Here is a 72,089-nt window from a genome sequence, read left to right on the forward strand (position 1 = left end):
TGATGACAAGTAGGGGCGCTGGCTTATTCCTGCCCAGGTACTTTGTTCAGGCAGAGGCTCTTTTTGTACTGGTTGGGTGAGGACCGGTGGGGTGGGTTGGCCCAGAGCTTTGGTGAGAATTTCCCATGCGTGGGCGGTGCTTCCTTCGGTAAGTTTAATTTCTTCCAACATTGTTTTTGCAGCAGCTGATAGCTTTTCTAGGTCACGTATTTTACCTCAGATTCTCTTATGTTGGTATCTCGTGGTCTGAGAGATATCTGTAATTGCGTATGTAATGGCGGTGCCCTGGATCCTTAAAATAAGTTCTTGGGGCTGATGGTCGCTGTGATCGGACACCCCGATCCTGAAGTCTTTTACTAGTCCAAGAAGTGGGAGGGCGACGAAGGTATAGTCGATTGCGGTGTTTACTGCATTTCTGTGAAAAGTTGGGGCTTGAGGTCTGTCCCCTGGGATGTGTCCATTTAGTGCTACCATAGAGAGGCTTCCCAGTTCTTTGTGCAGATCTTTCGAGACTTTTGTTGGTTTGCCCCACTTGTAATTGTCCTGGGAGACGATCCCCCGTGCTCGATATTTATCGTCGTCTAGGTCGCAGTCTCCTATTGCCTCCCCTAGGAACATGTTAAAATCTCCTGTTAGGATATAGCTTGAACATTCGTCCTCCGTTATTAACTGGGTAAGTTCAAGTATCAACTGCTTTGCGCCAGTCCTCATGCTCTGGGGATGAATGTAAGTGTTTACCAGAGTAATGTGTTGTTGGTTACGTTGGCCCCGCATTTCAAATTGAATAGCCATTATTTCAAGGGATGTAGTGTTTTTGCTTGTAAATTCTTTCTCCGCGGTTATGGCCGCAATTGAGTCGCAGACGATTAGTCCTCCTTTGGGGTGGCCGTAGTTCGATTGTCGAACTGCAGGTAGATGATAGGTCTTGTAGCCTTGGAGATGTGAGGGATCCTCCTGCCAGGTTTCCTGTAGGAGAATTAGATCGAAGTTTTGAAAGTATGACAATAATAAGGGGTCGTTGATTTTCGTCCCGAGGCCATTGATGTTCCATGAACGGAGTTTTAAGTTTCTTTCCTTGTTTCCCTGTTCAAGGTTTGGTCATGGATTATCGGTTCTGAGATTTATTGTTTTGGATATCCAAGACTAGTCAGTTAGGGGGTGGGTTTCTTCTAGCCGCCTACCCCTCCTGGCTATGAGGCTGGGACCATCGGGGCTTGTGACCGATGTGCTACGTGCCCCCTTGAGGAATGTGTTGGTTTGGTTTCGTTCAGTCGAACTACTTAATGGACTCTTGTTGGAGTCAAGTTGGTGTTGGAGCAGCGGGGTCGGGTACCCAGCTGGTCGATGCTGGTGCACTCAGATCCCCCATGCTTCTAGTTGTGCGTCTTCTCTGAGAATTCTTTCAGCTAGTTCTGAAGATGCCCATTCGGTCTTAGTAGCCTCTTGGTCCGATAGATGCTTGAAAGTTTCAAATTCTACAGACAACAGGTCATGGGTTTTGATCCCGGCCAAGCTTCTGATTGCATTTAAAATTTGGAGGATGTTGCCACGGTTTAAGATGTCCCTTCTGCCTTTGGACTTATATTCTGGGACAAACAGAATTGTTTGTGAGGTTGCTTGTTGGCATTGGTTTGCTAGGTTGGTGCTACCTGAGAGCTTGCGGCCTAGTCCTTTGGTTTGGACATTCATTTGGATTTTTTCTGTTTTATTTTTGATTCCATGAGGTCGCTCCCTGTGGAGAAGTTGACCGTCTATATCGGATAAGGGAGTTAGGATTGCTTCAGTCGTTGCTACTGAATTTAGTTGCACAGTTGTGTATTGCTGTTGAGTAGTATCACATCTATATGGGGGTCTATTCCTTTTTAAGTCGTCGCTTCCGTTTGTGCTAGACTTTTTGGTACAAGTCGTTTTTTCCTGAGGATTTATTAGGTGTTGATTGAGGTCCTTGGGGGAGTCATCTCCCGCTCGTGCTTGGCTTCCTGAGGCCTGGGTGGTAGTTGGACCTTGGGCCGGCTGTTGGTCTTTAGGCATACTGCATTCTTTGGTCTTCTGCGGGTGGGCATTCTGGGTGTTTGGTACAATCTGGAAATATGATTTGATAAGTGAGTTCTTACACCTCCCTTTCCTCCTTTGTTTCCTTCGCTGCTTGGAGGATTGTCCTTTGTTCTGCTCTGCTTTGCATTCTAAAATTGTATCTTCCTGCGTTATTGGCTAGCTGATGGTTGCTACCGCTGGTTCCGGATGCTTGACCTCAGCACTCCTTGGAGGTTTTAAAGGGAACGAGTTGGATGCTGTATAGGAACTTTTCGTTCCAATTTCCGGATGTTGGTCGGCCTCGTAGGGAGTTTGGACCATCGGGTGTAATGCCTCTTCCTTTGGTCTTTCCCCTTGACCTTTGCGGGGGCTAAGAGAGTTACAGGTGGTGGGTGGATTGAGGGCTTGGGTGACTGGTTCTTGCGCCCCATTGGGTGTCCTTGTTTCGGAGACAGTTTGGCTATTGGCTGATAGTCCTCTAATGCTGATGTTCGCGCTATCGGACTCGGGCTTCGTACTAGAGCCAATGGATTTCAGGTCGGTGAGAAGGTCACTCATCACTGTGGGTAACGCGGTGATTTTTTCCATGATTAGATGGCAGGTGCAGCTTGGTGGGAGTATAGCTGTGTCCCGTTGGGCCTTCTCAATAAAATTATTCATATCTGAATGCTTACTGTCAATGCTAGTGACGTGTAACGCAAGACAGTTGAGAATGTTACGCTGAATATCCATTTTGTCTGAGTGATATTCCAAAGCTTTAGTGAAGAGTTGCATTGTATTTAGAAGTGAAGCCCATATTCCTGATTCACTTGGCGGGGGGTTTGCATCGGCATTTTTAGAGGGAGTTACCGATCCTTGTGGGGCCACTTCCTTCTTTTCCTCAGATGTGTAGGTGGTGACAAGGTTTTCCCATTCTTCCTTTGTGAGGGAAGCAAGATTGATGCTTCCTGCAATTATGTCATCCGGGTCACCCTCCATATTGGTCTTTGTAAGGAGGTGCTGAGGTAAGAGTGCTTCGGGATGAGATTCCTCTGGAGTGGGCTTTGAGAGCTTGTAATTTGGACTGTTTCGAATGGGTAAATCATTCGCTGACGGCTGTGTAAAGGCGGGGACTTTCTTGTGGTCTTTAGGCTCCTGATCGTAATTGTGTTTGTTGGATTGATTGGGTTCTTGGTTGCAATCAGTGGAGTTGGAGAGATAGGATTTCAGTGTTTCTGAGGGAATTTGCTCCCTGGCTTCCGTTGTATTTGTTTTATCTTCCAATGGGAGGGTCAGATGACCTGTGAAATGAAATACATTTGAGACTACAGGAGAAGGAACAGGGTATCCCGTAACTCGGAGGGGGCTTTTAGGATGGCGATAAAGTACTATGATTTTAGGCTCTAGTTGCAGCCCAGATGGATCTCCTGGTAATTCCATTTAGTTTATTTGGTTAGACTGAGGAGCTAGTAGAACTGGTAAAGCTAGTGGAGCTGGTGAATGCGTAGTTTCGTCTCCTAACGGGGCCTCTTCTGGGGGACCCTCTGTTGCTTTTTCAAAGTTAGTTGTGGGGAGTATAGTGAATGTCAATGGTCCCGGTGCGCCTTTTAAGGGCTCTGTGTTTGGTTTGGTTGATGGTTTTTAAGTAGTTGTTTCTTCTCTCCCCTAGTTCAGTTGATGGGATGTACAGGCCGGTATCAGTATCGAGTGTGGCCGGTGAGGCTGGGAGGTAGCCGGATACCCCTTCTGGTAGCTGGGGGTGCAGCGGGGAGGGAAGATTCAATTGGTTACAGGTGTTGAGGTGAAGTAGCGCACCTGCCTCTTTAATAAAGGAAAATTTGGAATAAATTTTAGGTTGAAATAATTTTTTTCCCGGGGACACAGATTGCTTCCAAATGGCCCCTTTTCCTACCTCTCTGGAGTCTTGAACTAAGTCTACTAGCAGGGCATCTGATGATCCTGGGTTGGTGGCGATGGTCGCACGTGGAGCGTTCTCCGGGCCAGTCGGGGTGGTTGGAGTGGCCGGAGTGGTCAGGGTTTGGGTGTTATTTTCGGATGGCTCGTTTGGACCACTTGAGTTCCTTGTTTTCCTTTTTCTGGTGTTGCTAGTGGAGGTTGTGACTCGCCTCACCCTACCAGACCTCATTATCAACTTGGTACCCTGTCGGTGGATTAGGTGGATTGGGTCAGGGGGATTGGCGGGTCTCAGGTCTCGGGTGATTTGACCCTTGCGTCTTTCACGTCCTATCTGCCTTTCCTCTGGTGCCATCCTGGGAGTTATGTTATGTTACTATTTTTTTTTATATAGCACGCAGCGACTCAAAAAGAGTATCCTGGCGCTTTCACAGCGAGACCTACAGAAAGTAACACAACACGACAATAAAAACAGCAAGGAATAAAATAAACCAAAAGGGGACCTATAAAGTAAACAACCACGTCTTGAGTTGGTGTGTGTTACAACTTTGCGCCTCCTCCCAGTTGGTGAAAGACTGGCAATTTTTTGACGGTGATACTAATTACAGTTCAACACGATTTTGGGTTGGTTGCTGAAGACTACTTAGAGCTGTTGGTCGAGTTTTAAGCACAATCTCAAGCAGTTTAGGCAAAGTTGGAATGACTATTGGGTCCTCTGTGTTATCTTCGATGGGCTGCCTTTGGCTTTCTTTTCTTTTCTCTTTTAGTGTTGGAAGATCTTTATTTTTGATGAGTAAATCAGAAAAAAATAGTTGATGGTCGGGGGTATTAGGGGCTACCTGTTGTTAGTTGTTAGTTGACCTGGGCTCTTGGGAACTCCTCCACGCCTAGTATAGTGAGTAGGGGAGGCGACGAGAGCCAAGAACAGGGAGCAGAGACCAGAGTACTGTGGGCGGGGCCCCTCGCCATCCTACTTCCCCCTCCCTTACCCAGATTCAGTCTAATTGAGCCTCTTGCAGCCTCTTACAGCCTGGGCGGTTCCGGCTGTTCTGGCGGTTCTAGCTCCACCACGGGGCCCCCTCAGTGCTTCCCGCCTTGCCGCAACTCCGCATCGGTGCCTCTCACCGCGGAGCCTCCCGGAACGATGACTCAGCAGTGAATCGGCATGAGAGGTTTCGTGGTCTCCAGTCTCCAATCTCCGGTCACAGCGCACAGCTCTTAGCTTTCCCCTGCGGTCTTCCTGTGCTCCCATGCACCGTCTCCTGTCTCCGTCACCCTCGCGGCAGAGGGGGCAGAAGGGAGGGGGGAAAGACTTCACGTGGGTAGTAGCGCAGTCCGCGGCTCTCTCTGTATCACGAACGCAATCTGGCTCAGCTCAACAGCGCCACCTCGTGTCCGTAGTAGCAGTCAACTCCCAGAGTGAGTTCCTAGGTGTTAAGTTAGCTTGGCATCTATGACAGATTTGTCATCTCACCAAGAGGATCATTCTATAATCTCATCCATTCTTTCCTCCTCCATCCTAGGCCAGCCAATCCCTCCCATCTTTATGCCTTGTAATCCATTTGCTCATTGGTGCCCAGATTTTACGGCCTCTTTTGTTTTGGCGCTGGCCTTTACAGTAATACAGGGATCTTTCAAGATTATATATGTCCAACAAGCGACCCAGCCAGGCATGATACGTGGGAGGATCAACATCCTTCCATTGTGTAGCAATAAGGAGCCGAGCTATGGCCACCACAATAAAAACAAAGTTGTTCTGCTGTGCATCTCGTTGTTCTTGTCGTCATAGCCCAATAGCATCAGTGATGGTGTTATACGCACCCTGCCCTCAATGCCACTAGCAAAAATTCCTCTATTCCCTCCTTTAGGAGCACTAATTTCTCACATCCGAAAAACGTATGTATTATATCCACCGGTCCTTGATCAGACTGAGGACATTTATCGTCCCCTCTTCTGCACCAGTAGAAAAGTTGGCCGGGGTAAAATAGAGGACAAAAATAGTTTGATAATGTTGGGCTTTCAAATTTGTTGAGAGAAATATTCCCTTCCCTAGTGTGATTGACTGATATAGATCCATGTCAGGGTTTCCCAATTTCCTGGCCCATTTACTTTCTGCCTTTTCCAGGTCATCAGGAACTATATCCTTTAATATTTTATATATATATTTGATTCTAGTCTGAGAATAAGTTATAACTTCCACTAGGGGAATTTTATTGGTGGAAATCTTTTCAGTCCCTATTCGGGTTAAGAAACTGGTGATCTGCCTGTACTTGAAATGAGTCCCTACCATTATTCCATATCTCTGTTGCATATCTATAAATGAGGATCTTTGATTGGTTGAATACAGATCGCCTACCTTTGTAATACCCCTTTCCTCCCATTGCCGGCCCATAGTGTAGTACATTGTCTCGAGGAATAGGAGGGACTGCCATAAGGGTGTGACTCTATTGTATTTGAGTATTTGCATGAGTCTGACCATCTTACTCCAGGTTTTCCAGATTGCTGTTATCACCTTAAACCATGTCTTCTTGTAATAACTGGCCTCTACTTGCCGAGGGAGTATACCACACACCGCCCTACCTATAGCCAGCTTATATATGGAGGGGATATCCTTGCTGACCTTCTGATTCCTGGTAGTCGCATCTCCATTTCCCAGTGATAATAGTACCACCATCTGCTGCAAAAAAGCTATGTAATAATAAAATCCTAAAAAAGGGGACACCCATCCTCAGCGTTCTTGTGGTAACGTTAGCAGTTTAAGGGATCGCTGAATTTTCTTATATCTCCAGATGAAGTTACTGAAAATCGAGTCCAGTTTCTTTAAGAGTTAGCCTTCGATATCAAAAAGGATAGATCTAAGCAGATATAATATCTTAGGAAAGATTCCCATTTTAAGTTCATTACACCTTCCAATTATTGAAAGATGGAGCCTATTCATGTACCCTAGGTCCGTGCTAATCATGTTTGTCATGGGGGTCAAATTTATTTTCCAAATAAAGCCAACCCTACTGCTAACCTTGATTCCAAGGTAAACTGCTGCATCCTGTCCTTGGGGATCCTCACAGGGGGTAGCCTGATTTCCGGCCATAATCCCCAGCTAGCTTTTGTATTTGTATTATCGCTGTTTCGGGGTCTGTGGTCACTATAGCAATGTCATCGGCATAGGCCAGTATCTTTGTTTCAAAGCCATTGCTGTAGATTGGTTTAATTGTCTGGTCTTGGAGGATTTTCTGGATGAATAAGTCGATATATAGGGCAAATAAAATTGGAGAGCAGGGACCGCCCTGCCTACCTCGATACGACTTGACTCCTGGCCCATAATTGTAGTCTTGCATTATGACTACTGGGTCAAACCCTTTATGCACCAGGATGCCCCATAAATAATGCCAAGAAACTCTGTAAAATGCCTTCTACGCATCCAGAAGGATCATAGCTATTGTATTTCCTGTTACCTCTGCTATGTGAAATAGGGCAATAGCATGCTTGATATGGTGGTCAGTATTGCCTCTTCCCGGTATAAACCCATGTTGCCATGGTGAGATAAGATGGGCTATGATCCTCCCTAACCGAGTGGCTCCAATTTTGGAATAAAGCTTGGCATCCACATTCATGAGGGATATGGGCCGATAGGATGCAGGGTTGTCTGAGGGCTTTCCCCTTTTTAGAAAGACCCCACTATATTGCATTTCAAGAAACAAATCCAAAAGTATGCGTGCAATCTCTACTTGAATTGCCTTATAGAGTTCCAGAGGGATTCTATCAGGCTGCAGCTGTCCCTGAGGCCATAGAGTGTAGAGTCTGTAGGACCTCTCCGATTGTTATGTCCCTTTCCAGCTCCTGCCTTGTCTCCGCATCAACCCTCCGTTGATCCCCCATAATTCTTTCAGTCTCATCAGAAGTTATAGGGTCCAGGTTGTACCACCCACTGCCTAATATGTTGCACATATAACTTACTGGTAAGCACTTTTATATCAAATGTCCATTTAAATTGGGCCTTATCCCCCCTTGTGACACCAGCTCCATAATTAGTGGGTTATGAGCATTCAATAATTTAGGTAGCTTTTTGATTCCTACCGCCATGAGCATGGAGGAGGAGACCAGAAAGTAGCCCAACCTGACATACTTTTTATGAGTGCAAAAACAACAGTTGATGGACAGAATGCAGGTCAATGTCATACATTCACCCCAGTACAGAGATCTGGGCCTAAATCCATTGTTTTTTTGCTCACCATGCCATTCCAGTTTGAACCTAGCCATATGCAAATCAGTCTTGACACTGTGTACTACATGGGAACAGTCCAGCCCGAACTGCCAAGCCCGGTACTCCCTGGATGGGAAACAAGCATCCTAGGACTGCTTTCGGAATTTCGCTTTCATCATCCAAGATAGCTTGAACTGGGGTGGCGCAGTGAGCTAAAGAATGATGAAGGATTAAACCCAGATCAGTTGACTGGGGATGAGTGCTTGCATTGTTCAACACTCCGTCCATTATCCCCTTTGGTTTAGCTTTGTTTGTCCTAAGTTGGCAGGGTATGCCCAGACGTGGGTCCCTTGCTCACTTTGCCACTGGATTGAAGCTAGCCTGGCTGATGACGGCTGATTAGCCCGAAACCGGTACCAGGATGCTTGTGTCGGGTCCAGGGAAGACATGGCTTGGCAGTTCGGGCTGGACTGTTCCCATGAGGCACAGGGTCAGATTGATTTGCATATGGTCATGTCTGAACTGGGGCGGCGGAGTGAGCTAAAGAATGATGATGGATTAAACCCAGATCAGTTGACTGGGGGTAAGTGCTTGCATTGTTCAAAATCCATCCATCACCCCAGTTTGGATTCAAGCTAGCCTGGCTGATGACGGCTGATTAGCCAGAAACCAGTCCCAGGATGCTTGTTTCCGGTCTAGGGAAGACATGGCTTGGCAGTTCAGGTTGGACTGTTCCCATGAGGCACAGTGTCATACTGATTTGCATATTGCCATGTCTGAACTGGGGTGGCGGAGTGAGCTAAAGGATGATGATGGATTAAAACAAGATCAGTTGACTGGGGGTGAGTGCTTGCATTGTTCACACTCCATCCATCATCCCCTTTGGTTTTGCTTTGTACGCCCAAAGTTGACAGAGTATGCCCAGACGTGGGTCCCTTGCTAACTTTGCCACTGGATTCGAGCTAGCCTTGCTGATAATGACTGATTAGCCAGAAACCAGTCCCAGGATGCTTGTTTCCGGTCCAGGGAAATAAATGGCTTGGCAGGGGTCAGACTGATTTGCATATGGCCATGTCTGAACTGGGGTGGCGGAGTGAGCTAAAGAATGATGATGGATTAAACCCAGATCAGTTGACTGGGTGTGAGTGCTTGAATTGTTCAACACTCCGTCCATCAGCCTGTTTGGTTTTGCTTTGTTCGCCCTAAGTTGGTAGGGTATGCCCAGACGTTTGTCCCTTGCTCACTTTGCCACTGGATTCAACTTAGCCTGGCTGATTAGCCAGAAACTAGTCCCAGGATGTTTTTTTCCGGTCCAGGGAAGACATGGCTTGGCAGTTCGGGCTGGACTGTTCCCATGAGGCACAGGGTCAGACTGATTTGCATATTGCCATGTCTGAACTGGGGTGGCGGAGTGAGCTAAAGAATGATGATGGATTAAACCCAGATCAGTTGACTGGGGTGAGTGCTTGCATTGTTCACACTGCATCCATCATCCCCTTTGGTTTTGCTTTGTACGCCCAAAGTTGACAGAGTATGCCCAGACGTGGGTCCCTTGCTCACTTTGCCACTGGATTCAAGCTAGCCTGGCTGATGACGGCTGATTAGCCAGATACCGGTTCCAGGATGCTTGTTTCTGGTGCAGGGAAGACATGGCTTGGCAGTTCGGGCTGGACTGTTTCCATGAGGCACAGGGTCAGACTGATTTGCATATTGCCATGTCTGAACTGGGGTGGCGGAGTGAGCTAAAGAATGATGATGGATTAAACCCAGATCAGTTGACTGGGGCTGAGTGCTTGCATTGTACAACACTCAGTCCATCATCCACTTTGGTTTTGCTTTATTGGCCCTAAGTTGGCAGGGTATGCCCAGACATGTGTCCCTTGCTCACTTTTCCACTGGATTGAAGCTAGCCTGGATGATGACGGCTGATTAGCCAGAAACCGGTCCCAGGATGCTTGTTTCCGGTCCTGGGAAGACATGGCTTGGCAGTTCTGGCTGGACTATTCCCATGAGGCACAGGGTCAGACTGATTTGCATATGGCCATGTCTGAACTGGGGTGGCGGTGTGAGCTAAAGAATGATGATGGATTAAACCCAGATCAGTTGACTGGGTGTGAGTGTTTGAATTGTTCAATACTCCGTACATCATCCCCTTTGGTTTTGCTTTGTTCACCCTAAGTTGGCAGGGTATGCCCAGACGAGGGTCCCTTGCTTACTTTGCCACTGGATTCAACTAGCCTGGCTTATGACGGCTGATTAGTCAGAAACTGGTCCCAGGATGCTTGTTTTCGGTCCAGGGAAGACATGGCTTGGCAGTTCCGGCTGGACTGTTCCCATGAGGCACAGGGTCAGACTGATTTGCATATTGCCATGTCTGAACTGGGGTGGCGGAGTGAGCTAAAGAATGATGATGGATTAAAACCAGATCAGTTGACTGGGGGTGAGTGCTTGCATTGCTCAACACTCTGTCCATCATCCCCTTTGGCTTTGCTTTTTTCGCTCTAAGTTGGCAGGATATGCTCAGACGTGGGTCCCTTGCTCACTTTGCCACTGGATTCAAGCTAGCCTTGGTGATGACATCTGATTAGCCAGAAACCGGTTCCAGGATGCTTGTTTCCAGTCCAGGGAACACATGGCTTGGCAGTTCGGGCTGGACTGTTCCCGTGAGGCACAGGGTCAGACGGATTTGCATATGGCCATGTCTGAACTGGGGTGGCGTAGTGAGCTAAAGAATGATGATGGATTAATCCCAGATCAGTTGACTAAGGGTGAGTGCCTTCATTGTGCAACACTCCGTCCATCATCCCGTTTGGTTTTGCACTGTTCGCCCTAAGTTGGTAAGGTATACCCAGACGTATGTCCCTTGCTCACTTTGACACTGGATTCAACCTAGCATGGCTGATGACAGCTGATTAGCCAGAAACCAGTCCCAGGATGTTTTTTTCCGATCAAGGGAAGACATGGCTTGGCAGTTCGGGCTGGACTGTTCCCATGAGGCACAGGGTCAGACTGATTTGCATATTGCCATGTCTGAACTGGGGTGGCGGAGTGAGCTAAAGAATGATGATAGATTAAAACCAGATCAGTTGACTGGGGGTGAGTGCTTTAATTAATCACATTCCATCCATCACCCCCTTTGGTTTTGCTCTGTTCGCCCATAGTTGTCAGGGTATGCCAAGACGTGAGTGCCTTGCTCACTTTGCCACTGAATTCAAGCTAGCCTGGTAGATGACGGCTGATTAGCCAGAAACCAGTCCCAGGATGTTTTTTTCCGATCAAGGGAAGACATGGCTTGGCAGTTCGGGCTGGACTGTTCCCATGAGGCACAGGGTCAGACTGATTTGCATATTGCCATGTCTGAACTGGGGTGGCGGAGTGAGCTAAAGAATGAAGATGGATGAAGCTCAGATCAGTTGACTGGGTGTGAGTGCTTTAATTAATCACATTCCATCCATCACCCCCTTTGGTTTTGCTCTGTTCTCCCATAGTTGTCAGGGTATGCCAAGACGTGGGTGCCTTGCTCACTTTGCCACTGAATTCAAGCTAGCCTGGCTGATGACGGCTGATTAGCCAGAAACCAGTCCCAGGATGCTTTTTTCCGGTCCAGGGAAGACATGGTTTGGCAGTTGGGGCTGGACTCTTCCCATGAGGCACAGGGTCAGACTGATTTGCATATTGCCAAGTCTGAACTGGGGTGGCGGAGTGAGCTAAAGAATGATGATGGATTAAACCCAGGTCAGTTGACTGGGGGAGGGTGCTTGCATTGCTCAACACTCCATCCATCATCCCCTTTGTTTTTGCTTTGTTTGCCCTAAGTTGGCAGGGTATGCCAAGACGTGGGTCCCTTGCTCACTTTGCCACAGGATTCAACCTAGCCTGGCTGATGATGGCTGATTAGCCAGAAACCGGTTCCAGGATGCTTTTTTGCGGTCCAGGGAAGGCATGGCTTGGCAGTTCGGGCTGGACCTTTCCCATGAGGCACAGGGTCAGACTGATTTGCATATGGCCATGTCAGAACTGGGGTGGCAGAGTGAGCTAAAGAATGATGATGGATTAAACCCAGGTCAGTTGACTGGGAGTGAGTGCTTGCGTTGTTTAATACTCCGTCCATCATCCCCTTTGGTTTTGCTTTGTCACCCTCAGTTGGCAGGGTATGCCCAGACGAGGGTCCCTTGCTTACTTTGCCACTGGATTCAAGCTAGCCTGGCTGATGACGGCTGATTAGTCAGAAACTGGTCCCAGGATGCTTGTTTCCGGTCCAGGGAAGAAATGGCATGGCAGTTCGGGCTGGACTGTTACCATGAGGCACAGGGTCAGACTGATTTGCATATGGCCAGGTCTGAACTGGGGTGGCGGAGTGAGCTAAAGAATAATGATGGAATAAACCCATATCAGTTGACTAAGTGTGAGTGTTTGAATTGTTCAACACTCAGTCCATCATCCCCTTTGGTTTTGCTTTGTTCGCCCTAAGTTGGCAGGGTATGCCCAGACATGGGTCCCTTGCTCACTTTTCCACTGGATTGAGGCTAGCCTTGCTGATGACGGCTGATTAGCCAGAAACCGGTTCCAGGATGCTTGTTTCCTGTCCAGGGAAGACATGGTTTGACAGTTCAGGCTGGACTGTTCCCATGAGGCACAGGGTCAGACTGATTTGCATATTACCATGTCGGAACTGGGGTGGCGGAGTGAGCTAAAGAAGGATGATGGATTAAGCTCAGATCAGTTGACTGGGGGTGAGAGCTTGCATTGTTCACTCTCCTTCCATCATCCCCTTTGGTTTTGCTTTGTTCGCCCTAAGTTGGCAGGGTATGCCAAGACGTGAGTCCCTTGCTCACTTTGCCACTGGATTCAAGCTAGCCTGGCTGATTAGCCAGAAACTATTCCCAGGATGCTTGTTTCCGGTCCAGGGAAGACATGGCTTGGCAGTTCAGGCTGGACTCTTCCCATAAGGCACAGGGTCAGACTGATTTGCATATTGCCATGTCTGAACTGGGGTGGCGGAATGAGCTAAAGAATGATGATGGATTAAACCCAGGTCAGTTGACTGGGGGTGGGTGCTTGCATTGCTCAACACACCATCCATCATTCCCTTTGTTTTTGCTTTGTTTGCCCTAAGTTGGCAGGGTATGCCAAGACGTGGGTCCCTTGCTCACTTTGCCACTGGATTCAAGCTAGCCTTGGTGATGACGTCTGATTAGCCAGAAACCGGTTCCAGGATGCTTGTTTCCGGTCCAGAGAACACATGGCTTGGCAGTTTGGGCTGGACTGTACCCTTGAGGCACAGGGTCAGACAGATTTGCATATGGCCATGTCTGAACTGGGGTGGCATAGTGAGCTAAAGAATGATGATGGATTAATCCCAGATCAGTTGACTAAGGGTGAGTGCTTTCATTGTTCAACACTCCGTCTATCAACCCATTTGGTTTTCCTTTGTTTGCCCTAAGTTGGTAGGGTATGCCCAGACGTTTGTCCCTTGCTAAATTTGCCACTGGATTCAACCTAGCCTGGCTGATGACCGCTGATTAGCCAGAAACCAGTCACAGGATTTTTTTTTACGGTCCAGGGAAGACATGGCTTGGCAGTTCGGGCTGGACTGTTCCCATGAGGCACAGGGTCAGACTGATTTGCATATTGCCATGTCTGAACTGGGGTGGCGGAGTGAGCTAAAGGATGATGATGGATTAAAACCAGATCATTTGACTGGGGGTGAGTGCTTGCATTGTTCACACTCCATCCGTCATCCCCTTTGGTTTTGCTTTGTACGCCCAAAGTTGACAGAGTATGCCCAGACGTGGGTCCCTTGCTCACTTTGCACTGGATTCGAGCTAAACTGGCTGATGATGACTGATTAGCCAGAAACCAGTCCCAGGATGCTTGTTTCCGGTCCAGGGAAATAAATGGCTTACCAGGGGTCAGACTGATTTGCATATGGCCATGTCTGAACTGGGGTGGTGGAGTGAGCTAAAGAATGATGATGGATTAAACCCAGATCAGTTGACTGGGTGTGAGTGCTTGAATTGTTCAACACTCCGTCCATCAGCCCGTTTGGTTTTGCTTTGTTCGCCCTAAGTTGGTAGGGTATGCCCAGACGTTTGTCCCTTGCTCACTTTGCCACTGGATTCAACTTAGCCTGGCTGATTAGCCAGAAACTAGTCCCAGGATGTTTTTTTCCGGTACAGGGAAGACATGGCTTGGCAGTTCGGGCTGGACTGTTCCCATGAGGCACAGGGTCAGACTGATTTGCATATTGCCATGTCTGAACTGGGGTGGCGGAGTGAGCTAAAGAATGATGATGGATTAAACCCAGATCAGTTGACTGGGGTGAGTGCTTGCATTGTTCACACTCCATCCATCATCCCCTTTGGTTTTGCTTTGTACGCCCAAAGTTGACAGAGTATGCCCAGACGTGGGTCCCTTGCTCACTTTGCCACTGGATTCAAGCTAGCCTGGCTGATGACGGCTGATTAGCCAGATACCGGTTCCAGGATGCTTGTTTCTGGTGCAGGGAAGACATGGCTTGGCAGTTCGGGCTGGACTGTTTCCATGAGGCACAGGGTCAGACTGATTTGCATATTGCCATGTCTGAACTGGGGTGGCGGAGTGAGCTAAAGAATGATGATGGATTAAACCCAGATCAGTTTACTGGGGCTGAGTGCTTGCATTGTACAACACTCAGTCCATCATCCCCTTTGGTTTTGCTTTATTGGCCCTAAGTTGGCAGGGTATGCCCAGACATGGGTCCCTTGCTCACTTTTCCACTGGATTGAAGCTAGCCTGGATGATGACGGCTGATTAGCCATAAACCGGTCCCAGGATGCTTGTTTCCGGTCCTGGGAAGACAAGGCTTGGCAGTTCGGGCTGGACTATTCCCATGAGGCACAGGGTCAGACTGATTTGCATATGGCCATGTCTAAACTGGGGAGGCTGAGTGAGCTAAAGAATGAAGATGGATTAAGCTCAGATCAGTTGACTGGGGGTGAGTGCTTGCATTGTTCACATTCCATCCATCACCCCCTTTGGTTTTGCTCTGTTCGCCCATAGTTGGCAGGGTATGCCAAGACGTGGGTGCCTTGCTCACTTTGCCACTGAATTCAAGCTAGCATGGCTGATGACAGCTGATTAGCCAGAAACCAGTCCCAGGATGCTTTTTTCCAGTCCAGGGAAGACATGGCTTGGCAGTTCGGGCTGGACTGTTCCCATGAGGCACAGGGTCAGACTGATTTGCATATGGCTATGTCTGAACTGGGGTGGCGGAGTGAGCTAAAGAATGATGATGGATTAAACCCAGATCAGTTGCCTGGGGCTGAGTGCTTGCATTGCTCAACACTCTGTCCATCATCCCCTTTGGCTTTGCTTTTTTCGCCCTAAGTTGGCAGGATATGCTCAGACGTGGGTCCCTTGCTCACTTTGCCACGGGATTCAAGCTAGCCTTGGTGATGACATCTGATTAGCCAGAAACCGGTTCCAGGATGCTTGTTTCCAGTCCAGGGAACACATGGCTTGGCAGTTCGGGCTGGACTGTTCCCTTGAGGCACAGGGTCAGACGGATTTGCATATGGCCATGTCTGAACTGGGGTGGCGTAGTGAGCTAAAGAATGATGATAAATTAAAACCAGATCAGTTGACTACGGGTGAGTGCTTTCATTGTGCAACACTCCGTCCATCATCCCGTTTGGTTTTGCTTTGTTCGCCCTAAGTTGGTAAGGTATGCCCAGACGTTTGTCCCTTGCTCACTTTGACACTGGATTCAACCTAGCATGACTGATGACAGCTGATTAGCCAGAAACCAGTCCCAGGATGTTTTTTTCCGATCCAGGGAAGACATGGCTTGGCAGTTAGGGCTGGACTGTTCCCATGAGGCACAGGGTCAGACTGATTTGCATATTGCCATGTCTGAACTGGGGTGGCGGAATGAGCTAAAGAATGATGATAAATTAAAACCAGATCAGTTGACTGGGGGTGAGTGCTTGCATTGTTCAACACTCCGTCCATCATCCCCTTTGGCTTTGCTTTGTTCGCCCTAAGTTGGCAGGATATGCTCAGACGTGGATCCCTTGCTCACTTTACCACTGGATTCAAGCTAGCCTGGCTGATGACGGCTGATTAGCCAGAAACCGGTTCCAGGATGCTTGTTTCCGGTCCTGGGAAGACATGGCTTGGCAGTTCAGGCTGGACTGTTCCCTTGAGGCACAGGGTCCGACGGATTTGCATATGGCCATGTCTGAACTGGGGTGGCATAGTGATCTAAAGAATGGTGATGGATTAATCCCAGATCAGTTGACTAAGGTTGAGTGCTTTCATTGATCAACACTCCGTCCATCAGCCCGTTTGGTTTTGCATAGTTCGCCCTAAGTTGGTAGGGTATGCCCAGACGTTTGTCCCTTGCTCACTTTGCCACTGGATACAACCTAGCCTAGCTGATGACGACTGATTAGCCAGAAACTAGTCCCAGGATGTTTTTTTCCGGTCCAGGGAAGACATGGCTTGGCAGTTCGGGCTGGACTGTTCCCACGAGACACAGGGTCAGACTGATTTGCATATTGCCATGTCTGAACTGGGGTGGCGGAGTGAGCTAAAGAATGATGATGGATTAAACCCAGATCAGTTGACTGGGGTGAATGCTTGCATTGTTCACACTCCATCCATCATCCCCTTTGGTTTTGCTTTGTTCGCCCAAAGTTGACAGAGTATGCCCAGACGTGGGTCCCTTGCTCACTTTGCCACTGGATTCAAGCTAGCCTAGCTTATGATGACTGATTAGCCAGAAACCAGTCCCAGGATGCTTGTTTCCGGTCCAGGGAAATAAATGGCTTGGCAGTTCTGGCTGGACTGTTCCCATGAGGCACAGTGTCAGACGGATTTCCATATGGCCATGTCTGAACTGGGGTGGCGGAGTGAGCTAAAGAATGATGATGGATTAAACCCAGATCAGTTGACTGGGTTTTGATGCTTGAATTGTTCAACACTCAGTCCATCATCCAATTGGTTTTGCTTTGTTTGCCCTAAGATGGCAGGGTATGCCCAGACGTATGTCCCTTACTCACTTTGCCACTGGATTCAAGCTAGCCTGGCTGATGACGGCTGATTAGCCAGATACCGGTTCCAGGATGCTTTTTTCCGGTCCAGGGAAGACATGGCTTGGGGGTTGGGGCTGGACTGTTCCCTTGAGGCACAGGGTCAGACTGATTTGCATATTGCCATGTCTGAACTGGGGTGGCGGAGTGAGCTAAAGAATGATGATGGATTAAACCCATATCAGTTGACTGGGTGTGAGTGCTTGAATTGTTCAACACTCAGTCCATCATTCACTTTGGTTTTGCTTTGTATGCCCTAAGTTAGCAGGGTATGCCCAGACGTGTGTCCCTTGCTCACTTTGCCACTGGATTCAAGCTAGCCTGGCTGATGACGGCTTATTAGCCAGAAACCGGTTCCAGGATGCTTGTTTCTGGTGCAGAGAAGACATGGCTTGGCAGTTCGGGCTGGACTGTTTCCATGAGGCACAGGGTCGAACTGATTTGCATATTGCCAATGTCTGAACTGGGGTGGCGGAGTGAGCTAAAGAATGATGATGGATTAAACCCAGATCAGTTGACTGGGGTGAGTGCTTGCATTGTACAAAACTCCGTCCATCATCCCCTTTGGTTTTGCTTTATTGGCCCTAAGTTGGCAGGGTATGCCCAGACATGGGTCCCTTGCTCACTTTTCCACTGGATTGAAGCTAGCCTGGATGATGACAACTGATTAGCCAGAAACCTGTCCCAGGATGCTTGTTTCCGGTCCTGGGAAGACATGGCTTGGCAGTTCTGGCTGGACTATTCCCATGAGGCACAGGGTCTAAACTGGGGAGGCGGAGTGAAGTAAAGAATGATGACGGATTAAAAACAGATCAGTTGACTGGGGGTGAGTGCTGGCATTGATCAACACTCCATCCATCATCCCCTTTGGTTTTGCTTTGTTCACCCTAAGTTGGCAGGGTATGCCCAGACGTGGGCCCCTTGCTCACTTTGCCACTGGATTCAAGTTAGCCTGGCTGATGATGGCTGATTAGCCCGAAACCGGTCCCAGGATGCTTGTTTCGGATCCAGGGAAGATGTGGTGTGGCAGTTCGGGCTGGATTTTGCCATTGGATTCAAGCTAGCCTGGCTGATGACGGGTGATTAGCCAGAAACCGGTCCCAGGATGCTTGTTTCCAGTCCAGGGAAGACATGGTTTGGCAGTTCGGGCTGGACTGTTCCCATGAGGCACACGGTCAGACTGATTAGCATATGGCCATGTCTGAACTGGGGTGGCGGAGTGAGCTAAAGAATGATGATGGATTAATCCCAGATCAGTTGACTGAGGGTGAGTGCTTGTATTGTTCAACCCTCTGTCCATCATCCCTTTTGGTTTGGCTTTGTTCGCCCTAATTTGGTAGGTTATGCCCAGACGTGGGTCCCTTGCTCACTTTGCCACTGGATTCAACCTAGCCTGGCTGATGACGGGCTGATTAGCCAGAAACCAGTCCCAGGATGCCTTTTTCCGGTCCAGGGAAGACATGGCTTTGCAGTTCGGGCTGGACTGTTCCCATGAGGCACAGGGTCACACTGATTTTCATATTGCCATGTCTGAACTGGGGTGGCGGAGTGAGCTATAGAATGATGATGGATTAAAACCAGATTAGTTGACTGGGGGTGAGTGCTTGCATTGTTCAACACTCCGTCCATCATCACCTTTGGTTTGGCTTTGTTCACCCTAATTTGGTAGGGTATGCCCAGACGTGGGTCCCTTGCTCACTTTGCCACTAGATTCAAGCTAGCCTGGCTGATGACGGCTGATTTGCCAGAAAATAGTCCCAGGATGCTTTTTTCCAGTCCAGGGAAGACATGGCTTGGCAGTTCGGGCTGTACTGTTCCCATGAGGCACAGGGTCAGACTGATTTGCACATTTCCATGTCTGAACTGGGGTGGAGGAGTGTGCTAAAGAATGATGATGGATTAAAACCAGATCAGTTGGCTGCGGGTGAGTGCTTGCATTGTTCAACACTCCGTCCATCATCACCTTTGGTTTTGCTTTGTTTGCCCTAAGTTGGCAGGGTATGCCCAGACGGGGTCCCTTGCTCACTTTCCCACTGGATTCAAGCTAGCCTGGCTGATGATGACTGAGTAGCCAGAAACCAGTCCCAGGATGCTTGTTTCCGGTCCAGGGAAGAAATGGCTCGGCAGTTCGGGCTGGACTGTTCCCATGAGGCACAGTGTCAGACTGATTTGCATATGGCCATGTCTGAACTGGGGTGGCGGAGTGAGCTAAAGAATGATGATGGATTAAACCCAGATCAGTTGACTGGGTTTTGATGCTTGAATTGTTCAACACTCAGTCCATCATCCACTTTGGTTTTGCTTTGTTTGCCCTAAGTTAGCAGGGTATGCCCAGACGTGTGTCCCTTGCTCACTTTGCCACTGGATTCAAGCTAGCCTGGCTGATGACGGCTTATTAGCCAGAAACCGGTTCCAGGATGCTTGTTTCTGGTGCAGAGAAGACATGGCTTGGCAGTTCGGGCTGGACTGTTTCCATGAGGCACAGGGTCGGACTGATTTGCATATTGCCAATGTCTGAACTGGGGTGGCGGAGTGAGCTAAAGAATGATGATGGATTAAACCCAGATCAGTTGACTGGGGTGAGTGCTTGCATTGATCAACACTCCATCCATCATCCCCTTTGGTTTTGCTTTGTTCACCCTAAGTTGGCAGGGTATGCCCAGACGTGGGCCCCTTGCTCACTTTGCCACTGGATTCAAGCTAGCCTGGCTGATGATGGCTGATTAGCCCGAAACCGGTCCCAGGATGCTTGTTTCGGATCCAGGGAAGATGTGGCGTGGCAGTTCGGGCTGGATTTTGCCACTGGATTCAAGCTAGCCTGGCTGATGACGGGTGATTAGCCAGAAACCGGTCTCAGGATGCTTGTTTCCAGTCCAGGGAAGACATGGTTTGGCAGTTCGGGCTGGACTGTTCCCATGAGGCACAAGGTCAGACTGATTAGCATATGGCCATGTCTGATTTGGGGTGGCGGAGTGAGCTATAGAATGATGATGGATTAATCCCAGATCAGTTGACTGAGGGCGAGTGCTTGTATTGTTCAACCCTCTGTCCATCATCCCTTTTGGTTTGGATTTGTTCGCCCTAATTTGGTAGGGTATGCCCAGACGTGGGTCCCTTGCTCACTTTGCCACTGGATTCAACCTAGCCTGGCTGATGACGGGCTGATTAGCTAGAAACCAGTCCCAGGATGCCTTTTTCCGGTCCAGGGTAGACATGGCTTTGAAATTCGGGCTGGACTGTTCCCATGAGGCACAGGGTCACACTGATTTTCAGATTGCCATGTCTGAACTGGGGTGGCGGAGTGAGCTATAGAATGATGATGGATTAAAACCAGATTAGTTGACTGGGGGTGAGTGCTTGCATTGTTCAACACTCCGTCCATCATCACCTTTGGTTTGGCTTTGTTCACCCTAATTTGGTAGGGTATGCCCAGACGTGGGTCCCTTGCTCACTTTGCCACTGGATTCAAGCTAGCCTGGCTGATGACGGCTGATTAGCCAGAAAATAGTTCCAGGATGCTTTTTTCCAGTCGAGGGAAGACATGGCTTGGCAGTTCGGGCTGGACTGTTCCCATGAGGCACAGGGTCAGACTGATTTGCACATTGCCATGTCTGAACTGGGGTGGCGGAGTGAGCTAAAGAATGATGATGGATTAAAACCAGATCAGTTGGCTGCGGGTGAGTACTTGCATTGTTCAACACTCCGTCCATCATCACCTTTGGTTTTGCTTTGTTTGCTCTAAGTTGGCAGGGTATGCCCAGACGGGGTCCCTTGCTCACTTTCCCACTGGATTCAAGCTAGCCTGGCTGATGATGACTGATTAGCCAGAAACCAGTCCCAGGATCCTTGTTTCATGTCCAGGGAAGAAATGGCTCAGCAGTTCGGGCTGGACTGTGCCCATGAGGCACAGGGTCAGATTGATTTGCATATTGCCATGTCTGAACTGGGGTGGCGGAGTGAGCTACAGAATGATGATGGATTAAACCCAGATCAGTTGACTGGGGTGAGTGCTTGCTTTGTTCAACACTCAATCCACCATCCCCTTTGGTTTTGCTTTGTTTGCCCTAAGTTGGCAGAGTATGCCCAGACGTGGGTCCCTTGCTCACTTTGCCACTGGATTCAAGGTAGCCAGGCTGATGATGGCTGATTAGCCCGAAACCGGTCCCAGGATGCTTGTTTCTGGTCCAGGGAAGGCATGGTTTGGCAGTTCGTGCTGGACTGTATCCATGAGGCATAGGGTCAGACTGATTTGCATCTGGCCATGTCTGAACTGGGGTGGTGGAGTGAGCTAAAGAATGATGATGGATGAAACCCAGATCAGTTGACTCGGGGTGAGTGCTTGCATTGTTCAACACTACATCCATCATGGCATTCCTTTGTTCGCCCTAAGTTGGCAGGGTATGCCCAGACATGGGTCCCCTGCTCACTTTGCCACCGGGTTCAAGCTAGCCTGGCTGATGACGGCTGATTAGCCAGAAACCAGTCCCAGGATGCTTTTTTCCGGTCCAGGGAAGACATGGCTTGGGGGTTGGGGCTGGACTGTTCCCTTGAGGCACAGGGTCAGACTGATTTGCATATTGCCATGTCTGAACTGGGGTGGCGGAGTGAGCTAAAGAATGATGATGGATTAAACCCATATCAGTTGACTGGGTGTGAGTGCTTGAATTGTTCAACACTCAGTCCATCATCCACTTTGGTTTTGCTTTGTTTGCCCTAAGTTAGCAGGGTATGCCCAGACGTGTGTCCCTTGCTCACTTTGCCACTGGATTCAAGCTAGCCTGGCTGGTGACGGCTTATTAGCCAGAAACCGGTTCCAGGATGCTTGTTTCTGGTGCAGAGAAGACATGGCTTGGCAGTTCGGGCTGGACTGTTTCCATGAGGTACAGGGTCGGACTGATTTGCATATTGCCAATGTCTGAACTGGGGTGGCGGAGTGAGCTAAAGAATGATGATGGATTAAACCCAGATCAGTTGACTGGGGTGAGTGCTTGCATTGTACAAATCTCCGTCCATCATCCCCTTTGGTTTTGCTTTATTGGCCCTAAGTTGGCAGGGTATGCCCAGACATGGGTCCCTTGCTCACTTTTCCACTGGATTGAAGCTAGCCTGGATGATGATGGCTGATTAGCCAGAAACCTGTCCCAGGATGCTTGTTTCCGGTCCTGGGAAGACATGGCTTGGCAGTTCTGGCTGGACTATTCCCATGAGGCACAGGGTCTAAACTGGGGAGGCGGAGTGAAGTAAAGAATGATGACGGATTAAAAACAGATCAGTTGACTGGGGGTGAGTGCTTGCATTGATCAACACTCCATCCATCATCCCCTTTGGTTTTGCTTTGTTCACCCTAAGTTGGCAGGGTATGCCCAGACGTGGGCCCCTTGCTCACTTTGCCACTGGATTCAAGCTAGCCTGGCTGATGATGACTGATTAGCCCGAAACCGGTCCCAGGATGCTTGTTTCGGATCCAGGGAAGATGTGGCGTGGCAGTTCGGGCTGGATTTTGCCACTGGATTCAAGCTAGCCTGGCTGATGACGGGTGATTAGCCAGAAACCGGTCCCAGGATGCTTGTTTCCAGTCCAGGGAAGACATGGTTTGGCAGTTCGGGCTGGACTGTTCCCATGAGGCACAAGGTCAGACTGATTAGCATATTGCCATGTCTGAACTGGGGTGGCGGAGTGAGCTAAAGAATGATGATGGATGAAACCCAGATCAGTTGACTCGGGGTGAGTGCTTGCATTGCTCAACACTCGGTCCATCATCCCCTTTGGTTTTACTTTGTTCGCCATAAGTTGGCAGGGTATGCCCGGACGTGGGTCCCTTGCTCACTTTGCCACTGGATTCAAGCTAGCCTGGCTAATGATGGCTGATTAGCCAGAAACCGGTTCCAGGATGCTTGTTTCCGGTCCAGAGAAGACATTGCTTGGCAGATTGGGCTGGACTGTTCCCTTGAGGCACAGGGTCAGACTGATTAGCATATGGCCATGTCTGAACTGGGGTGGCGGAGTGAGCTATAGAATGATGATGGATTAATCCCAGATCAGTTGATTGAGGGTGAGTGCTTGTATTGTTCAACCCTCTGTCCATCATCCCTTTTGGTTTGGATTTGTTCACCCTAATTTGGTAGGGTATGCCCAGACGTGGGTCCCTTGCTCACTTTGCCACTGGATTCAAGCTAGCCTGGCTGATGACGGCTGATTAGCCAGAAAATGGTTCCAGGATGCTTTTTTCCAGTCCAGGGAAGACATGGCTTGGCAGTTCGGACTGGACTGTTCCCATGAGGCACAGGGTCAGACTGATTTGCACATTGCCATGTCTGAACTGGGGTGGCGGAGTGAGCTAAAGAATGATGATGGATTAAAACCAGATCAGTTGGCTGCGGGTGAGTGCTTGCATTGTTCAACACTCCGTCCATCATCACCTTTGGTTTTGCTTTGTTTGCCCTAAGTTGGCAGGGTATGCCCAGACGGGGTCCCTTGCTCACTTTCCCACTGGATTCAAGCTAGCCTGGCTGATGATGACTGATTAGCCAGAAACCAGTCCCAGGATGCTTGTTTCATGTCCAGGGAAGAAATGGCTCAGCAGTTCGGGCTGGACTGTGCCCATGAGGCACAGGGTCAGACTGATTTGCATATTGCCATGTCTGAACTGGGGTGGCGGAGTGAGCTACAGAATGAAGATGGATTAAACCCTGATCAGTTGACTGGGTGTGAGTGCTTGAATTGTTCAACACTCAGTCCATCATCCCCTTTGGTTTCGCTTTGTTCGCCATACGTTGGCAGGGTATGGCCAGACATGGGTCATTTGCTCACCTTTCAACTGGATTGAAGTTAGCCTTGCTAATGACGGCTGATTAGCCAGAAACCGGTCCCAGGATGCTTGTTTCCTGTCCATGGAAGACATGGCTTGGCACTTCAGGCTGGACTGTTCCCGTGAGGCACAGGGTCAGACTGATTTGCATATTGCCATGTCTGAACTGGGGTGGCGGAGTGAGCTAAAGAATGATGATGGATTAAAACCAGATCAGTTGACTGGGGGTGAGTGCTTGTATTGTTCAACACTCCGTCCATCATCCCCTTTGGCTTTGCTTTGTTCGTCCTAAGTTGGCAGGATATGCTCAGACGTGGGTCCCTTGCTCACTTTGCCACTGGATTGAAGTTAGCCTGGCTGATGATGACTGATTAGCCAGAAACCGGTCCCAGGATGCATGTTTCCAATCCAGGGGAGAAATGGCTTGGCAGTTCAGGCTGGACTGTTCCCATGAGGCACTGGGTCAGACTGATTTGCATATGACCATGTCTGTACTGGGGTGGCGGAGTGAGCTAAAGAATGATGATGGATTAAACCCAGATCAGTTGACTGGGGTGAGTGCTTGCTTTGTTCAACACTCAATCCACCATCCCCTTTGGTTTTGCTTTGTTTGCCCTAAGTTGGCAGGGTATGCCCAGACGTGGGTCCCTTGCTCACTTTGCCACTGGATTCAAGGTAGCCAGGCTGATGATGGCTGATTAGCCCGAAACCGGTCCCAGGATGCTTGTTTCTGGTCCAGGGAAGACGTGGCTTGGCAGTTCGGGCTGGACTGTTCCCTTGAGGCACAGGGTCAGACTCATTTGCATATGGCCATGTCTGAACTGGGGTGGCGGAGTGAGCTAAAGAATGATGATGGATTAAACCCAGATCAGTTGACTGGGAGTGAGTGCTTGAATTGTTCAACACTCAGTCCATCATCCCCTTTGGTTTTGCTTTGTTAGTCCTAAATTGGCAGGGTTTGCCCAGACGTGGGTCCCTTGCTCACTTTGCCACTGGATTCAAGGTAGCCAGGCTGATGATGGCTGATTATCCTTGAAACCGGTCCCAGGATGCTTGTTTCTGGTCCAGCGAAGACGTGGCTTTGCAGTTCGGGCTGGACTGTTCCCATGAGGCACAGGGTCACACTGATTTTCATATTGCCATGTCTGAACTGGGGTGGCGGAGTGAGCTATAGAATGATGATGGATTAAAACCAGATTAGTTGACTGGGGGTGAGTGCTTGCATTGTTCAACACTCCGTCCATCATCACCTTTGGTTTGGCTTTGTTCACCCTAATTTGGTAGGGTATGCCCAGACGTGGGTCCCTTGCTCACTTTGCCACTGGATTCAAGCTAGCCTGGCTGATGACGGCTGATTAGCTAGAAAATAGTTCCAGGATGCTTTTTTCCAGTCCAGGGAAGACATGGCTTGGCAGTTCAGCCTGGACTGTTCCCATGAGGCACAGGGTCAGACTGATTTGCACATTGCCATGTCTGAACTGGGGTGGCGGAGTGAGCTAAAGAATGATGATGGATTAAAACCAGATCAGTTGGCTGCGGGTGAGTGCTTGCATTGTTCAACACTCCGTCCATCATCACCTTTGGTTTTGCTTTGTTTGCCCTAAGTTGGCAGGGTATGCCCAGACGGGGTCCCTTGCTCACTTTCCCACTGGATTCAAGCTAGCCTGGCTGATGATGACTGATTAGCCAGAAACCATTCCCAGGATGCTTGTTTCCGGTCCAGGGAAGAAATGGCTCGGCAGTTCGGGCTGGACTGTGCCCATGAGGCACAGGGTCAGACTGATTTGCATATTGCCATGTCTGAACTGGGGTGGCGGAGTGAGCTACAGAATGAAGATGGATTAAACCCTGATCAGTTGACTGGGTGTGAGTGCTTGAATTGTTCAACACTCAGTCCATCATCCCCTTTGGTTTCGCTTTGTTCGCCCTACGTTGGCAGGGTATGGCCAGACATGGGTCCCTTGCTCACCTTTCAACTGGATTGAAGCTAGCCTTGCTAATGACGGCTGATTAGCCAGAAACCGGTCCCAGGATGCTTGTTTCCTGTCCATGGAAGACATGGCTTGGCACTTCAGGCTGGACTGTTCCCATGAGGCACAGGGTCAGACTGATTTGCATATTGCCATGTCTGAACTGGGGTGGCGGAGTGAGCTAAAGAATGATGATGGATTAAAACCAGATCAGTTGACCGGGGGTGAGTGCTTGCATTGTTCAACACTCCGTCCATCATCCCCTTTGGCTTTGCTTTGTTCGTCCTAAGTTGGCAGGATATGCTCAGACGTGGGTCCCTTGCTCACTTTGCCACTGGATTGAAGTTAGCCTGGCTGATGATGACTGATTAGCCAGAAACCGGTCCCAGGATGCATGTTTCCAATCCAGGGGAGAAATGGCTTGGCAGTTCAGGCTGGACTGTTCCCATGAGGCACTGGGTCAGACTGATTTGCATATGACCATGTCTGAACTTGGGTGGCGGAGTGAGCTAAAGAATGATGATGGATTAAACCCAGATCAGTTGACTGGGAGTGAGTGCTTGAATTGTTCAACACTCAGTCCATCATCCCCTTTGGTTTTGCTTTGTTAGTCCTAAATTGGCAGGGTTTGCCCAGACGTGGGTCCCTTGCTCACATTGCCACTGGATTCAAGCTAGCCTGGCTGATGACGGCTGATTAGCCAGAAAACGGTCCCAGGATGCTTGTTTCCAGTCCAGGGAAGGCATGGTTTGGCAGTTCGTGCTGGACTGTATCCATGAGGCACAGGGTCAGACTGATTTGCATCTGGCCATGTCTGAACTGGGGTGGTGGAGTGAGCTAAAGAATGATGATGGATGAAACCCAGATCAGTTGACTCGGGGTGAGTGCTTGCATTGTTCAACACTCCATCCATCATGGCTTTCCTTTGTTCGCCCTAAGTTGGCAGGGTATGCCCAGACATGGGTCCCCTGTTCACTTTGCCACTGGGTTCAAGCTAGCCTGGCTGATGACGGCTGATTAGCCAGAAACCAGTCCCAGGATGCTTTTTTACGGTCCAGGGAAGACATGGCTTGGCAGTTCGGGGTAGACTGTTCCCAAGAGGCACAGGGTCAGACTGATTTGTATATTGCCATGTCTGAACTGGGGTGGCGCAGGGAGCTACAGAATGAAGATGGATTGAACACAGATCAGTTGACTGGGGGTTAGTGCTGGCATTGTTCAACACTCCGTCCATCATCCCCTTTGGCTTTGCTTTGTTCGTCCTAAGTTGGCAGGATATGCTCAGACGTGGGTCCCTTGCTCACCTTACCACTGGATTGAAGTTAGCCTGGCTGATGATGACCGATTAGCCAGAAACCGGTCCCAGGATGCATGTTTCCAATCCAGGGGAGAAATGGCTTGGCAGTTCGTGCTGGACTGTTCCCATGAGGCACTGGGTCAGACTGATTTGCATATGACCATGTCTGAACTGGGCTTGTGGAGTGAGCTAAAGAATGATGATGGATGAAACCCTGATCAGTTGACTGGGGTGAGTGCTTCCATTGTTCAACACTCCATCCATCATGCCCTTCGGCTTTCCTTTGTTTGCCCTAAGTTGGCAGGGTTTGCCCAGACATGGGTCCCCTGCTCACTTTGCCACTGGGTTCAAGCTAGCCTGGCTGATGATGGCTGATTAGCCAGAAACCAGTCCCAGGATGCTTTTTTACGGTCCAGGGAAGACATGGCTTGGCAGTTTGGGGTGGACTGTTCCCATGAGGCACAGGGTCAGACTGATTTGCATATTGCCATGTCTGAACAGGGGTGGCAGAGTGAGCTACAGAATGAAGATGGATTGAACCCAGATCAGTTGACTGGGTGTGAGTGCTTGAATTGTTCAACACTCAGTCCATCATCCCCTTTGGTTTCGCTTTGTTAGCCCTACGTTGGCAGGGTATGGCCAGACATGGGTCCCTTGCTCACCTTTCCACTGGATTGAAGCTAGCCTTGCTAATGACGGCTGATTAGCCAGAAACCGGTCCCAGGATGCTTGTTTCCTGTCCATGGAAGACATGGCTTGGCACTTCAGGCTGGACTGTTCCCATGAGGCACAGGGTCAGACTGATTTGCATATTGCCATGTCTGGACTGGGGTGGCGGAGTGAGCTAAAGAATGATGATGGATTAAAACCAGATCAGTTGACTGGGAGTGAGTGCTTGCATTGTTCAACACTCCGTCCATCATCCCCTTTGGCTTTGCTTTGTTCGTCCTAAGTTGGCAGGATATGCTCAGACGTGGGTCCCTTGCTCACTTTGCCACTGGATTGAAGTTAGCCTGGCTGATGATGACTGATTAGCCAGAAACCGGTCACAGGATGCATGTTTCAAATCCAGGGGAGAAATGGCTTGGCAGTTCAGGCTGGACTGTTCCCATGAGGCACTGGGTCAGACTGATTTGCATATGACCATGTCTGAACACGGGTGGCGGACTGAGCTAAAGAATGATGATGGATTAAACCCAGATCAGTTGACTGGGGAGAGTGCTTGCATTGTTCAACACTCAATCCACCACCCCCTTTGGTTTTGCTTTGTTCGCCCTAAGTTGGCAGGGTATGCCCAGACGTGGGTCCCTTGCTCACTTTGCCACTGGATTCAAGGTAGCCAGGTTGATGATGGCTGATTAGCCCGAAACCGGTCCCAGGATGCTTGTTTCTGGTCCAGTGAAGACGTGGCTTGGCAGTTCGGGCTGGACTGTTCCCTTGAGGCACAGGGTCAGACTCATTTGCATATGGCCATGTCTGAACTGGGGTGGCGGAGTGAGCTAAAGAATGATGATGGATTAAACCCAGATCAGTTGACTGGGAGTGAGTGCTTGAATTGTTCAACACTCAGTCCATCATCCCCTTTGGTTTTGCTTTGTTAGTCCTAAATTGGCAGGGTTTGCCCAGACGTGGGTCCCTTGCTCACATTGCCACTGGATTCAAGCTAGCCTGGCTGATGACGGCTGATTAGCCAGAAAACGGTCCCAGGATGCTTGTTTCCAGTCCAGGGAAGGCATGGTTTGGCAGTTCGTGCTGGACTGTATCCATGAGGCACAGGGTCAGACTGATTTGCATCTGGCCACGTCTGAACTGGGGTGGTGGAGTGAGCTAAAGAATGATGATGGATGAAACCCAGATCAGTTGACTCGGGGTGAGTGCTTGCATTGTTCAACACTCCATCCATCATGCCCTTTGGCTTTCCTTTGTTCGCCCTAAGTTGGCCGGGTATGCCCAGACATGGGTCCCCTGCTCACTTTGCCACTGGGTTCAAGCTAGCCTGGCTGATGACGGCTGATTAGCCAGAAACCAGTCCCAGGATGCTTTTTTACGGTCCAGGGAAGACATGGCTTGGCAGTTCGGGGTGGACTGTTCCCATGAGGCACAGGGTCAGACTGATTTGCATATTGCCATGTCTGAACTGGGGTGGCGGTTTGAGCTACAGAATGAAGATGGATTGAACCCAGATCAGTTGACTGGGGGTGAGTGCTCGCATTGTTCAACACTCCGTCCATCATCACCTTTGGTTTGGCTTTGTTCACCCTAATTTGGTAGGGTATGCCCAGACGTGGGTCCCTTGCTCACTTTGCCACTGGATTCAAGCTAGCCTGGCTGATGACGGCTGATTAGCCAGAAAATAGTCCCAGGATGCTTGTTTCCTGTCCAGGGAAGACATGGCTTGGCACTTCAGGCTGGACTGTTCCCATGAGGCACAGGGTCAGACTGATTTGCATATTGCCATGTCTGAACTGGGGTGGCGGAGTGAGCTAAAGAATGATGATGGATTAAAACCAGATCAGTTGACCGGGGGTGAGTGCTTGCATTGTTCAACACTCCGTCCATCATCCCCTTTGGCTTTGCTTTGTTCGTCCTAAGTTGGCAGGATATGCTCAGACGTGGGTCCCTTGCTTACTTTGCCACTGGATTGAAGTTAGCCTGGCTGATGATGACTGATTAGCCAGAAACCGGTCCCAGGATGCATGTTTCCAATCCAGGGGAGAAATGGCTTGGCAGTTCAGGCTGGACTGTTCCCATGAGGCACTGGGTCAGACTGATTTGCATATTGCCATGTCTGAACTGGGGTGGCGGTTTGAGCTACAGAATGAAGATGGATTGAACCCAGATCAGTTGACTGGGGGTGAGTGCTCGAATTGTTCAACACTCAGTCCATCATCCCCTTTGGTTTTGCTTTGTTAGTCCTAAATTGGCAGGGTTTGCCCAGACGTGGGTCCCTTGCTCACATTGCCACTGGATTCAAGCTAGCCTGGCTGATGACGGCTGATTAGCCAGAAAACGGTCCCAGGATGCTTGTTTCCAGTCCAGGGAAGGCATGGTTTGGCAGTTCGTGCTGGACTGTATCCATGAGGCACAGGGTCAGACTGATTTGCATCTGGCCATGTCTGAACTGGGGTGGTGGAGTGAGCTAAAGAATGATGATGGATGAAACCCAGATCAGTTGACTCGGGGTGAGTGCTTGCATTGTTCAACACTCCATCCATCATGGCTTTCCTTTGTTCGCCCTAAGTTGGCAGGGTATGCCCAGACATGGGTCCCCTGTTCACTTTGCCACTGGGTTCAAGCTAGCCTGGCTGATGACGGCTGATTAGCCAGAAACCAGTCCCAGGATGCTTTTTTACGGTCCAGGGAAGACATGGCTTGGCAGTTCGGGGTAGACTGTTCCCATGAGGCACAGGGTCAGACTGATTTGCATATTGCCATGTCTGAACTGGGGTGGGGCAGGGAGCTACAGAATGAAGATGGATTGAACCCAGATCAATTGACTGGGGGTGAGTGCTTACATTGTTCAACACTCCGTCCATCATCCCCTTTGGCTTTGCTTTGTTCGTCCTAAGTTGGCAGGATATGCTCAGACGTGGGTCCCTTGCTCACCTTACCACTGGATTGAAGTTAGCCTGGCTGATGATGACCGATTAGCCAGAAACCGGTCCCAGGATGCATGTTTCCAATCCAGGGGAGAAATGGCTTGGCAGTTCGTGCTGGACTGTTCCCATGAGGCACTGGGTCAGACTGATTTGCATATGACCATGTCTGAACTGGGGTGGCGGAGTGAGCTAAAGAATGATGATGGATGAAACCCTGATCAGTTGACTGGGGTGAGTGCTTGCATTGTTCAACACTCCATCCATCATGCCCTTCGGCTTTCCTTTGTTTGCCCTAAGTTGGCAGGGTATGCCCAGATATGGGTCCCCTGCTCACTTTGCCACTGGGTTCAAGCTAGCCTGGCTGATGATGGCTGATTAGCCAGAAACCAGTCCCAGGATGCTTTTTTACGGTCCAGGGAAGACATGGCTTGGCAGTTTGGGGTGGACTGTTCCCATGAGGCACAGGGTCAGACTGATTTGCATATTGCCATGTCTGAACAGGGGTGGCAGAGTGAGCTACAGAATGAAGATGGATTGAACCCAGATCAGTTGACTGGGTGTGAGTGCTTGAATTGTTCAACACTCAGTCCATCATCCCCTTTGGTTTCGCTTTGTTAGCCCTACGTTGGCAGGGTATGGCCAGACATGGGTCCCTTGCTCACCTTTCCACTGGATTGAAGCTAGCCTTGCTAATGACGGCTGATTAGCCAGAAACCGGTCCCAGGATGCTTGTTTCCTGTCCATGGAAGACATGGCTTGGCACTTCAGGCTGGACTGTTCCCATGAGGCACAGGGTCAGACTGATTTGCATATTGCCATGTCTGGACTGGGGTGGCGGAGTGAGCTAAAGAATGATGATGGATTAAAACCAGATCAGTTGACTGGGGGTGAGTGCTTGCATTGTTCAACACTCCGTCCATCATCCCCTTTGGCTTTGCTTTGTTCGTCCTAAGTTGGCAGGATATGCTCAGACGTGGGTCCCTTGCTCACTTTGCCACTGGATTGAAGTTAGCCTGGCTGATGATGACTGATTAGCCAGAAACCGGTCACAGGATGCATGTTTCCAATCCAGGGGAGAAATGGCTTGGCAGTTCAGGCTGGACTGTTCCCATGAGGCACTGGGTCAGACTGATTTGCATATGACCATGTCTGAACACGGGTGGCGGAGTGAGCTAAAGAATGATGATGGATTAAACCCAGATCAGTTGACTGGGGTGAGTGCTTGCATTGTTCAACACTCAATCCACCACCCCCTTTGGTTTTGCTTTGTTCGCCCTAAGTTGGCAGGGTATGCCCAGACGTGGGTCCCTTGCTCACTTTGCCACTGGATTCAAGGTAGCCAGGCTGATGATGGCTGATTAGCCCGAAACCGGTCCCAGGATGCTTGTTTCTGGTCCAGGGAAGACGTGGCTTGGCAGTTCGGGCTGGACTGTTCCCTTGAGGCACAGGGTCAGACTCATTTGCATATGGCCATGTCTGAACTGGGGTGGCGGAGTGAGCTAAAGAATGATGATGGATTAAACCCAGATCAGTTGACTGGGAGTGAGTGCTTGAATTGTTCAACACTCAGTCCATCATCCCCTTTGGTTTTGCTTTGTTAGTCCTAAATTGGCAGGGTTTGCCCAGACGTGGGTCCCTTGCTCACATTGCCACTGGATTCAAGCTAGCCTGGCTGATGACGGCTGATTAGCCAGAAAACGGTCCCAGGATGCTTGTTTCCAGTCCAGGGAAGGCATGGTTTGGCAGTTCGTGCTGGACTGTATCCATGAGGCACAGGGTCAGACTGATTTGCATCTGGCCACGTCTGAACTGGGGTGGTGGAGTGAGCTAAAGAATGATGATGGATGAAACCCAGATCAGTTGACTCGGGGTGAGTGCTTGCATTGTTCAACACTCCATCCATCATGCCCTTTGGCTTTCCTTTGTTCGCCCTAAGTTGGCCGGGTATGCCCAGACATGGGTCCCCTGCTCACTTTGCCACTGGGTTCAAGCTAGCCTGGCTGATGACGGCTGATTAGCCAGAAACCAGTCCCAGGATGCTTTTTTACGGTCCAGGGAAGACATGGCTTGGCAGTTCGGGGTGGACTGTTCCCATGAGGCACAGGGTCAGACTGATTTGCATATTGCCATGTCTGAACTGGGGTGGCGGTTTGAGCTACAGAATGAAGATGGATTGAACCCAGATCAGTTGACTGGGGGTGAGTGCTCGCATTGTTCAACACTCCGTCCATCATCCCCTTTGGTTTGGCTTTGTTCACCCTAATTTGGTAGGGTATGCCCAGACGTGGGTCCCTTGCTCACTTTGCCACTGGATTCAAGCTAGCCTGGCTGATGACGGCTGATTAGCCAGAAAATAGTCCCAGGATGCTTGTTTCCTGTCCAGGGAAGACATGGCTTGGCACTTCAGGCTGGACTGTTCCCATGAGGCACAGGGTCACACTGATTTGCATATTGCCATGTCTGAACCTGGATGGAGGAGTGAGCTAAAGAATGATGATGGATTAAGCTCAGATCAGTTGACTGGGGGTGAGTGCTTGCATTGTTCACATTCCATCCATCATCCCCTTTGGTTTTGCTTTGTTCGCCCTAAGTTGGCAGGGTATGCCAAGACGTGGGTCCCTTTCGCACTTTGCAACTCGATTCAAGCTAGCCTGGCTGATGACGGCTGATTAGCCAGAAACCGGTCCCAGGATGCATGTTTCCAATCCAGGGAAGAAATGGCTTGGCAGTTCGGGCTGGACTGTTCCCATGAGGCACTGGGTCAGACTGATTTGCATATGACCATGTCTGAACTGGGGTGGCGGAGTGAGCTAAAGAATGATGATGGATTAAACCCAGATCAGTTGACTGGGGTGAGTGCTTGCATTGTTCAACACTCAATCCACCATCCCCTTTGGTTTTGCTTTGTTCGCCCTAAGTTGGCAGGGTATGCCCAGACGTGGTCCCTTGCTCACTTTGCCACTGGATTCAAGGTAGCCAGGCTGATGATGGCTGATTAGCCCGAAACCAGTCCCAGGATGCTTGTTTCTGGTCCAGGGAAGATGTGGCTTGGCAGTTCGGGCTGGACTGTTCCCTTGAGGCACAGGGTCAGACTAATTTGCATATGGCCATGTCTGAACTGGGGTGGCAGAGTGAGCTAAAGAATGATGATGGATTAAACCCAGATCAGTTGACTGGGAGTGAGTGCTTGAATTGTTCAACACTCAGTCCATCATCCCCTTTGGTTTTGCTTTGTTAGCCCTAAATTGTTAGGGTTTGCCCAGACGTGGGTTCATTGCTCACATTGCCACTGGATTCAAGCTAGCCTGGCTGATGATGGCTGATTAGCCAGAAACAAGTCCCAGGATGCTTGTTTCTGGTCCAGGGAAGACATGGCTTGGCAGTTCAGGCTGGACTCTTCTCATGAGGCACAGGGCCAGACTGATTTGCATATTGCCATGTCTGAACTGGGGTGGCGGAGCGAGCTAAAGGATGACGATGGATTAAAACCAGATCAGTTGACTGGGGGTGAGTGCCTGCATTGTTCAACACTCCGTCCATCATCCCCTTTGGCTTTGCTTTGTTCGTCCTAAGTTGGCAGGATATTCTCAGACGTGGGTCCCTTGCTCACTTTGCCACTGGATTGAAGTTAGCCTGGCTGATGATGACTGATTAGCCAGAAACCGGTCCCAGGATGCATGTTTCCAATCCAGGGAAGAAATGGCTTGGCAGTTCGGACTGGACTGTTCCCATGAGGCACTGGGTCAGACTGATTTGCATATGACCATGTCTGAACTGGGGTGGCGGAGTGAGCTAAAGAATGATGATGGATTAAACCCAGATCAGTTGACTGGGGTGAGTGCTTGCATTGTTCAACACTCAATCCACCATCCCCTTTCGTTTTGCTTTGTTCGCCCTAAGTTGGCAGGGTATGCCCAGACGTGGGTCCCTTGCTCACTTTGCCACTGTATTCAAGGTAGCCAGGCTGATAATGGCTGATTAGCCCGAAACCGGTCCCAGGATGCTTGTTTCTGGTCCAGGGAAGACGTGGCTTGGCAGTTCGGGCTGGACTGTTCCCTTGAGGCACAGGGTCAGACTCATTTGCATATGGCAATGTCTGAACTGGGGTGGCGGAGTGAGCTAAAGAATGATGATGGATTAAACCCAGATCAGTTGACTGGGAGTGAGTGCTTGAATTGTTCAACACTCAGTCCATCATCCCCTTTGATTTTGCTTTGTTAGTCCTAAATTGGCAGGGTTTGCCCAGACGTGGGTCCCTTGCTCACATTGCCATTGGATTCAAGCTAGCCTGGCTGATGATGGCTGATTAGCCAGAAAACGGTCCCAGGATGCTTGTTTCCAGTCCAGGGAAGGCATGGTTTGGCAGTTCGTGCTGGACTGTATCCATGAGGCACAGGGTCAGACTGATTTGCATCTGGCCATGTCTGAACTGGGGTGGTGGAGTGAGCTAAAGAATGATGATGGATGAAACCCAGATCAGTTGACTCGGGGTGAGTGCTTGCATTGTTCAACACTCCATCCATCATGGCTTTCCTTTGTTCGCCCTAAGTTGGCAGGGTATGCCCAGACATGGGTCCCCTGCTCACTTTGCCACTGGGTTCAAGCTAGCCTGGCTGATGATGGCTGATTAGCCAGAAACCAGTCCCAGGATGCTTTTTTCCGGTCCAGGGAAGACATGGCTTGGGGGTTGGGGCTGGACTGTTCCCTTGAGGCACAGGTTCAGACTGATTTGCATTTTCCCATGTCTGAACTGGGGTGGCGGAGTGAGCTAAAGAATGATGATGGATTAAACCCATATCAGTTGACTGGGTGTGAGTGCTTGAATTGTTCAACACTCAGTCCATCATCCACTTTGGTTTTGCTTTGTTTGCCCTAAGTTAGCAGGGTATGCCCAGACGTGTGTCCCTTGCTCACTTTGCCACTGGATTGAAGTTAGCCTGGCTGATGATGACCGATTAGCCAGAAACCGGTCCCAGGATGCATGTTTCCAATCCAGGGGAGAAATGGCTTGGCAGTTCAGGCTGGACTGTTCCCATGAGGCACTGGGTCAGACTGATTTGCATATGACCATGTCTGAACTGGGGTGGCGGAGTGAGCTAAAGAATGATGATGGATTAAACCCAGATCAGTTGACTGGGGTGAGTGCTTGCATTGTTCAACACTCAATCCACCATCCCCTTTGGTTTTGCTTTGTTCGCCCTAAGTTGGCAGAGTATGCCCAGACGTGGGTCCCTTGCTCACTTTGCCACTGTATTCAAGGTAGCCAGGCTGATGATGGCTGATTAGCCTGTTGCAGGGTTTCTGTACTCACACAGAACTGTGCACAGAGGAGTGGAACCTCGGCAAATTAGGATGTCCCAAAACTTACCTTAGCAACCAACTCACCCCTTACCGAGCTAGCTACAGTGTCTCATTGGACATATCAAACACCCAATGTTTAGACAAACCAGAACATGAACTTACAGTACCTCAGGGTACGTGGGACTCATGAACACTCTTTCGTTATATTATCATTACAAACCAGAACATGGAGTAAAGAAGACACATGTGCATTTGAAATGTTTATTTACTAATGCCGTCTTCTCAGGCGCAGTATCTTTGATAATACAAGTATACTTATTATCAGTAGCAAAATTATCAGCATAGTTACTAAGACATAAAAAGCGAATGGTGACAGCATGTTAACATGCTGTAATGAATAAGAGTTAACAACACTTATATCTCACCCTCCCTGACACATATATTATATTATTAGCTAAGAAGGTCTCTTTGGGTTGTTTTAGGGCGGGCCCATACCTTAGTGTCCTAGCATGAAGGAATCACATCAGCATACACCAGCTCTCTCTGCATGTGCACCGCATCAAGTGTGTTAACAATTCTCGTGCAAAGCAATATCAATCCCGCCTCAAGCCCAAGTTGGCAAAGGCTGCACTTGTGTTATGACTATGAAGGCGTGGAGATCAGACCTCATAACAATTCCATATCGTGTTGCTCCTGAAACTTCAGCACTCTCCGTGCAGACATGGTTTATTAAACAAAACTGATATCAGAGCAATAACATATTATTCTCACATACACCACGGCAAACCACTAGGTTGAAAGCTAAGTCAACAATTAAGGGTCGTGTGCAGAAGTTGCAAGAAAGGAAAAATGGCGTTTAAATCTCAAATGTACCTATGCTAACTTAACACGATATAAGGATATATAGGAGCTATACAACACCCCCCCATGATCCGAGAACGGACTAAATAAGGTAACAGAAGTGCCATCACATGAGAGCAGAATCCATTTATAAACCAGCATGAATAAAAATTCAATTATAAAAACTAATGCTAACAAATAGCCAATATAATGTGGCTCAAGCCAATAGGCAAGCAAAAATAAAATGTCTTGACCAAAAGTCAATAAAATCAAGGAAATGCTATCAATCAGCATGTCAATTTGAGGCAGTGTCTATGATAAGACTGTATATGAAAAGTAAGTTGCAACAGCCTCCAGGAGGAAGTCACTGTCCTCATCCGAAAACAGTTCAGCCATCCAATTTAAAAGATGAAAGGAACATACGTGATCCTCCAGCACCGGATCCTCTATAACCATCAGAGGACAGCTCGGTGGGTTCTCAAGAAAACTTAGTTCCAAGAAATTTTGCGCTGCCGACAACACATCCCAGGGACCCATTAGTCCATGTGCCACCGCCAAGGCCATAATCCTTTCATCAGAACAAACCAACTCGTGAGCAACGATAGGACTCATCAGTTGATCAAAATCGACGTCAGAAGATACTGGTCCGCAGAGACACAAATCAATGGCCCAAAGGAAATCACAGGTCAGGCAGCGAAATACAGGCTGGACACAGGTGAAATAGGAGAACCGAAAAGATAATCCAAACGCCGTGCTTAGAGTCGCTAACGGCAGTGTGCCATAATAATCAAGCATGCGGTTGCGAAACCGCGTCAGTAGCAGCTGTGCGTGGTCTTGCACAGGAAGGGCATCCATATTTAAAAAGGCAGAAAACCACCAATGCGCCAGCCGCTAATGCAAGTAAAAATGGGAACCCTCCAAATAAGGACGAAAAAATAGAATGGAAGAAGGCAGGGATGACTCCAAAAATCTTCTCAAAGGAAGTCACGAGACCACCGCTCACAACTTTAAAAAAATGTGCTAGGCCCGTTGTGGAGGATGCGTTAAAGATAGAACGGACCATGGCTCCGAAATGCAAAGGCAAATCAGTGTTTAATAGAGCCTGAACCTCCGTACGGGTGTTAGCAATGTGAAGCACGAAAGTTTCACGGGGCGAGCTCAAGGCCACCTCTTTCTGGGACAATAGAGCTCTTATTCTAGCCATGCCGCTGAATTCTGCTCCCAAGGTCGGTATCTGTGGCCAAATGGAAGACTCCCTATGTTCACGTGTGGGAGGATAAAGAACATTTCTGCAGCAAATAACTCGCTCACTAACCGTTACTATGAAAGCTATACCTTTAATTAAACCACAACAGTTTTCATTATTGAGCATTAAATAACTACCATTCTCTAACAATTTAAACGTGGGGATGATAGCAGGAACTGGCGTGCCCTGTAAAACGCAAGCCATATTCGGTCTGTCCTTGTTACATGAACCGTGTAACTGTATGTGTCTACACATTAAAGAATGATCTGGCGTCTCAGTACACTCATCCCCTGTTAGATAAACTTCTTGTTCATCCTTGAAACATCTGTATGTGTATGGGAGTGACCAGACCTCATGAAGAAAACCGCTACCTAAGGGTTCAAAACGACCTATTGGCACATATTTCATACAATTTGAAAACTTATATAAAGCAAAAGGCAGCGTTATTAAACCGTGGATAAGCCACGTAGCAGCAGTGGCTTCTGCCACAGAAAAAGGTAAAGATTCCAACCTTTCAATATGTAGCATAGAAAAGGAAGCATCACGCATTGAAAGCAAGCGTTGTTTGTCTGTCAAATTAAACGGTGCAAATAAAGAGGAAACGTTCATGTATCCCCAGGGAACTTTACCCATTTTCAGAGTCTGAAGTGTCCATGCAAACTGCATGATTGACCGTAATTGATTTTGACCATGGTATAATACAGACACTTCATCATGCACAATATCAACAACAGACGACACAATATTATCTAATGTGTAAATTCTAGAGGAAAGCACGTTAATGCTATTGTCAACAACTGCAAGCACTTTCTCAAGATTCGCCTGATCAATAGCCCTAAGGCGTGAAGCAGCCTCAATCTGTGAGAGTTTCCAAATTTCATTGTAAACCCCATATAACCATCTTTTCGACCTGCCACTAGCTGGGCCTTTAATGAAATCATTCAAATCCACGTCTGCATTCAGTTTGGAAAGGTGATACTTAACCGCAGGTAAAGTTGAATGTTTAAGCCAAGCTTGACACAACTTGCCCACAGAGTAAGAGGTGACAGTATGACTCAAATCAAAACGGGGATCAGATCTAACAGTCTTAAAACCGTCAGTTATATTTAAAAATCTTTTTTGGCAAGAATCAGCACTACGGTGCCAAAGCAGCCAACCCTTGGGATTCATACTGGAAATGTTAAAGGAGGAATTCAGAAGCAGAGCCTGTATTTCTCTAATGGACAATTTAGTAAAATTACTCCAATTCTCATATTCCTCCAACTCCGGGAAAGACGGGGTGTTCAACCTTTTAGATGTAGCCAATCCAAAGCATGTGGTCTGGGAAATGGTTTCATTTAAAAACCACATATGATTTGGGATGAGACATGCACGGTGCAAAGCCTCAGTGCCTCGTACCTGCCAGGCCCTTGAGCCCCAAACTGATTTAAGGTCTATGGTATCCTTCCATAACTCATACCCCCCAGTAACTAATTGATCTAGGAAGGCCTTCGAATACAACAATTTTGCATTTGTAAGTCGAACCTTGGACAGTGGCTGTTTGTTAAATTTAAAATAAAATGACTCGGGATTGGACTGATTAAAGTCAGTGAAATAAGTATACTTTTTAAGAAACGTTTCTGAACTCCCTTGTGTAGGTGCTGGGCAATGTCCCCACTGAGTAAAATTAACTGCATCCCTTCGGGAAGATGTCTTGTGTAAGAAGTGATTGCCATAATGTTGGTAACAGAACAATTCACCATAATTAGCAGATTCTAAATATAAATCCTCAGCATCAAAAGCAGCATAGTATTTCAAATCAGAAAACAAACTTTCCACAGCATTAACATCCCAATCATCAGAACGAATGTTTTGTTTCACCACATCCCCCATATTAACTCTCAGTACATTAGGAACATTAACGACTTCCGTTGGACCATGAATCTGAAAACGAACTGCATCCCACGCGATTCCATCCAGAACAGGCCATGCTGTGATGTTAACCAAAGTCAAGTCTCTTTTTAATCTGTGTGTAGAATGTGAAGAGGAAAGTGGGGCCAATGTTCCATTTAAATGAGTAATGCAAGTTCTCTCCTCGACATAGTGTCCATTCATAACCCGAAAAAAATAAAACACAAAACCAATTGACATAAAAAGGTAAACTGAAAAAAGGACCAGCCAAATGTATATCCAAGGAGGTATCAAAAAATGTTTTTTAAACAGGCTAGCATATACTGCAATTTTAGAGGGTTTTTTCGAGGCAAGGGAAGCAGAGTCAAATGAAAATCTGGATTCCGTGGCTAAACGAGCTTGCAGGTCAGGCATGGACAAATCAGTGGGGTATGTATAGTCTGTCTCATCAAGGTTAGTTCCTGGTAAATTATTCAATAATGGACTGGAAACAGCAGGTAATTCGATGGCCACCTCAGGTTCATTATTAGAAGCAGAGGGCATAATTGAATTTCTCACAATGGAAGGACAGGAAACAGCCGGTGTCATGCTAAGAAGAATCGGCCACTCTGTGTATCTTGACATTGTCAATAGAAATAAACCTGTTTTCCTTACGACCTGGAAGTGGTGGTAGAATGACTGTTCTTGTGCCCTTCACTCCAAGCACTGGGAATGGAGCTCGATAGGAGGGACCAAACTCTTTCTTGTTGTCGATCTTCTCTCGAACCAGTTCGCCAACTTGGGGTAGCCAGCCAACTACCGGGATCTGCAACGCATCATCCGATGTGGAGGGCAAATGTTCCTTTGCAAGAGTGTCTCTGGTCTTTTGTAGATTCTGTAAAACATTGCAATGTTCATCTGCGTCAAAGGAAGTGGCGCGAACCACTGAGTCTAGACCGTCAAGGTCAGGGACGTACATCTTGATGCCAAAGAGCATTTCGTATGGGGTCCGCCCACCCAGAGACCTTCTAGGGAGATTATTAAGAGCACGCTGCACGCCATAGAGGTGAGCCAGCCAGTTTCTGCCAGTGCCTATAACTCGGGCTGTCAAAGATTGCTTTAAATCACGGTTCATTCGTTCAACTACACTATTACCCTCAGGTCTGTAGGGTGACGAAAACTTGACTTGGACCCCCATCGAAGTCATGGCATCCTTATACACCTTAGAGGCGAAAGCCGGACCCTGATCCGAATGGAAGGTACCACAGGCAAAAATCCCTATAAAGATACGCAAATCTCTAATGACAGTCCGTGAATCAGCGCTGCGATGTGGCCATACCCACACAAAGCGTGTGCATGAGTCAACTGCTACTAAGATGTATTTATACGCAGTATCAGATGAAAATGGACCGCAGTGATCTAAATAAACACAGCCTAGCGGTTTATTAGAAATGTACAACTGAGTCTGAGGCGGACGCGTAGCAGTTGAAGGTTTAATCTGCTGGCATATGTCACAAAGAAGGACATAATCACGCGTCTGTTTGTACAGTCCCCGCCACCAGAAACGTAATTGTAATTGAGTTACAGTTGCCGAGACGCCCGCATGCGCAGACGCCACACCTTCATGAGCCGCTGTAATCAAGTCTGCTCTGCGATCCGAGTTGGGAATCAGCCGTTCTCCAACATCAGGAATTGTCACAAAAGGAACCTTTTCGGGACTTAAGTGGTATTTATACTTCGAAGGGAATCCCGCAGGATGTTTACTTCCCTTCTCAGAGGCAGCAATCGCTGCCAAGATGTCGTTATCAATCTTGGTTTTAGACCTAGTAACTGCTGCAACTAAGTATGTAGATACTGCTGATTTCGCCGCTTCATCAGCAAGCGAGTTGCCAACAGCGTGTACTCCCACGCGCTGATGACCGAGAGTATGAATCACATAAACGAGCGGCAACTTAGCCTTAAGCTCTGCCACTCGAACCCAGATCATTTTATGTTTTATTGTGCTACCCTTGGAATCATGAAAATCATTTTGAATCCAAAAGAACAAGTTTTCATTGTAAGACTGGACACAGTAGTAAGAATCACTTACAATTAGAGTAGTAACACTTGGATCTGCGTACTCCAAAGCTAGTAAGAGAGCACGAAGCTCTGCCAATTGTGCGGTGCAATCGCCCAAGGGCAACGTGTGTACCTCCCTGGAAATGAACTCATCATTCAACATAGCACCGACCACAATGGCGCATGCGGAAACGTAGGCATGTTTAGAGCCATGCGCAACCTGCGCCGACCCATCAGTGTAAATGATGCAATGGAAGTCCTCCAAAGGTCGCATCGCCAGAGGAGCAGGATGAACGAATTCATACTGCAAGTACTCCTGCGACCGTAAGGAAGCGTCAAAAATAAACATGACATCCGCGGATGACAATGACGCAGCCCACTGAATCCACCGAGGGTGCAAAGCCTTTGAATTTGGTACACTGGCTTTCGTGACTGCCTCCAAATGAGGACAGGGTGTTACCACTAGCATGCGCTTCCCCTGTGACAGAGCACGTTCTTTTAGAATTGCCATCTGTACAGCAGTTAAAACCTTTTCCACTGTGGGAAACCGCATCTCAGCCGAAGTGTACAAGTGTGACTTGTAAGCAATAGGTACCGTGTCACCTTCATTAAAAGTGAGGTACGTGAAACCCACCGTCCCAGGAATTATTCTTATGACCAGGTTGGTGTGGTTATCACGAGTCAGTAAATATTTAGAAGCGAGCAGATCAGCCTGCAAGGATTGCAAAATGGCTGAATGCTCAGGCAGCCAGCATGATTTTGAGAAAGTTGGTTGTATCAAAGCATACAAAGGCTTGATACGCTGGGCATATTCCGGAATGTAAGTCCTGCCGAAATTCAAAAAGCCCAGTAAAGATTGTAATTTTTTCAGTGTTGTTGGAGCGCGCAATTGTGCGCACTTCTCCAAGAAGTGAGGAGCCAAACCTCTACCTTCATTGTTGAGCTCATAGCCCAAAAACAACACTGTGTGTTCAGCAATGTGCGATTTTGCAAAGTTAAATTTGTAACCCATGTCTGCGAAGTTGCAAACAACAGAATTTACACGACACAGATGCTCCCAAATATCGTCGTCAGTGAGATATATGTCATCCACATACGAAAAAGCATCAGGGTCGAGTGCCTCCAGAATAGAGACAATTCGAGCGGTAAATATACCAGGACTATTCTTGTAGCCCATTGGAAGACGCCGGAATTGCTTTTGGACTCCAGCGCTCGTAAAACTGGTCCATTGGGAGCTAAAGCTGTCCAATCTGTGGGCATAAAAACCATTGGATATGTCAAGCGTTGTCTTGAAACGCTTACGCACGAGACTATCCACTAGGGCAGAGCCGTGGGTATTCTGTAATGCACAGTTACGGCAATGCGAGTTTAAATGCCGGTAATCCAAAACCAAACGATATGATCCGTCAGGTTTGTTCACAGTAAAAAGGGGATTATTCATCGGTGACACACACGTTTCAATAACTCCCTGATATTCCAATTGTTCAAGGATTTCCGCGACGGAAGATTTCGCTTCACGCCGAATGGGATATTGAGGTTGAGGCTGCGGCTGAGACCGCAACGGAATTTCGTGGCAAGGCGACAATTTATCCCAACCACATTGGTTACGGTACAGAGCCGGCGCGAGAGCCCGAGCCCACTCTTCTGCAAAATGCTGCGCATGCTCTTTCGAGACAGTGTTCGCGAAACTGGGTAGGATCACCTCCTCCCCTCGCGGCGCCGCGAGCACAAAAGGTGGGGGCCAGTCAGCCTCCGAAAGTAAAATATCATATGTAGAAGACAGATTCTCCCAAAATACACCTTTAACGGTACGCTGTATGTCACCTTCAATTAACAGGACAATTTCATATAGCCTTTCAGGGGGAGCAAGTCTCGTATCCGCTGTTTCTATCACAACGTAGACATCAGTCGCTGTCACCCTCAGTAGTGGACGCAGCGCCTCTCTGACTATGGTTATCTCCGCCGCGCTGTCCAGCAAGGTCAGAGCCCACGTCAGATTCCGAAGCCGCGTTCTCACTATCTGTGGCATATCGATGCGCTGTTAAGGCTGCGACTTTCTTTTTCGCAAACTGCGGACGCCTAGGCGTAGAATCCTCCTGCTTCACTGCGCCGTCCGTCTGGCGGGACTGACCACGTCCTTGTTGGCCACCACGTCCACGTCCACCCCCTCCTCCTCCACCGGTCTTCGGGGCCGATGTGTCCTGAAAGGAACGAGGAGAGCGTTGATCAGAACCCTGAAAACGATCAGGTGATTTAATCATCGCGCGGTCGCGCAAATCATAAACTTTTTCGGATGGCGCAGGAGCTTGTATTGCAGGAAAAGTACCCTGAGTCTGCATTGTCTGCTTCCCCTGAGTCTGTTTTTTAGGCCAATTCGATTTCTTGGACTTGGGCTGGGCATCTGTCACTGCAGATTGTCCCTGAGGTTGTTTTTTATCCTTCACTGGAAAATATTTCAGACCTCTACTTGTGCGGCCAATAGTTTTATAAGCGGCCACTACAATCTTTGCTAACTGGCGGGGTTTGTCGGCATCGGGCAGAGCAGCCAAAGCATTCGACACCTGAAAGTTAACTGCATCTCCTTTAACATTGGAGAGAATGAGATCACTTACAATCTCAAAAGAACCACACAGGCGCATACCCAATTCCACAGCTGCCTCTGGACCGTGATCATTCTGAACACGTCTAATGATTTCAGGCAGGGCATTCATAGACGGGGTGCCGAAGCACCTCGTATAAACTGCCGCAAAAGTTTTTCCCCAGCTTTCACAGTCAGCTAGTTCAGGAGTAATATCCTTCGGTAGAGTAATCGTCAACATTCTATGTTTATCAGCAGGAGTAGAATTCGGAAAAACCGCCTCCAGTTGATCAAACTTCTCTGCTAGCCAGAATGGGAAGTCATCGTTGTCAACAGGACGCGCACCAAAAACCGAATTTACCATCACTGGATTGAGACGCATTCCGCCTCGTTCCATGGGAGCGGCCGCACCCCCCTGGGGACCACCAGGAAGATGTCGACCAATGTATTGCACTAAAGCACGAATCACGGAAATGGAAACTACATGTAGCCTGCGAATTTCTGCCAGGGTACAAGCCCCGTGATTCGGGTGCGGGGTAAAGCCACCCAATGCAGGCCAATTAGTACCTGGAATTGAGAGTGGACCTAACCTCGCACGGGACAAAGAGTGGGGGAGGGCGCCATCAAACCAAACTCGATGCTGCCAATGATCAATAGGTATTTCCAATGCCCTGTATGGCGTATATTCAGCCGGGACATCCGAGGCGGTGTAGGAGTGGTACAAACCAGAATTAGCGTCCACAGCCGGAAACGTAACCCAAGAGTAAAACAACTCGTAAGGAAACGCCGGATCTGCACTTACCACGAAAAACACAGCCATCCCATCTACTGGGACCTGGTACGTCTGAAGATGGTTGCGTACCGCTACGCGACTATGCTGTGCAATAGCCACCGCAGCCGCCATCACAGAATCGGAAACAAGAAAACACAAAGAATACTTTGTAGCACAACTGGGTAGTAATTCAAAGAAACCGTTTAAGTAAGAATCAAGCTTGAATAAAGACCTATTTCAAAAAATAGGTAGGTTTCACCAACACCCCGTTTTCCGGAAACGGACGTGAAGGGGTTAAGGCATGAACGATAAACTACTCGAGTGTCATGATATAAGACCACCGAAAACGTTGGGCGCCATGTTGCAGGGTTTCTGTACTCACACAGAACTGTGCACAGAGGAGTGGAACCTCGGCAAATTAGGATGTCCCAAAACTTACCTTAGCAACCAACTCACCCCTTACCGAGCTAGCTACAGTGTCTCATTGGACATATCAAACACCCAATGTTTAGACAAACCAGAACATGAACTTACAGTACCTCAGGGTACGTGGGACTCATGAACACTCTTTCGTTATATTATCATTACAAACCAGAACATGGAGTAAAGAAGACACATGTGCATTTGAAATGTTTATTTACTAATGCCGTCTTCTCAGGCGCAGTATCTTTGATAATACAAGTATACTTATTATCAGTAGCAAAATTATCAGCATAGTTACTAAGACATAAAAAGCGAATGGTGACAGCATGTTAACATGCTGTAATGAATAAGAGTTAACAACACTTATATCTCACCCTCCCTGACACATATATTATATTATTAGCTAAGAAGGTCTCTTTGGGTTGTTTTAGGGCGGGCCCATACCTTAGTGTCCTAGCATGAAGGAATCACATCAGCATACACCAGCTCTCTCTGCATGTGCACCGCATCAAGTGTGTTAACAATTCTCGTGCAAAGCAATATCAATCCCGCCTCAAGCCCAAGTTGGCAAAGGCTGCACTTGTGTTATGACTATGAAGGCGTGGAGATCAGACCTCATAACAATTCCATATCGTGTTGCTCCTGAAACTTCAGCACTCTCCGTGCAGACATGGTTTATTAAACAAAACTGATATCAGAGCAATAATATATTATTCTCACATACACCACGGCAAACCACTAGGTTGAAAGCTAAGTCAACAATTAAGGGTCGTGTGCAGAAGTTGCAAGAAAGGAAAAATGGCGTTTAAATCTCAAATGTACCTATGCTAACTTAACACGATATAAGGATATATAGGAGCTATACAACAAGCCCGAAACCGGTCCCAGGATGCTTGTTTCTGGTCCAGGGAAGACGTGGTTTGGCAGTTCGGGCTGGACTGTTCCCTTGAGGCACAGGGTCAGACTCATTTGCATATGGCCATGTCTGAACTGGGGTGGCGGAGTGAGCTAAAGAATGATGATGGATTAAGCCCAGATCAGTTGACTGGGAGTGAGTGCTTGAATTGTTCAACACTCAGTCCATCATCCCCTTTGGTTTTGCTTTGTTAGTCCTAAATTGGCAGGGTTTGCCCAGACGTGGGTCCCTTGCTCACATTGCCACTGGATTCCAGCTAGCCTGGCTGATGACGGCTGATTAGCCATAAAACGGTCCCAGGATGCTTGTTTCCAGTCCAGGGAAGGCATGGTTTGGCAGTTCGTGCTGGACTGTATCCATGAGGCACAGGGTCAGACTGATTTGCATCTGGCCATGTCTGAACTGGGGTGGTGGAGTGAGCTAAAGAATGATGATGGATGAAACCCAGATCAGTTGACTCGGGGTGAGTGCTTGCATTGTTCAACACTCCATCCATCATGCCCTTCGGCTTTCCTTTGTTTGCCCTAAGTTGGCAGGGTATGCCCAGACATGGGTCCCCTGCTCACTTTGCCACTGGGTTCAAGCTAGCCTGGCTGATGACGGCTGATTAGCCAGAAACCAGTCCCAGGATGCTTTTTTACGGTCCAGGGAAGATATGGCTTGGCAGTTTGGGGTGGACTGTTCCCATGAGGCACAGGGTCAGACTGGTTTGCATATTGCCATGTCTGAACTGGGGTGGCAGAGTGAGCTACAGAATGAAGATGGATTGAACCCAGATCAGTTGACTGGGTGTGAGTGCTTGAATTGTTCAACACTCAGTCCATCATCCCCTTTGGTTTCGCTTTGTTAGCCCTACGTTGGCAGGGTATGGCCAGACATGGGTCCCTTGCTCACCTTTCCACTGGATTGAAGCTAGCCTTGCTAATGACGGCTGATTAGCCAGAAACCGGTCCCAGGATGCTTGTTTCCTGTCCATTGAAGACATGGCTTGGCACTTCAGGCTGGACTGTTCCCATGAGGCACAGGGTCAGACTGATTTGCATATTGCCATGTCTGGACTGGGGTGGCGGAGTGAGCTAAAGAATGATGATGGATTAAAACCAGATCAGTTGACTGGGGGTGAGTGCTTGCATTGTTCAACACTCCGTCCATCATCCCCTTTGGCTTTGCTTTGTTCGTCCTAAGTTGGCAGGATATGCTCAGACGTGGGTCCCTTGCTCACTTTGCCACTGGATTGAAGTTAGCCTGGCTGATGATGACTGATTAGCCAGAAACCGGTCACAGGATGCATGTTTCCAATCCAGGGGAGAAATGGCTTGGCAGTTCAGGCTGGACTGTTCCCATGAGGCACTGGGTCAGACTGATTTGCATATGACCATGTCTGAACACGGGTGGCGGAGTGAGCTAAAGAATGATGATGGATTAAACCCAGATCAGTTGACTGGGGTGAGTGCTTGCATTGTTCAACACTCAATGACAAGGTAGCTGCTGCTGCGAGAGCGCTTCGCGCGTTTTTGCAGTAAAACTGCTGTTTTAAAAACGTTATTTTATAATTTCTGCTGGCTTTGGTCATTTTGACCCTTTTTAACATCCCCCCTTACTTGCACCATAATTTGTGTCCCTCACCGCCGTTCGGGCGGGTCTGGTCCTGGGGTGGGTGCCCTGCTCGTTTTTGGCGGACATCTTGGAGTGGGGTGAGTGGAGTGAGGCGTTTCCAGCTGCCAGCGCTTGACTGCGCATGAGCCACCTGGGAACACCTATTTAAGGCGAGTCCCTCCTGTTCTCAGCCCCTGACAAGGTAGCTGCTGCTGCGAGAGCGCTTCGCGCATTTTTGCAGTAAAACTGCTGTTTTAAAAACATTATTTTATAATTTCTGCTGGCTTTGGTCATTTTGACCCTTTTTAACATCCCCCCTTACTTGCACCATAATTTGAGTCCCTCACCGCCGTTCGGGCGGGTCTGGTCCTGGGGTGGGTGCCCTGCTCGTTTTTGGCGGACATCTTGGAGTGGGGTGAGTGGAGTGAGGCGTTTCCAGCTGCCAGCGCTTGACTGTGCATGAGCCGCCTGGGAACACCTATTTAATGCTCCTCCCTTAGCGCAGCGGGATCGCGCAGCGGGCGCGTCCTCGCGTGGCCGGAGTCGTGCCAGAGTCCTGCCCGTCTGCGCGCGTCTGCGCTCGGTTGCGCTGGTTTCGCGGTGGCCCTAACATCAGGTACAGCTTAAATTATGCTTACGTACACCAGGGAAACTCTCCTGGCGATTAACAACTGTCTGCCTCCCTGCGCTGGAGCCCGTGTCGATCCTTTGTGTGGCCCCCACCATTGTGCTTGTGGTGGCTGGCTACTCGAGGCACCATCTTGCTTGGGGTCCTGCATAGTGCAGCCGGCCATAAGCTGTAATGTCTCTTCACGACATCTTACCATCTGGAATTTGAACGTAAGATCGGCGGTCAAGCATTATCAGGATATCGCTGATCTTATGGACAATGACCCCCCTGACATCTTTTGTCTGACAGAGACATGGCTGCAGGATACCGATTCTACTGTATTGAATCTGGCGCTCCCCGCTGAGTATTCCATCTACACGCTCAACCGCTCTTCGAGAGGGGGTGTAGTCGCTCTTGCAGTTAAATCTTGCTATCCTTGCGCCTGGAGTGTGCAGAACATCACGGGATGCGAAAGCGCCCTGTTCAAGGTTGCAGTTACATCGCATTTTACCTTGTCAGGATTGCTTATTTATCGCCCACCTGGTAGTTCCGTGGCATTCAGGGAGGCTCTTCCTGAGGCAGTCAGTTCACTAGCAGTGGGGTCTGCCAATTTTTCTATCATTGGAGACTTGAATCTCCATTTTGACACTTTGTGTCTTTCTGCAGTGGGAGGGATGGTGGCGGATCTCGAGGCCCTTCAACTGTTCCAGCTGGTCTCGGATCCCACTCATAGGGATGGCCACATTCTGGACCCCTTTTTTTCCAACTTAGAGGGGGCTACAGTGGCCCCCCCCTCCCCCTGACCTGGTCAGACCACTCGCTCGTGACTATCTACTGTCCTCTTATAGAAGCCCCACTTAAGGCGCCACTGCGAGCCATGCCCAGACGGCGCTGGAGCAAACTTAAGGCGGAAGATCTCCATCGCCTTCTCACTGACGACCCTCTGGGTGCAGTGGAGAATGTGGAATCTGGTTATGACCATTTTTACGGATGGGTAACCAGAGCCCTCGACTCCCTTATCCCGGTGGTTTCCAGTAAGTGTGGCCTCCGCGCCCCCAGCCCCTGGTATGATGGCAATCTGAGGGCTTTAAAGAGTGTCTGCAGACGTGCAGAGAGAGACTGGAGGAAGAGGTATGACAGCAGCAAAAAAACCTTGTATATGGCTGCGGTCAAGTTTTATCACCGCGCGGTTTGTAGAACCCGGGCGGCATATTACGCTCTGGAGTTTCGCAGCAGTGGGAATCCTGTAAAAACCATCTTTAAGGCTCTTAAAGACCTTGTGGCAAGGAAGCCTGCCGGCAATTCCATCAGCTCCAATACCCATTGTGAAGCGCTGGCGGCTTTCTTCCTGGAGAAGGTCCAGACCATCTAGGGCCTTCCCCACCACTGCACAAACCAGTACGGGGCCACCCATCCGGCTGGATCAGGTGGTGCTAGACTCTCTCCCCTGTCTCTCTTTGGAGTCTTATACGGCATTGGCTCTTCGAGTCAAGTCTGGGTCGCCGGTTGACCCGCTCAAGCCACCAATGTTCAGAGACCAGACTTTTGCTCGCCCGGTCTGCGACTTGATCAACATGTCGCTTTCATCTGGCCAGGTGCCTTTGAAATGGAAGCATGCGGTAGTTATGCCCATTTTGAAAAAACCATCTCTCGACCCTACAAAATCGGAAAACTACCGCCCGATTTCGCTTCTCCCATGGCCAGCCAAACTCGCGGAGGTGCATGTTAACATCGCCCTCACTGACCATCTGTCGCGTGCCAACATTCTGGATGATACCCAGAATGGTTTTCGGGCCGGCCACAGTACGGAGACAGCATTGTTATTTATGGTCGAGCACCTGCGGGCAGTTCTGGATGCAGGTCAAACGGCGGCGCTTGTTTTGTTAGACCTAAGCGCCGCCTTTGACACGGTCTCCCATGAAATTCTCCTGCAGCGTCTTGAGGAGATAGGGGTGACCGGCACTGCACACCAGTGGTTTCGTTCGTTTCTCAGTGATCGGTCCTTCTGTGTGGCGTCCCCGCCCTATCAGTCCAAATGTCATCCTCTGTCTCTTGGGGTCCCGCAGGGTTCCTCGCTGAGTCCCACGTTGTTTAACATCTACGTAAGGCCGCTGGCTGAGGTTGTGAAGCTCTGTGGTATGACCATGGTGTCATACGCAGATGACACCCAGCTAGCGGTCACGATCAGCGGGGACTCTGGGGTGGATGCCCCAAGATTCAGAGAAGGACTTAGGGCGGTGGCTGGTTGGATGACGTCCAACTGTCTCCAACTTAACGCCAAAAAAACGGAGGTGATGGTCTTTGGGAAATGGACGGACCTATGGGGAGATACCTGGTGGCCCCCTGAGTTGGGTCCCACCCCCACTCCGGTTACGGAGATCAAAAATCTTGGTGTCTGGCTGGACCCTTCCCTCAACTTTGTTGGCCATACCAAAAGGACGGCGGCGTGCTGCTTTGGCATTTTGCGCAATCTGCGACCTGCCCTTAAATATTTTGATGCCGCAACCCGTCAACTTGTGGTACAAGCAACGGTTTTAGCTCGGCTGGATTATGCCAGCTCCCTTTTTATAGGGTTAAACCAGGCCGAGCTAACCCGACTTCAAAGAGTACAGAACGCAGCGGCCAGAGCAATCGTAGGTCTTCCTAGGTTTTGCTCGGCCGGTCCAACTTTGCGAGCCTTGCATTGGTTACCCGTCAGGCAGCGGATCCATTTCAAAGTATTGTGCATATCTTTCAAGATTCTGAAGGGCCTACCACCTCCCTTACTGTGCCAACTTTTGTGCCCTTACATCCCGGGCCGCACTCTGCGTTCGTTGGACCAAGAATTAGCGGCAGCCCCTCGGTTCAAACTCAGTCGGGCGGGGGGTCGCTCTTTTAGGGTGCGGGCAGCTGCACTTTGGAATGCTCTTCCCTTGAAACTCCGGACCCTTGGCGACTTGCTTTCTTTCCGCAAGGCCGCCAAAACTTTTCTGTTTTCCGAGCTCTGTTAAAATTCATACCCCCCATTTTTAATAATATTTTCTGTGTCCTGTTGTGTTGTGTTCGCTACCTTGTCGGTGCGCCGGGACGCTCCTTCGTTGGAGCAGCCGTGCGCAATACAAATACTAATAACATAACATAACATAACATAACATAACATCCACCACCCCCTTTGGTTTTGCTTTGTTCGCCCTAAGTTGGCAGGGTATGCCCAGACGTGGGTCCCTTGCTCACTTTGCCACTGGATTCAAGGTAGCCAGGCTGATGATGGCTGATTAGCCCGAAACCGGTCCCAGGATGCTTGTTTCTGGTCCAGGGAAGACGTGGCTTGGCAGTTCGGGCTGGACTGTTCCCTTGAGGCACAGGGTCAGACTCATTTGCATATGGCCATGTCTGAACTGGGGTGGCGGAGTGAGCTAAAGAATGATGATGGATTAAACCCAGATCAGTTGACTGGGAGTGAGTGCTTGAATTGTTCAACACTCAGTCCATCATCCCCTTTGGTTTTGCTTTGTTAGTCCTAAATTGGCAGGGTTTGCCCAGACGTGGGTCCCTTGCTCACATTGCCACTGGATTCAAGCTAGCCTGGCTGATGACGGCTGATTAGCCAGAAAACGGTCCCAGGATGCTTGTTTCCAGTCCAGGGAAGGGATGGTTTGGCAGTTCGTGCTGGACTGTATCCATGAGGCACAGGGTCAGACTGATTTGCATCTGGCCACGTCTGAACTGGGGTGGTGGAGTGAGCTAAAGAATGATGATGGATGAAACCCAGATCAGTTGACTCGGGGTGAGTGCTTGCATTGTTCAACACTCCATCCATCATGCCCTTTGGCTTTCCTTTGTTCGCCCTAAGTCGGCCGGGTATGCCCAGACATGGGTCCCCTGCTCACTTTGCCACTGGGTTCAAGCTAGCCTGGCTGATGACGGCTGATTAGCCAGAAACCAGTCCCAGGATGCTTTTTTACGGTCCAGGGAAGACATGGCTTGGCAGTTCGGGGTGGACTGTTCCCATGAGGCACAGGGTCAGACTGATTTGCATATTGCCATGTCTGAACTGGGGTGGCGGAGTGAGCTACAGAATGAAGATGGATTGAACCCAGATCAGTTGACTGGGGGTGAGTGCTCGCATTGTTCAACACTCCGTCCATCATCACCTTTGGTTTGGCTTTGTTCACCCTAATTTGGTAGGGTATGCCCAGACGTGGGTCCCTTGCTCACTTTGCCACTGGATTCAAGCTAGCCTGGCTGATGACGGCTGATTAGCCAGAAAATAGTCCCAGGATGCTTGTTTCCTGTCCAGGGAAGACATGGCTTGGCACTTCAGGCTGGACTGTTCCCATGAGGCACAGGGTCAGACTGATTTGCATATTGCCATGTCTGAACCTGGGTGGAGGAGTGAGCTAAAGAATGATGATGGATTAAGCTCAGATCAGTTGACTGGGGGTGAGTGCTTGCATTGTTCACATTCCATCCATCATCCCCTTTGGTTTTGCTTTGTTCGCCCTAAGTTGGCAGGGTATGCCAAGACGTGGGTCCCTTTCGCACTTTGCAACTGGATTCAAGCTAGCCTGGCTGATGATGGCTGATTAGCCAGAAACAAGTCCCAGGATGCTTGTTTCTGGTCCAGGGAAGACATGGCTTGGCAGTTCAGGCTGGACTCTTCTCATGAGGCACAGGGCCAGACTGATTTGCATATTGCCATGTCTGAACTGGGGTGGCGGAGTGAGCTAAAGGATGACGATGGATTAAAACCAGATCAGTTGACTGGGGGTGAGTGCTTGCATTGTTCAACACTCCGTCCATCATCCCCTTTGGCTTTGCTTTGTTCGTCCTAAGTTGGCAGGATATTCTCAGACGTGGGTCCCTTGCTCACTTTGCCACTGGATTGAAGTTAGCCTGGCTGATGATGACTGATTAGCCAGAAACCGGTCCCAGGATGCATGTTTCCAATCCAGGGAAGAAATGGCTTGGCAGTTCGGACTGGACTGTTCCCATGAGGCACTGGGTCAGACTTATTTGCATATGACCATGTCTGAACTGGGGTGGCGGAGTGAGCTAAAGAATGATGATGGATTAAACCCAGATCAGTTGACTGGGGGTGAGTGCTTGCATTGTTCAACACTCCGTCCATCATCCCCTTTGGCTTTGCTTTGTTCGTCCTAAGTTGGCAGGATATTCTCAGACGTGGGTCCCTTGCTCACTTTGCCACTGGATTGAAGTTAGCCTGGCTGATGATGACTGATTAGCCAGAAACCGGTCCCAGGATGCTTTTTTCCGGTCCAGGGAAGACATGGCTTGGGGGTTGGGGCTGGACTGTTCCCTTGAGGCACAGGTTCAGACTGATTTGCATTTTGCCATGTCTGAACTGGGGTGGCGGAGTGAACTAAAGAATGATGATGGATTAAACCCATATCAGTTGACTGGGTGTGAGTGCTTTCATTGTTCAACACTCAATCCACCATCCCCTTTGGTTTTGCTTTGTTCGCCCTAAGTTGGCAGGGTATGCCCAGACGTGGGTCCCTTGCTCACTTTGCCACTGGATTCAAGGTAGCCAGGCTGATGATGGCTGATTAGCCCGAAACCGGTCCCAGGATGCTTGTTTCTGGTCCAGGGAAGACGTGGCTTGGCAGTTCGGGCTGGACTGTTCCCTTGAGGCACAGGGTCAGACTCATTTGCATATGGCCATGTCTGAACTGGGGTGGCGGAGTGAGCTAAAGAATGATGATGGATTAAACCCAGATCAGTTGACTGGGAGTGAGTGCTTGAATTGTTCAACACTCAGTCCATCATCCCCTTTGGTTTTGCTTTGTTAGTCCTAAATTGGCAGGGTTTGCCCAGACGTGGGTCCCTTGCTCACATTGCCATTGGATTCAAGCTAGCCTGGCTGATGACGGCTGATTAGCCAGAAAACGGTCCCAGGATGCTTGTTTCCAGTCCAGGGAAGGCATGGTTTGGCAGTTCGTGCTGGACTGTATCCATGAGGCACAGGGTCAGACTGATTTGCATCTGGCCATGTCTGAACTGGGGTGGTGGAGTGAGCTAAAGAATGATGATGGATGAAACCCAGATCAGTTGACTCGGGGTGAGTGCTTGCATTGTTCAACACTCCATCCATCATGGCTTTCCTTTGTTCGCCCTAAGTTGGCAGGGTATGCCCAGACATGGGTCCCCTGCTCACTTTGCCACTGGGTTCAAGCTAGCCTGGCTGATGACGGCTGATTAGCCAGAAACCAGTCCCAGGATGCTTTTTTCCAGTCCAGGGAAGACATGGCTTGGGGGTTGGGGCTGGACTGTTCCCTTGAGGCACAGGTTCAGACTGATTTGCATTTTGCCATGTCTGAACTGGGGTGGCGGAGTGAACTAAAGAATGATGATGGATTAAACCCATATCAGTTGACTGGGTGTGAGTGCTTGAATTGTTCAACACTCAGTCCATCATCCACTTTGGTTTTGCTTTGTTTGCCCTAAGTTAGCAGGGTATGCCCAGACGTGTGTCCCTTGCTCACTTTGCCACTGGATTGAAGTTAGCCTGGCTGATGATGACCGATTAGCCAGAAACCGGTCCCAGGATGCATGTTTCCAATCCAGGGGAGAAATGGCTTGGCAGTTCAGGCTGGACTGTTCCCATGAGGCACTGGGTCAGACTGATTTGCATATGACCATGTCTGAACTGGGGTGGCGGAGTGAGCTAAAGAATGATGATGGATTAAACCCAGATCAGTTGACCGGGGTGAGTGCTTGCATTGTTCAACACTCAATCCACCATCCCCTTTGGTTTTGCTTTGTTCGCCCTAAATTGGCAGAGTATGCCCAGACGTGGGTCCCTTGCTCACTTTGCCACTGGATTCAAGGTAGCCAGGCTGATGATGGCTGATTAGCCCGAAACCGGTCCCAGGTAAGCATGGGCGTAAAATCCGCTCCGCTCGCGGATTTTTCGGATTTTCGGCAAATTCGCAATCCGCGAACGCTCGCGAATTTGTCGAAAATCCGTGAATCCGCTCGCGGCTGATTTTTTGCTTGGTTGCGGCGCGCGGCGTGGTGCACGACGTTCACTTTCCGTCATTTAGCGTTTGCGGAGTTGTTTTTCTTTGCGAGTGACGCGCCATTTTAGATCTTGTTGCGTGTTCCCGCGGGAGTTTGGCGCCCGCGAATACGTAATCGCGGCTTGCCACCTTGCACAGCACACCTCGCGAGAGTTCGCAATTGCGAACACGTAGTTGCGGCGGAAAGGAACAATCTCGCACGAAATAGAGATTTTGCAATTTCGCACAAGAAAATCACCAGCAAACAGGATAAACCTTCAGAAAATTATGATTTTTATCAGAATCACTCCTCAGGTTGACATTTGGATGGCCTTTTTTTTTGCAAGGAGTCCATTTTGGGGGGGGGGGAGGAAGGAAGTGCCCCACAGTCTCCAACTTCCTGTTCCTGTCCAGCAGGCTCCTCCCAGTGCTTTGTCCATCTCCTGGTCACTTTCATTTGGATCTGGAGCTGGAAGGATTACTTTTTGTGGGTGCTGCTTGATATTTGGATTTGAGGCCTTTTTGACTGTCTTTGGATCACTTTTGGATTAGAAATCAACTTTCACAAGTAAGTTTGTTTGGGGCATTACAGTTGCTGCAAGTAAAATTTTGGAACTTTTTCAGAACATTAAATAAATTATATTGTGGGTAGCCACAGTATCCAGTAGGACCAGGGTTGGTTAGGGGTGCATGATACAACTGTTTTGTTGAATTTAAACACCATTGAGGCCATGGATGGGCTGGGATTGTGCTGATTTTTGTCCTTTTTTTGGGCCTGCTGGTGTGGCCCTTTGCCCAGGGGTGGTGAGTGTTGCATGGGCCTAGTCTTTCTGTGGGGTGTCTTCTTGAATTTAAACATAATTGAGGCCATGGATGGGCTGGGATTGTGCTTATTTTATTGTTTTTTGTCGTTTTTGGGGGGCTGCTGGTGTGGCCTTTTGCCCAGGGGTGGTGGTGCATGGACTGAGTGTGCCTGTGGTGTGGTCTCACTCTCTTTAATGTAAACATCATGGATGGCATTGGATTGTGGTGATTTCTGGCTGTTTTTCTGTTTTTTGGGGGTGTACTGTTGATGTGGACTGGCCATGTGGGTGGTGGTGGTGGCCATCTTGAGTGCTGGCTGGTACAGGCAACATGTGCTTGGGGTGTAAGGGGCCATTTTGAGGAGAGGCAGTGTCTGAGGCCTGCACTTATTTTGCCTACTTTTCATCCATTATGCCCAGGGGTAGTGAGTGTTGCATGGGCCTAGTGTTTCTGAGGGGTGTCTTCTTGAATTTAAACACCATTGAGGCCATGGATGGGCTGGGATTGTGCTGATTTTATTGTTTTTTGTCGTTTTTTTGGGCCTGCTGGTGGGACCCTTTGCCCAGGGGTGGTGAGTGTTGCATGGGCCTAGTCTTTCTGTGGGGTGTCTTCTTGAATTTAAACATAATTGAGGCCATGGATGGGCTGGGATTGTGCTTATTTTATTGTTTTTTGTGTCGTTTTTGGGGGGTTGCTGGTGTGGCCTTTTGCCCAGGGGTGGTGGTGCATGGACTGAGTGTGCCTGTGGTGTGGTCTCACTCTCTTTAATGTAAACATCATGGATGGCATTGGATTGTGGTGATTTCTGGCTGTTTTTCTGTTTTTTGGGGGTGTACTGTTGATGTGGACTGGCCATGTGGGTGGTGGTGGTGGCCATCTTGAGTGCTGGCTGGTACAGGCAACATGTGCTTGGGGTGTAAGGGGCCATTTTGAGGAGAGGCAGTGTCTGAGGCCTGCACTTATTTTGGCTACTTTTCATCCATTATGCCCAGGGGTAGTGAGTGTTGCATGGGCCTAGTGTTTCTGAGGGGTGTCTTCTTGAATTTAAACACCATTGAGGCCATGGATGGGCTGGGATTGTGCTGATTTTATTGTTTTTTGTCGTTTTTTTGGGCCTGCTGGTGGGGCCCTTTGCCCAGGGGTGGTGAGTGTTGCATGGGCCTAGTCTTTCTGTGGGGTGTCTTCTTGAATTTAAACATAATTGAGGCCATGGATGGGCTGGGATTGTGCTTATTTTATTGTTTTTTGTCGTTTTTGGGGGGCTGCTGGTGTGGCCTTTTGCCCAGGGGTGGTGGTGCATGGACTGAGTGTGCCTGTGGTGTGGTCTCACTCTCTTTAATGTAAACATCATGGATGGCATTGGATTGTGGTGATTTCTGGCTGTTTTTCTGTTTTTTGGGGGTGTACTGTTGATGTGGACTGGCCATGTGGGTGGTGGTGGTGGCCATCTTGAGTGCTGGCTGGTACAGGCAACATGTGCTTGGGGTGTAAGGGGCCATTTTGAGGAGAGGCAGTGTCTGAGGCCTGCACTTATTTTGGCTACTTTTTATCCATTATGCCCAGGGGTAGTGAGTGTTGCATGGGCCTAGTGTTTCTGAGGGGTGTCTTCTTGAATTTAAACACCATTGAGGCCATGGATGGGCTGGGATTGTGCTGATTTTATTGTTTTTTGTCGTTTTTTTGGGCCTGCTGGTGGGGCCCTTTGCCCAGGGGTGGTGAGTGTTGCATGGGCCTAGTCTTTCTGTGGGGTGTCTTCTTGAATTTAAACATAATTGAGGCCATGGATGGGCTGGGATTGTGCTTATTTTATTGTTTTTTGTCGTTTTTGGGGGGCTGCTGGTGTGGCCTTTTGCCCAGGGGTGGTGGTGCATGGACTGAGTGTGCCTGTGGTGTGGTCTCACTCTCTTTAATGTAAACATCATGGATGGCATTGGATTGTGGTGATTGCTGGCTGTTTTTCTGTTTTTTGGGGGTGTACTGTTGATGTGGACTGGCCATGTGGGTGGTGGTGGTGGCCATCTTGAGTGCTGGCTGGTACAGGCAACATGTGCTTGGGGTGTAAGGGGCCATTTTGAGGAGAGGCAGTGTCTGAGGCCTGCACTTATTTTGGCTACTTTTCATCCATTATGCCTAGGGGTAGTGAGTGTTGCATGGGCCTAGTGTTTCTGAGGGGTGTCTTCTTGAATTTAAACACCATTGAGGCCATGGATGGGCTGGGATTGTGCTGATTTTATTGTTTTTTGTCGTTTTTTTGGGCCTGCTGGTGGGGCCCTTTGCCCAGGGGTGGTGAGTGTTGCATGGGCCTAGTCTTTCTGTGGGGTGTCTTCTTGAATTTAAACATAATTGAGGCCATGGATGGGCTGGGATTGTGCTTATTTTATTGTTTTTTGTCGTTTTTGGGGGGCTGCTGGTGTGCCCTTTTGCCCAGGGGTGGTGGTGCATGGACTGAGTGTGCCTGTGGTGTGGTCTCACTCTCTTTAATGTAAACATCATGGATGGCATTGGATTGTGGTGATTGCTGGCTGTTTTTCTGTTTTTTGGGGGTGTACTGTTGATGTGGACTGGCCATGTGGGTGGTGGTGGTGGCCATCTTGAGTGCTGGCTGGTACAGGCAACATGTGCTTGGGGTGTAAGGGGCCATTTTGAGGAGAGGCAGTGTCTGAGGCCTGCACTTATTTTGGCTACTTTTCATCCATTATGCCCAGGGGTAGTGAGTGTTGCATACTTGCATGTCCCTAGTCTTTCTGTGGGGTGTCTTCAATGTAAACATCATGGATGGCATGGGATTCTGCTCATTTTTCTGTGTTTTGTCGATTTTTTGGGGTGTATAACTGAACTGATGTTCCTCTGTCTTCCATTGCTTTTAGGTGCACAAGAAGACTCAAGAGAACCACCAGTGCCAGGAAGAAGTCCTGCAGCGGTGTGTGTGTGCAGCATACCGTCACACGACGTCACGTCCGGACACAGAACCCTCTGCAACTCGTGCAACTGCTGCCTGCTGACCTGCTCTGAAGAAGATGGCCCCAAAAAAAGTAACCCGTAGCTCCTCTAGCAAGAAAGGTGCCAGTAAGGAGCAGAAGAAGCAAGTTACCAAGGACACTGGTGTGCTGCCCGCCCCTTTTTTTGGGAGTAAAAAAAAAAGTATGCCTGCAGCAGCAGCAGCGGGATCTGCTGGGGACCAAGCTGGCAGCAGCACCCCCGCTCCATTGGGCTCAGTGCCACCACCACCACCACGCCAACTTAAGTCCAAGCCCTTGAGTGCTGCAGAGGCAGCCAGTATAGTTGTTCAATCACCATCGACCAGTGATGTTGGCTCATCGCAAGAAAGCAGCAGCAATGTCCCTCAATCAACACAGGTTGTTGTAGCTCATCTGACGAGTGTTGAACAACCACAGCCGCAACAACAATCACATGTGCAAGTACAAGCCCAAGTACATGTGGAAGGAGAGGCAGCGCAAGGAGATGCGCAAGCAGAGGTGCATGGAGGGTCACAAGTGCCCACAATAGTTGTTCCTCCCGAAGTAGGGGCACATCAGGAAATCGACAATCAAGGCGAGGTATCATTTGAGGAAGCCACTCCTCCTGATGATCCTTCATTGTCTTCCACACCCCTAGCAAGGAAGAGATCAAGGGTGGTGTCTACATCTTCTTCAAGCACACCTCCTTCTGATGATACGGATCAAACTTGGGAACCAGCACCACAGCCGTCTGAGAGTGAGGCACACCATGATCCGACAAAGGTAGTTAAGCGTAAAAGGAAGCTCGTCCAAAGTCTCAGAGTTATGGAGTGTGATGAGTCTCAACAAGAAGTGGCGGATACTGCTGCTGATGAAGACTCTGCCAACGACGACCCAGTCATCATAAAGGTCACTGCAGCCCCAGCGGGCATGCAGCAAACAGACATTTTGACCCTAGCCCGAAGAGCTGCTGAGCGTGATGATGATGTTGTCGATGAGGAGGCAGTGGAAACACCACAATCATTGGAGTTAAGTAGTACACCAACTCGTCCCACTTCCATATTTCTTTCTGGCAAGAAGAGACCTCCGTCAACCTCGACCTTAATTAGTGGCGGTGAAAGTGCAAAACGTACAAAAGTTGGGCAATCCAGATCCTCCACTTCATCTGGCATTAGCTTCATGACCACCACCACCAGTATCGCCGCCTCCTCCATGTCCCACAGACACTTCAAGTCCCCAGTTTGGGACTTCTTTACTGTTTGTCCAAAAAATCCAAAGTTTGCCATTTGTACCATTTGTAAGCAAGCAGTTAGTCGTGGTAAGCCAGGTACCAACTATGGTACCGGAGGCCAGAGAGGTCATCTTAGGAGACAGCACACTGTCAAATGGTTTGCGCACCTAGATGCGATCAAGAAAGGCCAAATTCAAGGAAACGTTGATGTTTCATCTGATGATGACGAGCAGGAAGAAGACGTGTCAAACACTTCCCTTACACCCAGTACCCCTGTCAGCAGCACACCCAATGTGAGGCACACTAAGAGTGTTGGAGCGAGTGAGACACCAACGCACAAAAGTTCACCAGCGAGCAAAATTGGGTCAACGAAGTCATTCTCAGCCCGTAAATGCTTGGTCCAGGGCAACATTAGAACAATGCTTACTTCAGACGTGCCATATGAACGCAACCACCCACTGGCGCGTCTGTATAACACTAAGCTGGCTAAAATGCTAGCTGTGGACCTTCTACCTTTTTCTTTTGTAGAAGCGGTAGGTTTTCTTGAATTAGTGGCAACGCTCTGCCCTAAATGGAAGGTTCCGAGCCGGTTCTATTTTGCCAGAGTTGCGGTTCCAGCACTACATGAAGATGTGCTGGAGGCGATTGGGGCAGCTTTGCAGAAGAGTGCTGTTCACACAATACATCTGGCAACAGACATGTGGACCAGTGGCGCAGGCGCTGATTACATGTGCATCACTGTACACTGGGTCTCTTTTTCAGGTGTTAAAGCAAAGCTAAACGCAGGTGTTGACCCGGACAAAGTTTTCAAAGCTGCTCGGAAACATGCAACACTAGCCATGTTTGGCTTGGAGAAAAGTCACACAGCAGAAAACCTTTTGGAAGAGTTTAACAAAAAGGTCTTGAAAATGCTATCCCCCCTAAAACGCAAGATTGGTTATGTTTCCACGGATAATGGCGCCAATGTAGTTAAGGCCATGTTGAAGGGTGACCATGTTAGAGTGCTGTGTTTGGCGCACTGTATCAACCTGGTAGTTCAAAAATTCTTGATTGATAAACAGAGTCCAGCGTTCGAGGTAATGGCCACCTGCCGCAAAATGTGCAACCATTTCAGCCATTCTTTTAAGGCCCGGAAGCATCTGCGGAGACTGCTACTTCAACGTGGAATGCCAGTGAAAGCACTCATCCAGGAGGTGGCAACACGTTGGAACTCAACCTTCTACATGCTTGAGCGTCTGTATGAGCAGTATACGGTACTCGATCACTATTTCTTCACAGAGGGTACATCTCAGAAGGAGGACTTGCGGATGAGTGCGGCGCAATGGGACATAGTTAAAAGCCTGACAGACATGCTTCGTCCTTTTGAGTTCTTCACGCGTGCAGTCAGCCAGGAGGACTGTAATTTGGGAAAAGCTATCCCATTGTTGTGCATGCTGGAGCACCAACTGATGGCGGTGTCTTCTGAGTTTGAAAAAGATGTACAAAAAAAAGACCATTTTATTTTGTCTGAGAAATTATTAGAGCGCCTACGTGGTGATGAACGTCTTCAAAAGATCAAGTCAGATCAGCATTACATTTGTGCTACTATTCTGGATCCACGCTACAAAAAGGCGCTGGCAGGCGAAGCATTCTTTCCTTTTGCTGATGCAGATGTTCAAAAGTACAAACATTGGTTAGCCTGGTCAGCCAAGAGGTTTGAAAAAGAACGGCAGGTTATTGAAGGAGAAGCCAGTACATCAGCATCAGCATCAGCAGGCCATCCCCAGTCACAAGAATCCACTTCTGCACCTGTGGCTGGGGCACAAGTGACCTCTCAGCCGTTAAAGACACCGGCAACTGGATCATCTGCACCACACACAATGACAACACTAACAGTGGCTGCGGAGGAGGATTGGCTAAGTTTGATGGGGTATGGTTCTCGAAAAAATGTCACAGGCACAGCAAAAAGTAAGCAAAGTGGAGGAACAGTTGATGACCTTGAGTCGATGGTGCAGGACTATCTGAATGACTCAACAGAGGTCTTTCTTAATGATGAGCCATTGCAGTATTGGCATGGCAAAAAACAATTGTGGCCACAGCTCTTCAACCTGGCTATAAACTATTTGTCTTGCCCACTCGCAAGTGTGTCTTCTGAACGTGTTTTCAGTGCTGCTGGTGGCATTGTAACTCCCAAACGGAGCCGCCTCTCGCCCAAAAATGTGGAGCGGCTGACAATGATCAAGATGAATCAGCACCTCATACCACCAGATTACAAAGTACGAGAAAGCACGCCGCATGAAGACGAGGAGGACAGCAACGTAGATGAGGGGATTTTTTCTCTGTTGGGTGGCACTGACCTCATCCAGCCTGAATTCGCAGAGTATGATGACGAAATCTTGTTCTTATTCCCTGACACCGAGCCCTGAAAATGAGACAATCAATCAAGAACTTTCTTTTTCGTCCTTATTCACTTTTATTCCTGTGTGCTTTGTGTCTCTCTTTCTTTGTTTTGCACAGTTAATTTAATTCAAACTTTAATCACCTAATCCCAAAAACAAGACCATCATCAGAACTGTCTTCACTTGTTTGCTTATTGATTTGAAGGTGCCGCAGTCTACATTCCTCAGGTTCACAAGTTCTGAAGAACATGCTCCTCTATCCTCCTCCTCCAGACTGCGATTTCCCTCAAAGCAGAGTGCTGGATTACGCCCAATGAAGAAAGACTCAGCACTTGTGGGGGTGTTGTACTTCTTTGCGGGTGAGTTGACGGATTTGGGCCCATTGCTGTGAAGCTCTAATAATGGACAAAAGTGTTTTGGACCAAATATGAGGTGGAAATTTCTTGCCGTTTTTGCTGACTTGCTTGCCTTTGAGGTGCTCTTTGGCGGGGTTCCGGGTGTTTGTGGGTAATTTTTGGTGTCTGGGAGCACTGCTGCGACAGTCTAATCTTGATTGCATTTGCTTTTCAGGAAATCCGTGGTGGAAAACAGGAGTTATGATGATTGATGATGATGAGTGACCTAGCTGCACAGCGCCGCGTTTGGACCGAAGGCCGAGAGATATTGTAAGTATGAGATTTAGCTTTTTCGCTGTTTGGGGGTGTTGTCGTTTTTTCCGGGTGGGTTGGCGGGTCTTGCCTGGGGCATTCCTGGGAAGGTCTAATACCGGATAGAAGTGTTTTGGACAAAATCCTGAAGGAACAGCCTTTTTTTTGCTATTTCTTCTGTCATCTTGCTCAATGTAGCGTTTTGGGGGGCTTCCTGCTGTTCGTGGGTGGGTTGCGGCCGGGGTCTCTGTCGAAGCACTGCTGCGACAATCTAATCTTGATTGCATTTGCTTTTCAGGAAATCCGTGGTGGAAAACAGGAGTTATGATGATTGATGATGATGAGTGACCTAGCTGCACAGCGCCGCGTTTGGACCGAAGGCCGATAGATATTGTAAGTATGAGATTTAGCTTTTTCACTGTTTGGGGGTGTTGTCGGGTGGTTTTTTCCGGGTGGGTTGGCGGGTCTTGCCTGGGGCATTCCTGGGAAGGTCTAATACCGGATAGAAGTGTTTTGGACAAAATCCTGAAGGAAACACCAGTTTTGGCACTTTTTGTAAGTTAGGGTTCGTTAGGGTTAGCCCTAGCAGCAGGATTGCATGTGTTTCGGGGGGTTCTATTGCAACGCAGTTCTGGTGTTGTAGAGCACTGTTGGAGCGATGCTGGCTATGGATACTTTTGCTTGCTTGCAAGTGGTTTGAATACAATCCACGGTCTGTATTTGGGCCTACTGTTACTTTCAAAGTACGTTTTGTAACCATTTTTCTGCTAGGCATCGTTTTTGGAGATCTGATTGGGGTTCTTCTACATTTTTGGGACTGGCTTTAGTAAGGGTCTTGGTGGGAGCATTGCTGGGAAGGTCAAATTTTGTTCTAAAACACAGTTTACAGTACACCTACCTTGAGGGGAAAGATCCGCTATAATATTTTGGCCATACTTATTTATCCTTAAAAAGGTGACTCAGACAGAGCACGCAATTTCAAAAATATTGTACTGTCTATTAGGGAAATCAAAGTGTCACATTTTGAACCACACAGCGTACATACCTTTTATTTATTTATCAGTGGTATTGTAATAGCACTTCCTGTTTTCCGTTCAATAATTACAGGCCGGGTTTCAGTCAACATCCGCCAGGCAGGCAGTGGACAGGGTGTCTTCTGTCAGTGGTCACCAACATTGATGGACGAAGCGTCAGCTGGAATGGAGGAGTGCCGCCAATAAGAGGAATTGTTTGCTGCATGCAACTTACTTACCAAATTCAAGGACAACTCCAACAACATACGCAATACAGATACAGTATCCATTGTTTTAATCTATGAGTGTGACTGCATGTGCTTAGCTTTACTTTGTAACCAAAGATTGTCTTTATCTTCAATTATTGTTTGTCCAGGCTCTGCTTTTTTTTCTTCTCTCAACAAAACCTACCCAAAAAGAAACCCCCATTCCCATCCATTTTACAAACCCTAACCCTCTTCCCCCGGGCTGTGTTGTTTTGCTTGATGTCTGACTAAAATGACATCAATAATTCCACACACTTGCTGGGGAGGATAAGGTCATAGCAACAGGCTGGTGAAGGAATACGAGGATATCTTCTAGACTTACTCAGCTTCAGTACTATATCTTCTAGTAGTAGTAGCCAATGTCAAATAAATTCAACGCAAGTACTAGTTATACTTGCAAGCAAATACTTTACCATTTGTTAGGCTACATTATGGCACTGTTCTGTCTGTCACCTGCTATATTCTCGATCGTACCGTAACCGTTGTAATGCTACAGTAAGGACAAACAAGGTTTCGTTTTCTTTTTTTCCATAGGCATGCAACTGCCACTGTGTCACACCACTAGTACCACCGCAATGAGGAAATGTCACCCGCCCAGGATTGACAACGTTAATCCCCATTTCACGTGGAGCCAGCCCTGGGCCTAGCCCTAATTTCTAACACAAATTACAGGTAAGATAAGCGTTTGGTGGGAGGTAGTATAATGGAGTATTATTTCGGAGTAGACAAGAGATTGACGGTTGTACTACTAAAGTCCTACGACTGTTCAGGAAAACAAAGTTACTGTTACACCCCCGCCCCCCACCCACCAGACTGAAAAGCAGTAAAAAAACAGGTATGGTCAGATAAAGTTTAAAAATATATTTATGTAGCCCTAACAAAATAATCTCCCTCACCCACCCTAACCCCAACGATTGTCTTTGAAACGTCCCAAAACGATCCCAACTCCCAAATCCCACCCCCCAAAAGTCTATAAAAAAAGGGCAAGGGACACTCCACTACTGGAGGGTGCTGGTGCTGGTGCATTTTGCGGAATGGGCATCATACTCCTTGCGGAGGGTGGCAAGCTCGGAGCGGAGGCCCTTAACCAAGTTCTTATACTTCAGGACCTCCTGCTCCAGGTTGGACATTCGGACTCGTAGGCGGCGTTGGCGTTCCTTGCAGCTCCTGTGGGGGGCAGCTGGTATTTCTGTTGCTTGGCGGTGGCGGTTGTCTTTGTTAGCCCGTCTCGGTCCCGCTGGCTTAGTCACGGAGGAGGATGCAGTGGTCACAGTCGAGGTTGTTGTTGTTGCCCCGCTCGACTGCGTGTCCTCCTCCTCCTCCAGGGCCACCAGCCGCCGATATTCGGCGACAGTGGCCTCCAGCCTCCGTTGCCGGGCCATTCTAGCCTGCTCCCTCCGTGTTGTTGATTTGGAAGGAGCAACTATATGAAGAAAGAAAGACATAGTCTGTAACCAATGCTCCTTAGCATTAATAACACAAAGTGATTGAGCCGAAAGTTGGGTCACAGTACAAGTAGCAAATTGAAAGCACAGTACATAACTATTGAGGACAGTATCTATGTAACCTCCCACTTCTGCATCCTTGCTCTAACATTAGTGGTAGTTTAATGAACAAATTCTACGACCACTATGGACTTCCATTACAGTCGACTATGACAGTACACCAGTCTTATTCTTCTTCTTCTCTCTTGTTTAGGGAAATTGGTACGTTATCTTATGCAAGCCGGCAGAATGACATGGACAGCACAGTGAACTTGCACCCGAGAAAAAAAGTTGCACACCATGATGAGTGAGACAGACTTGCGTTACTGTACCGGTCCAGTACATGCAGGTGGTGAAGCTATTACTTTTCTATTACGGGTGGCACTGAGAATACTCTGTTACAAGGGCTACTGCTTAATTAATTTACCTTTCACCCTACAGTGCAAATGAGTACTAGAAAAGGAAAATGAAGAAGCTAACTAATTTGATTATCTATCACTTCACATGGGACGTATTTGATGACATATGGGATGACTTTAGGTGCTTTGCTTAATATTGAGTGAACAGTGATACACCCACACATGAATGACGTACTACAAGTAAACTAAAGTTATTAAGAGAGGTACGGAGTGTCCACCGTAATAACCAGATATATGCTGTGATTGCAGACGCAATACAAAGTACTGCTACTATTCATGGTAGTATTGGACACATTTACAATTTCTTTTCCTTGCCTTCCCTGCACTGGAACGGACGTGCGGGTGCGGTGGTACATGCTCTTCAAGGTAACACTTACTTCATCTGGCGACCATCTACTCTCTCTAGATACACATGTGCTATCTAAGAGTCAGAGAATACCATGCTCCAGGCATCCATTCAGTCAAAGTATACGCACACATACAGTTTCTGTTTCACCCACCCAGGCTGCTGTCCTTCCACCCATCCTTGCTTCATCATTGACCCAGCCATGCACCATACCATATTCTTTCCTTCCCAGCCACCTCGGGGGCCAAGCAAACACATATCGTTCTTCTTTGCCAGCCATCATACAAGTTCGCGTCCCACTTACTTACACCCTTCTTTCGCTTTTCGTTCATCCCATCCATCACGTTCGTCTAAGAACTTATTGGGATTCTTCTCACCAAAAACTTCACAGCTAAGTCGAAGTACATTTCGAGGAGGCTACTACCTGGTTGATTTGTAATACACCCGTGCAGAAAGCACACTATGCAGTCTTCAATCTCAATAAGTAAGGAATATATAGCTTACCTGTTTCCGCCACCACCGTTTGAACCCCCACAGGACCGTCCGCCGGCTCTTGCACCGCCTCCTCCCCAGAGTCCGCCGAGTCCTCGCCCAACACAGCCACCTCCGCGCTGGCCCCGTCACCAGATGTTACACCTACAAAGTACATTTAAGAATGTTAGAATACACCACTCACTACTATATAATATTTGGTCTAGGAGAAATGTTAAAAAAACTGAATACAATGTAATAATTTGTGACTGTCTACTCCAAAGTAAAAATGTCCCATTTTCCAGGGAAGGCTGTTGTCTTGCTGCACTTTTATGCACAACTGATGAATGCTTGCTTTTGATTTTTAACACGCACCACTTTTTCTCCTAACAGACAGAAGCTTGACTCCTAAGAACACGACCAGGATCAAGTTCAAACCAGGTGAGAGCTCGGCTCGACCACAAGAAATGTGTCCAATTAATCGTCAGCACTAACCACTTTTCCGTTTTCAGTTAAATAGTTTTATGACAAAGTAGATTTTAATAAATGTGTTTACTTTTAATAAAGCTTTTAAACTTAAATAGACTCTGTGGTTTTTGTTCCTCCAGACTAGAGTGGATGAGCTAAAGGTTTTGGAATTTTTGCAAGCATGAGTGCCTCTGACACTTCTTGACTGTGACTCCGTACTCTTGTCCTGCGTAGGATAATCTAAAGATCATTGGGGATCAATCATCGGTGACTTCGGGAGCTAAATGACTCTGCCACACTATCTAGTCAGTAAGGAGACAGTGCATAGAGCTATTGCTGAATAGAATGGGAGTCCAATGGAATTGCCAAATGTCCAATCTTAGTTAGCTACACAGACAGACTAATAAGAATAATCTAGTAATACCACAGGGAGTCATATTCGAGGCAGGATAAGAATTTATATCCAGTCTACAAGAAGATCAAAGACGATTTAGAAAAAATCGAATGAGGAACGCTAGGAAAAAATAGGTACTCTTTATTAAAATGTAAACTTACTGGGGCCAGCAAAGGAGCCCTCGCCTGCCCGATCCTGGCCTGCATCCTCAGCACCCTCCTCCTGTGTCCTCTTGCCCTTGGGGGGAGCTGATGTACAACATGAAAGAAAGAAAAACCAGAAAACATGGATGAGATTTTTCAACCAAATCAAACATTTCAAAAGAACAATAACAAAATATTTTGGAGAAATAGCAAATAGATAGACAACTATTCCACGGGATCTATCTCATGTGGTATACTACGTTATTCGTATTGCCTGATTTGCGGAACGTTGACTTAGAAAGTTCCTATGTAACTCAATAAACAGACTACTAAAGAGGTTTGCCTAGGCCTGGCACTGCAGGCAGCAGTCCGCAGCACGCGAAGTGACAGACAAAGTCCATCCTGCTTGCAGATCAGTGAATACTCAAACTATCAATCCACCCACCACCGCCACTATTTCTTCTTATAGCCATGTGTCTAAAGGAAGGACTGGACTTCAGTCTGTTGGGGCTGATTTAGAAGTCCCTTGCGGCTCATTTTCCTCCATTGTTGCGTGCCTTTTGTGACGCAGCGGCAGAACAAAAGACTCGCCATGGTGTTGGTGCGGCGTATATATTAAAAAAAAACACATATGGGCATATGGGCGATGCATCACGTTGTAAAGCCCTGCGCCATCAGGGGGCGTTCCGGCGCAAGGGAGGGCGTACCTGCGCAGGAACGAATCCTAAAAGTGGCTGAGGGAAATCTACAAGATGTCAATCAGTCACTTTTAGGACAATGATGCATGACTCAAACCCTGCGCGCTTGAAGCCGACGTACGGCTTGATGCAGCATTGGGGAGATAGGGTACCCCAGAGCATTGCTGGAGCTGCGCCATCGTTGGCACGCAACTCCAGCAATGCGCTGCCTTTACGGCACAGATGCGTAAGGCTTCTGTGACGTTTTGGGCCAATGGGTGGTGGTGGCATGGCACACAATTACTGCCGCATCCCTGCTACTTTGCAGGGATGCGCCGGTAATTGAAAATATGACCCTTAGTGTCTAGCATTACGCAGTTCTTATCTTTACACTACACTCATACATAATTTCTCAGGCCAATGAAATGCTTCTGAACACAACATACAAAACAAAGAGGCATAGTAGCAAGCAAGGCTACTGAGAAGGAGAGCAGTGCACCTGAAATGCATAGAAGATTTTGAAATATAATTTACCTCAATGTAATCGGCAGCATTATTGCTCTTGGTAAAGAACAAAGATTTGCAAATAACAGAGCCGGATAAAACAGAGTAGTAAATGAATAGCTACTACTACTCACCAAGCCCGGGGACCTCTACGCCGAGCGCGTCCAGCAAGTCCCGCTCCCGGTCCATGACATCGGTCTAGCGGTGGGTGGCCTGGTTATATGTGCGCCGGACCCCAGAGAGCTTATACATGGCCCGGCACACCTTCTCCCACCGCTTGCGGCGCTCCCGGATGCCATAGCCAGTCGCGATCTTGCCGCCTCCCAGGATCGTCTTGGGGAGGCGGCGCTGGACGTGGAAGATGAGTGCCGCCACTTCCTCCGCGCTGAAGATCTCCCGCGGGACCACTTGCTCCCCCCTCAAACGCCCGCACGGGAGCCGGGCACGGGGTGCGGGACCCTTCCCCTTCTCAGGGTGCTTCCCGGCTCCCTTTACCATGGTCTGGGCAGAAATACAGTTAAATGATAAACAAGAAATAGAATAGTGAAGAAGAAAAGAAAAGAGTTTAAAAAAGTAGTTTAAAAGTAACTAAAAGCAGCAGAAAACACAAAAATATAGAGCTAGAAAAATAGAGGGATAGATAATAAGTAAAATTAGATCAAATAAACTTCAAACAAGCAAAGGATGGCAGAGATTGAGAGAGGATAGAGAAAGCATGCCCAGAACCATAGCAATGAATGAGAAACAAGATGGCCGCGCCCGTTCACGACCGCGTGGGTAAGTTCGCGCGAGATTTTCCTCGCGAGCACGCGCGAAATTGTACTAGCGAGCAGCACACTTTGCGAGATTACACATAGCGGCCGGAAACGGAATTACGTCACGCAAACAAGATGGCCACGCCCGTGTACGACCGCTAGGGTAACTTGGCAAACGTATAGCTACAAGCGCCTCGCGAACACGCGCAAAAGCACGCGAACATACACGTCGCAAAAAAAACAATTTTGTATTCGCACGTATTCGCGGCTTCCGAAATCGATCTCGCACGGATTCGCGCCCCAAAAAACGCGCGAAATTGCAGAAAAAACGATTTTAGCTAAACTGAAAGCAATGAGCAGGTGCAAAAGTTCAAACTTAACATTAGTAACATTCAAGGTAGTGCTTCCTGAGGGGCCCCTCCAGAGTTTGCAACTATTCTATGACCCTGCTATGACCCAAACAGCAGGCTCATAGAATAGCTACAAGTAGACCATAAAGGTCCTGTGAAAAAAAATTTCACTGCAACAACAAGCAAATTACAGATAAGGAAGGAAGCAGGTGCCAGCCAGACTGGAACTTTCAAAATTACTGACACATTAATGATCCACAAATTAATTGATGGCAGTTGAAGAAGGGCAGGTGTGCTTGCTTTTTTCAACCACCATAATCTACAGTGATAAATAAACCTAATGGGTGGCAGTGAGGATGTGGCAGTGAGGATGTACCAGAGGGTGGCATGGGTGTCCCAGAGTGTGGCAGTGGTGAAACAGAGGGTGCTGTGAACCTGTGATGATAAACCAGACGTAGAAACAACATAGTCGCGGCCGTTGCGAGCCGAAAAGTAAGTTCGCAATTGCGAACTTGTCCCAAAATCGGCGCGAACGCGCGCCAACACAAAAAACGGGAAAATCCGCAAATCCGCTAGAGTTCGCGTATGTTCGCGGATTGCGAATCCGTAAATCCGCAATTTCGCGTACGCGAGATCCGCTAGATCCGCCCATGAGTCCCAGGATGCTTGTTTCTGGTCCAGGGAAGACGTGGCTTG

This window comes from Lissotriton helveticus, chromosome 6 (assembly GCF_964261635.1).
Source record: "Lissotriton helveticus chromosome 6, aLisHel1.1, whole genome shotgun sequence".
Taxonomy (NCBI): domain Eukaryota; kingdom Metazoa; phylum Chordata; class Amphibia; order Caudata; family Salamandridae; genus Lissotriton; species Lissotriton helveticus.